A 71,498-nucleotide genomic window follows, 5' to 3' on the forward strand; every position below is an offset into this window, starting at 1 on the left:
AAAATTTACAATAACTACGAATCATTGTCGTGCGTTTGTAAGGTGTACAAATACCATCACCTTTTGTAAAATACAATTAATTATTGTTACAGTTACACCACAGGTTAACTTAAGCATAGCGATAACCAATATGTTTCTTTGTTACATTATTAGCATGTTCAACCTTGGCTCTTCCTTGACGACCAGAGCGCCTTTGCCTTTCAGTTTTAGACCCCATCAGCTCGGAGACATCCTACCACACAACGATATAGCCCAATGATGTGTTAATGAAACATATGTGGCCAAATACAATTTCGCTTTCAGTACAAAGTGTAAATAAAAAACTCACTCTAAGCACAACATTCTCAACTGGTGCTTCAAAGTCCCTAGCAATCTTGTAATGACTCTCTCCATAGGCAACATCAACCAACTGCACAAAAATCAAGTAACTCTAAGCAATACTATTAAAATTACCGTTTTCCTTGCAAATATTCAACAACCCTCAAACATGTGTAGATGAATAATACGAAGTATAGTTGTTGATTAGAAACTAACCCCTAACCTCCCATAGTCCCCATATCTTGTCTGGTCTGCCTTCGCTGCCATTGAGATTGCATTCTTGGTCCATACCTTTATCCTAGGGAACACATCCCATTGTAAAGGAGGCCTATTTAGCCTGTCGAGGTAAAAAATCTGTAATAAAAACATCGTCAATTCATAATCACAAAATCCTTCACTAATGTCAATTAACAAAAATTGATATATGTATGCATCGTACTCACAACAGCAAATATCGCACATCCTCCACATCCACCAGCATATCCAGTTTCATAGAAACGCCGAGCAAAACTGGACACACTATCCATCAATTTCTTCAACACCAAATCACTCCAATCATACTCCTTACAGTCCTTGACACAGCTAACAGCCGGTATTAAATCTGTGGCTAGCCAAGGTGATTGGGTTGGACAAAATACCATATGCAGCAAAAGGATAAGAAATAGTGTCTTGAATTCCTCTTCCTCATCTTCACCAAAGTTTCCCTCCAATCTATCCATCATTTTACTAGTTACCGGAATACCGACAGATGTATAAACACTTCCACATCCTCTACTAGATTTTGTTTTCCATGAACTCCCATATTGGAGTATCACCTTATGAACCTTCTCACGAACTTCATTGTTCATCATTTTAGAACTTGGCACGGACTTGTTACCACTGGGTGTACCTAATATCCATCTAACTTGATTCTTTGACAGCGGAAACTCATGTCCATCTGGAGCAATCAAGATCCTATTAAGTGGATCAATTCTAGTCATAATCCAATACGATAATTGTCTTGGTAGATGCATGCTTGACACAAGATGAAGAATGCCTCCAAACCCCATCTCATTCACCCATCTAGTCCTTCTTTCATTAAATTTCTTACAAATACGCCCAAATGACTGAATACGACAATTGATACTCGGTGGCTAAAAACATAAATCAAAACCCCCAACTCATCATTATGACCAACACACACAACCTAATGTTTAAGAAATTAAAACAGCAGTTTGTTCCTAAAAAGAACAAGTCAACAACTCCTTATTAAAAACTTGGGACTTGCATATAGTGTTGGACAAAGTGGATCATAATAGTTGAACAAGAAACTTGGATTTCAACTACAACTCATAGTTTTAGACATTGATGTAACTGAAATTTATGTACCATCATATACCTCAATTTAAAGTAATATCAAATGCAAATTCAATACTAGCGCACTTACTCTACAAATTGATCTGGAATGCTCCCTCAATACTTGTCCCTTTTCCTTAACGACACCTCCCTTGCTCATGCTATTGTCCTACTTAATGCATTGCATATTATAAATTAGCATTTTGAAATTGCCTATGTTAATATTATTCAATGCGGGTGAAACGAACCTTAAAGAGTGCAGGGTGTAATTCAATTGTCTTTCCACAACAACGCTCATTCCTATTCTGCACAAAAAGGCAATTCTTTGTGGATAAAATACTAAACTCTTAAAACATTTTAGGGCATATAATAGATTCAGAGTCATTATACCATACATCTTTGTTTTCCATTTCAACGACTTCCCTCAATCGCTTCCCCATAAATTCAGTCTTGGAACTGCATATAGTGCATATAGAGTTAGAGACGCCACAAGATGTTTACTTGAAGATAAGATTTGTGAAGGTTCATGTTTTAGTCAAATCAAACTACTATATGGAAATAGCTTTAATTTCACAAATTCATACAACACCATTACATTGAAACAGCTACCGATTACACTTCGACTACAAGTTTAAAGAACAAGGACAACACAAGTATAATTACACTCACACACACCCAGATAGCCCACCCTCCCCCCCACCCCCACCCCCCACCACACACACACACATGATTTAATACCAATTCATTACAACCATTGAATATGAAACACCTACACCATCCCTTTTATTTCAAACCATAATCAAAACCTTTTAATTAAAATACAACTCTAATTTTACCAAACTACACAAACCCTTGTTTTGTATAATTAAACAACACAATTTCATGTTTTTTCGGATTTGCATTTCAACACAATTGTTTTGTGTACGTAAGCAAGCTACACTCTTTAATTAATTTTCGAAATTTTGCCCATTCACTTTAAATAATTTTTTGATTTCCATTTCAACACCAACCCTAGAATTATATGTTTCGGCAACAATTTAACTAAGTCACACAAAAAGAATTAAACCCAAAAATAAGACTTACATTGGATATTGGATACGGTCTGGCCGGTGCTTCGAATTCCGGTGTCGGTCGGTGAGCTTTCTATCGGTGAAGCAGATCCAACTATATCTCCCTCGCACAAATCGCCACTCGAAGCATTTAATCTCCTTTCCTTTATGAATAGTGAGGTGTTTGACGACGTTAAGTTAACATTGGTGACTGTACGCGATGACCTGTTCATTGAATACACGTGAGCTAACACATCACTGCTTACCTGGAGTCCACGTATAATGGATATTACCTGCATACCCTTATGATGAACAAGGTTCGTTCATCATAATGATGAATATGAATTTTGCGATATTGTCTTTTAGAATATAGTTATTGATTGATTGATTATTGATGACAATTATACCCCCGACTTTGTTTCATTGTTTCAAATACCTCGGCAGCCGTCACTCACACCTCTCAGCTCTCGTGGCTAAAGAGCAGCACTCAAAAATCAAAATTGCAGCGGTCGGGTGAAATTGAGGAGAGAGAAAAAGAGAGATGGGAAATCCGAAGCAAAAGTGGACGTCCGAAGAAGAAGAGGCGCTACGAGCAGGTGTCGCTAAACACGGCCCTGGTAAATGGAAATTGATCCAGAAAGATGTCGAATTTAACAAATTTCTCCATTCTCGCTCCAATATCGATCTCAAGGTTTCTTTTTAATTTTTTTTTTCTGCAAATTGCCTTTTCTTTTTCGTTGAATCTTGTTTTTGTCATATGTTTTTTTTTTTTTTTTTTTTGGGGGGGGGGGGGAGGTTTAATTTGATTTATTATTATTATATTTTTTTAAGATTTAATTTTATTATTATTTTTTAATTTTTTTTGGCTTGAATTGATGTTTTATTGTTTTGGTGTTGATTCTCTGTTGAAGCAAGCAATTTTGGTGGAATTTCGTTTTATGATTGTCAGTGGGATTAAATTAGGTTTAAATATTTGGTTATTCATTGTTTTTACTTGTAATACCTCTCATTTAATAATTGTCCATGCATTCTTTTGATCATAATATCTTTAATTACCAATAATAAATAAAAGTTATAAGTTAATTGTAAATTGAGGCAAATCTAACTAGATTTCACGTGACTATCTATCTGTTCCTTAGAGCTGCTCTGTATTGCTCTGCCCTGCCGCGCAGTGTGTGAAAGCCTAGCCCTGCTCTGTACTACTCTGTCCTGCCCTACTCTGCCTAGAAGCTCAAAAGAACATGGCCTATATAAATCATCAAACTCGGTCAAAGTAGAGTATGTGAATAGTGTAAAAGTTAGTGAAAACAGAGAAAGACCTTGTTCACCTCACCTTAAAAAAAAATAATATTAAGGAAAAATTATTATGATTTCATATGCAATAAAGTAGATTAATTGATTTACTATAATAAACTTTGATATTGCAAAATTTATAATGGTTGAAAAAGCCGTTTTTGCATCAGGCTTGGAAATGATAAGTCTGTATTCCTCAACTATGATTCTCTAAATTTGCTGGGTGTGAATCAATGTGTTTTTGTTGAAATTCGAATGTATTTTTCATTAGTGTTATCAAACAGCTTATGCCACCATAAGCTAAAATATTGGAACTAGGGTTTGTCCCTTCAAATAATAGAAAATTTTGACAAACCTTGATGTGTCTGTTAACTTTTGATTATGCAGTAGCTTCAAATTTTCATTAGTTTAGGTGATGAAGTCGCACATCAAGATTTTTAGCGTACATTTTTATGTAACCAGCTTGACTCCTTTTAATTTTCCTATATCTTGCGTAACAACTCTTTATTAGGCATTTACTACTCTAGTTAGGCATTTACACTTTGTTTGGATTGAAGGAAATGGAGGGAAAGGAAGGGGAGGGAAATGGAGGGATGGATTATTTTTCGTTTGGATAACAAATGAGGAAGGAAGGGAGTTGGAGGGGAGGCAAATGGAGGCATTGTAAGAAATTTGGAAAGAAAACTCATCATTCTTCCCCCCCCCCCCCCCCTCCTCTCCCCACCCCTTTTTTTCCTTCCCCTTCCTTTATATAAACACACTGTTAGTCCATAATTCATTTACTTGCTGCGTCGATGTATATTCTGTGTTTGATAGAATTATTCACTAGTATCAATTAGGTTTGATAAATTAATATGTTGTATTGCTGACACAGGACAAATGGAGGAACATGAGTGCTGCAGTTCAAGGCTCTAGGGACAAACTAAGGCCTCCGAAGCCAAAGCCTGTTCAAGATGCTCCTGCTGCTCCTTCTGTCCCCATGCAGGCTCCTGCTGCTCCTTCTGTCCCTGTGCAGGCTCCTACTGTTCATGCGCCTGTCGTACATGAATCACCAGCTGATCATGTCAAGGATGATTTTGGCAAGGACTTGCCTGATGCAAAAAACGGTCCCAGGTACTAGTAAATATAAAATTTTTCAAGATTGTGGGTGTTTATCGGAATATTTTTTTTCTATTATACTTGTAACCTATGTTAACAGACTCGAAAGTTTTCTTCACATACTTATGTCGACATGACATGGCACCAAAACAGTTATGAAATCTGGGTAAGATCTGGCAGATTGCACTCTAACACTATTAATTTTGATCTGGGACTATGATAACCCTAGATCTACTTATCAACACATTCGTTCACAAGGTCAAGTTGTAAAATATTAAGGGTCTTGTTTTGAACTAGCTGTTTCCTGGTCATGATTTTTTTGCTCAGATTGATATGAATATTTTCTGCTATCTGCCTATCTCTGTCCACAATGACTATTTCAAAACTGTGTAAAAAAAAAAAAAACTTGCTGGATAAGGTTTGATCAAATTCCTTTCTGCCAGCGAATATGCCTAAATTTCTCTGTCGAGAAGTCACTACCATTGTGCCACTCCTTAATATTCATGTCTATGTATAGTTTGTATTATCTGCCATGGACAACCAAACTCAGATAACAATTGCTCTCACTTTAAACTGTGGAAGCAGGGATTGGCAGGAACTTGGGTTTCTTCTCAGCTACCCTGATCACAATCATCATATTCTATAGATGACCTCTGTTAAAAAACTCTGTGAATTGTATTACCCTTTGCTTCTGCGAGGGAAAAAAAACTCCTTAGTTAGCTTGTATTCAGCCATGTTTTCTATATCAAGCTAGATGAAAAGATATCTCATCAAGAGGCTGATTGTTATCGAAATGGGCCCCTCTTTATTTCTAGAACGAGTGGATGTTCATTTTGGAAGGAATTTGCATCCGAAAACTATGAAAGAATTTCATTCTCTGTGAAGATGGTTGATTCCAAGATGATTATGAGAGGTAGGATCTTTGGCAATTAAACTAGAGATTCGGCTTGGTACCTCTAGACACCAGCAGCTTTGAGTTTTGAATGAGCAGGAGGCTGGGTATTTATGCAGTAGGAATCATCATAAATAATAGTGTTAAGACTGTTAGTTGCTGTAGTGGCTGAGTCCAGTAAGTAAAAGACCTTTCATCTGGACAATACATTGGGCCATTGTGATTCAAATATGCAAAATGGATTGTTTTATTTGGAAGGAAACAGCTGCTAGTGAATCTATTAGGTATCTGTGATGAATTGTGTACAATCTGACTCTTTTGCTCCTGTAACAGGTATAATGAAATGATCTTTGAAGCCCTTGAAGAACAAAATGGAATGGATATTGGTTCAATTTTAGCTCATATTGAGGTGTGTTCCAGCAGATTCTTTTTTTCCTTCCTATCATTCTCTTCTCTTATTTGCAGTATTGCACATTCTATGAGGTGAACCTTGCATCATGCTTTGTTTTTTTGATGATCTAATTCTGCTGCTACTCTTCCTTCTTCGAGTCAAGAATTCATATAGCACTCGCTGTTTTGATGTATTATTCGAATTCTCTTTAGTGTAGAAAATTATGCTATTATTTTCTTTGAACATGCATTATGAATGTCAAAATCATATAGAACTTAGAGTATGGCATGGAATATTTCACTTCATAATCTTGTAGAAGATACATAATAATAATAATAAAAATAAAAATATCAAGATGACATAGGCTGACATATCATATACTACCTCCATTCTTTAATGTTTATTACGTTTTCCACATTTCTGTTCCTTTTTATTCTTTACACTTTTCTTTATACCATATATTATGAATTGTTATGCTTTCACCCTCTTATCCTACACAAGGACCAACCTCTTGCCCCTTTTTTCTTGTCCCACGCATTACCTACATTAACCCTATATACTCTTAAATAGACTTGGTTTACATTAATTTATTGTGGACCACTAATATTAGAGGCTCTTTTGTTGTTTAGTAATAAAAATATAGTTCAATATGTTAAAAAAAAGGTCACTAACACACTATGTTCAAATAAAAGTTATTGTTTTACAATAAAGGTCATGAACTCATGACTCATAAGTTAATTAACATTTTAATATTGGTTAATATAAATAATCAAGGCCACATGTATGGAGCTGTGGTCCATAATAATATTATTGTGAACCAAGTCCACATAAGAATTTTCTCTTTAACACACTTTTTTTCCCTTGTCCAATTAGTAATCGTAAGAGCACTCATATTAGTGAGCAAAAAAAAAAAAAATTGCTCATTCTCTCTCTAGCCACTTTCTCTCTCTTCCCAACCAATTTGCTCATGAGTATTTTTGGTGAGGAAATTTTATCCCATTAGTGATCAAAAAATAATTGAATTGCTCATGAGCATTTTTCATTTTCCTCATTGATGTAGTATCATTTCTACCAAATTTGCTCACCATTTTTGCTCTTGAGCAAAAAATTGCTCACTGATGTGAGTGCTCTAAAGAACATTTAGGAACAAAAGTAGTATTTATGCTTCTCATTTCCACATAATTTATAATCCTAGATAATAATTTTAAAGAAGAATCCATAGTCTAAATGGGTACAAGTCTTGTAATTTTGTGATGAATATGTAGTTTGTGGTTTGGCCGGATATCCATATTAATACAAGCTGGATAGGGAGCATTTTATAACTATTCAGAAGTTATGTGCTGTGGTGTCTTTGAAATCAAGCTCTTGTGGGTTGTGGCACTTTTTACAAGCATGTACCCTGTATTATTTATCACTTCTAAATGTTTCCATTGTATACCAAGTATTACCCTTATCAATCATTGTGGATTGGTAAAAGTTATGATCAAGATAGTGAGCACTATGTAAAGCACTTTTTTATTCACTACAAAATATAAAGCAAATTACTTTTTACATAATCTAAACTATGACAAATGAAGAAGGATGGAAGTTTTTTTTTTTTTTTTTTTTTTTTTTTTTTTTTTTTTTGGGGTCTGGTTAACATCTTCAGACATTTGATAGTATACACTTGACACAAGCTCCAACATAACCAGAAAGCATTTGCTTGTAAAATTTTGTCTGCATACTGCTGTTATACATGTCATATGCTCAAATATTATCTTCAACCCATATTATGATGCTCTAAACACTTCCCCTCTTTTTAGGGCTATATTTAATAGAAGAAAAATATGAACTTCAAAAAGATTTAATGGGATTCTGTAGCAGGATTTCACACTCTTATTCTTTATATATCAATTTATAAACCTCCGTTACTAAATGATAGTTACATTTACTAGTAACATCGAACTGAAAGAGGGTAGGAGAGGAGGGAGTGTAGGGGTGTATGTATATTTTAGTTAAAAGCAGTAGAGAGTGATGTAATTGGGGTTTGTGTAATAATAAGTTTACTTAAATACTTCCTCCGTTTCTATTTAGTTGACGCGTTTGATTTAGGCACATATATTAAGGAGAGGAGAGAGAGTGAGAGAGAATGAAAAAGCAAGTGGGGGTAGCTTGTAAATGCAAGGTAAAAAATTTACCCCAAAAGGTAACGTGTCAACTTAAAAAAAACTTCCTAAAAAGGAATACGTGTCAACTAAAAAGAAACGGAGGTAGTAGGAAATAAAGCAAAAGTGTTGCCAATAAAAAGGATTGGGCATAAGTAGAAAGCGTAACCAACAAATAAGACAAAGGTATTGTATCTTTATATAGTCTCATTATTTTCTTTCCTGTGTCTACGTGGTTGGAATGGGAGTTTAGTAGTTCACATTCATTTAAAAAAAAAAAAAAATTGGTGTGGAAAGTAGTCTTATACCTTGTTCTGTACTGTTCTTGCCTCTATGGTTTCTATCATTATTTTGGGGTAATCTTCTTCCATTTTAGGTAAAATTACAAAATAGAGATCTATGGGATAATCTGTTGGGTATATTTAGAGTCTATCTTTTTGTTGGATCCTTCCTATCACACTTTCAGAGTTCACAACGTGATTGGGAGATGTTCAGAGGTCTAAGTTTCACCCATCTCGGAAGGTTGTTAATTTTGAAGATTTTTGAAGATTTTTGTATGGAAAATGCAGATTCTGGAGTATGAGAAAAAGTTTGTTGCCTAATTCTCGTGCCATGTGTTTGTGAAAGCAAAGCTATTATTTTCACCTTGCTCGTAGTTGCGTGTCTTGTTTTTGAAGATTGTATGTTTCTTTGTTACTTAGGTCTGTTGCTGTGTTGGTGTTGTACCCTGTGTTATACCTGTGCCAGAAATGGTTTTGGTCTCTCAAAGTAAGCTGTGAAACTAAAGAAACTTCAATGCATCACATCCAAGTCCACACTTTGGCCATTTCAAATACCTTGTCTTATTGTTGTTTTCTCTCTTCATAAATTTACAAAGATACTTTCTAATAAAAAAAATTAACATAGTTGCAAATAGAGGAGGCTGATTTTCAGCATCTGCAAGTATCTTATGTGAGATTTACGAGACATGATGGGTTTGGTTTTTTATTATTAGAGAGGACTGCTTGAACCTTCAGAAATCTGGCAATCTAATTGAACTTCATTGTAGCTAAATTAGTTTGACATGTTTCTCTTTAAACCCATGTTACAATTAATTTCAATGTCCATGTGGATGTACCAAATGGTTGGCACTCTGTTTTATGTGACATTTTCCTAGCTGGATAGGACTGGGAACCTAATTAGACTTTATTGTGGATTTATGGGACAATATTTTTACGATTGATCCATGTACCTTTTGAATGAACTAACTGGATAAAGTTCTGTTTTGTGTGACATCTTGATGTTAGAGGAATTCTGGTCCTCTCCTTATCTGTAGTGTTTTGTTCCTTTATTGACCAAATTTTCTCTTACTCCCCCCCCCCCAACAAAAAAAAAGTATGTCATCGTATCTTTTTAATTGGGTGGCCAAAAAGTTTTGAAGGGATATGCTTCTTGGATCCGCCAAAAGTTTTGTACTCAGATATGACATTGTTATGACCATCTAGGTTCTCTAGAAGGGTCACACCTTTGCCTAACAACTTACATTCCTAATTCTGTTTATTACTTCTGCTGTGCTTAAAGCCTTGATAGAGTTCGTCTCCACAATTCCCACTTACTTTCCACGTCTTCTTTCATCTCATTAATTAACACAATATCATCCGCAAATATCATGCACCATGTAATCAAATCTTGAATTGAACTTTTCAAATTGTCCATGACTATGGTTAAAAGAAAAGGGATGAGTGTGGTTAGATATTGTTGTGTCTACTGGCTATAATTAGATTTCTGACTAGCCAGTCTCCATCATACTGTGGGAGAGCAATATACCGCACAACATATCCATATTATTGTGAAGCCAAAAAACTTCTTGAGGTTGTAGCTAATTAAATATTTACCATAGTAATATCTGTTGGTTGAGAAGTGGAACTCTATCAAGAACCTAAATGCATTAACTTTATGGATATAGTTTTCCTTAGGATTTCATAATCTTATGTTATTATCGAAACCTTTGACATTCACTTGTGTAAATAAACTAATTTCATTTTCCTATATATAATTTGTGCAGAAAAGGAGTGATGTTCCGGTACCGCAAAATTTTAGGAAACAGTTGGGGGCAAGGTTGAGAAGACTCTGTTCTCAGGATAAACTCGAGAAGGTAAAACTTTAACTTTTAATTAGCTAATTTCTCTTCTTTGGAAAAAGAGTCAAGGTTTTATACATAATGTCTATTTTCCAGTTATTATGCACGTGTGTCATGACATAGTAAAGTCGTATCCCCTAATCAAAAGTAATTCCTAAATCCTCTAACTAATGTAGATAGGGAAGTAGGGTCGAATCCACAGAGAAATGAGTCTTTCTATTCCTGAATAATTAAAGTAATCTAAATTATAAAGTAACCAATATGTAAATTTGGATATGAAATTAAACTACGAACATTAAGAATAAAGAGAAAACAATGAATAAAAGGATGTAGGGCATAGGTTCACCAAAAAATAATATTCCAGGGTAAAACGTAATAATCAATCATCAATGCATACATTAATCAGATCATAAAGGGCTTTCGTTACGTATTACAATCACACAATTAATTTACCGGTATTAAATCTCATCTTTCGAATCTCGACTCAACCACTTATAAATTAACTTGCCTATTGAAACTAGACCTAAACATCAATTCTCATCTGTCGAATCTCGAATCAATATTGTTAAACTCATGCATAAAAGATCTGCGCAAATCTAGTCACAGAGCATTAAATCAATCAATAGGAAATTAATCTAGCATTGACAATTAACAACAATAAATTACCCCTTCATATTATTTATGGATCCCCACAAGCCCTAGAAATAAAACTACTCACACATAATTAAAACTAAACAAATCAAAGTAATAAAACAAAACATGATCAAAGGAATAAAATAAATAACTAAGATTAAGAGAAGAGAAATCGTTACCAAAATAAATCTGGAATTAAGAATAGAATTAAGAACAAAGTATAAGAGAGAGAAACTAATCTCAAAGCTAAGTAGAGAGAGAAAATCTAAGAAAAATAATTAAGAGAGAGTAAAAGAAGGTCAAAGAAGGTCCTAAACTCGTTTTACGGAGAAGTATTTATACTCCGTAAGAATCCTAAACTAAAACAAACTTAAACGACGCTAATCGTCTCCTAACAATAACATGCGCCCGATCAGGCGCGCCTTTTTCCTTCAAGTATGAATCTCGCGCCCGGCCGGGCGCGAGTTCGGGCGCTAGCCTTTGCTTCCATCGCCCGGCCGGGCGCGCCTCAGGGCGCTAGCCTCTTTGGCCGGGCGGCACTCTTAGGCCACTGTTTGGACTACGATTGGGCTCCAATTTTTCGGGCAATCTGGGTTTTCTCTTCTGGTCTTGAATACTCGGTCCAAATGCCCCGGTATCATATATACCGAGTCCTTAATCACCGGTTTGATGGCTCTAACCGGCCCTGAGCTACAGAAACTGGTCGTGCTTCTCCAATGCTCGTAATTGCTCCATAATATCTCGGGAAAATACTCCAAAAGTGCAAATCCCTACAAAGGTCAACCAAATCTACGAAAACACTAGATAACACCAATTAGTAATAAAAGTGGCTCTAAAGAGCCAAAAACACTACTAATTATGACCAAGGGATGAGAGTAAAATATTATATAAAATAGACACATCAAACTCCCCCATGCCAAACCTTTGTTTGTTTCTAAGCAAAGATCTCATCAATGAATAAATAAATATGCTTCACCCCAAAAAGTAAAATTAAAGCACAAACAATTCAGGGTAAATCAAATAAACATGCTTCAAAATTAAGCAATCAAATCCATCAAATTACCCCTCCTTCCTAACAATTGTCAAATAGAGCAAACCACAAGAGCATATAGAATTCAAGACTAGTGCTCACACACTCAACTCTCATTTATGTGGCGAGTAAAAGATGTACTCGATCGCTCTCCAACCAACCCCTTTATGTGAACAATGCCCTCCCAACTCACACTATCGTGTGTTTAAAAAGATGTACGCTCCAACCTACTAGTCGACTCGAAATATGTCAAATCATAACTTGCATTGATAAACTACACTTTCACATTCATACAACTCTATGCACAAAGGTCGGAAGGTCTTTAAAGCTTGTAATGTAAGGCTAGGGTAAAGGGTAGGAATCATTTGGGAACAAGTAAGAGAAAAGCTATGCTTAAAGGGAGCCAAATCCTAGTAAAACCCATGATCAAAATAAATAATGATCAACATCTCCTACATAACCAACTCTAACAAAAATCAAATATACTTTTATCATAATAAACAATCCCAACTCTTACAATTTCACTCATAAGATATAATAATAAAGAACTGGAGTGAATAAACAACTTTATTTTCCAAATTTGAATTTTTCATAGAAGCTCAATTTTTCTTCCCTTTTGATCAACCTCCATCGTAGAACATTTGAACATTGAACACTTTTTCTCTTTTTGCTCTTTTCCCTATTGAAGTTCACTTATTTTTCTCATTTTTTTTTTGAACTTCTCATTTTTTTTTTTTCATAACATCATGCTTTATTTTTTCCTAGAAAATATAACTTTTAAACTCATCAAAAATAAACATGATCAAGAACAAAATAACTTCTCAAAAATCCACCCAAATTGTGCAAATAATAAGCACACTACAAACTCCCTCACCTCACTCACTAATAGCTCCCCCAAGCCAAGCTTGGGACTAGTAACCAGTGGGGCAAAATAGGCTTGTAATGTGGCTAATAAACAACAAAAAGTCAATGCAACAACATGGGTAGCAAGAAGGGAACAAATGTATCTACAATCATTTGGAGGCTACCTAAAAGAATGAACGCCTTCGTCCTCCACAATATGCATAATAATAAGTCATATAAACATTACTTATAGTTGCAAACCAATACTCAAATTCATTGACATACCGGGAACTAACACACATTCCTAACCAAATCAACTAGTCAAGCACTATATTCACAAATAGTTGGGCAAAATTGACTCATGTTAAGGTTCCAAGGCAATCAAACATCAAATCATGATTAACTAATCCACAATATTTATCATCATATACCCAAGAATTAAAACAAATTTTCTCAAGTAAGGGGCACAGGGAAGCATGATTTATAATTTATTTGAACGTATTTTTGAATTTTTTTATTTTTCATTTTTTTTGTATTTTTCATATATAAGAAAGCTAATATGAGATTTGCCAAAAGAAATAACCTAGACTACAAAAATAATCAGAAACAAAAATAAAACCGTTTCCTCGGCAACGACGCCAAATTTTGACAGGGTAAAGTCGTATCCCCTAATCAAAAGTAATTCTTTTTTTTTTTTTTCCTAAATCCTCTAACTAATGTAGATAGGGAAATAGGGTCGAATCCACAGAGAAATGAGTCTTTCTATTCCTGATTAATTAAAGTAATCTAAATTATAAAGTAACCAATATGTAAATTTGGATATTAAACTAAACTACGAACATTAAGAATAAAGAGAAAACAATGAATAAAAGGATCAAAGGCATATGTTCACCAATAAATAATATTCCAGGGCAAAACATAATAATCAATCATCAATGCATACATTAATCAGATCATAAAGGGCTTTCGCTACGTATTACGATCACACAATTAATTTACCGGTATTAAATTTCATCTTTCGAATCTCGATTCAACCATTTATAAATTAACTTGCCTATTGAAACTAGACCTAAATTTCAATTCTCATATGTCGAATCTCGAATCAATAATGTTAAACTCATGCATAAAAGATCTGCGCAAATCTAGTCACATAACATTAAATCCATCAATAGGAAATTAATCTAGCATTGACAATTAACAACAATAAATTACCCCTTCATATTATTTATGGATCCCCACAAACCCTAGAAATAAAACTACTCACACATAATTAAAACTAAACAAATCAAAGTAATAAAACAAAACATGATCAAAGGAATAAAATAAATTACTAAGATTAAGAGAAGAGAAATCGTTACCAAAATAAATCTGGAATTAAGAATAGAGTTAAGAACAAAGTATAAGAGAGAGAAACTAATCTCAAAGCTAAGTAGAGAGAGAAAATCTAAGAAAAATAATTAAGAGAGAGTAAAAGAAGGTCAAAGAAGGTCCTAAACTCGTTTTACGGAGAAGTATTTATACTCCGTAAGAATCCTAAACTAAAACAAACTTAAACGACGCTAATCGTCTCCTAACAATAACACGCGCCCGATCGGGCGAGGCACCGCCCGATCGGGCACGCCTTTTTCCTCCAAGTATGAATCTCGCGCCCGGCCGGGCGCGAGTTCGGGCGCTAGCCTTTGCTTCCCTCGCGCGGCCGGGCGCGCCTCCGGGCGCCAGCCTCTTTGGCCGGGCGGCACTCTTGGGGCACTATTTGGACTACGATTGGGCTCCAATTCTTCGGGCCAATCTGGGTTTCCTCTTCAGGTCTTAAATACTCGGTCCAAATGCCCCGGTATCATATATACCGAGCCCTTAATCACCGGTTTGATGGCTCTAACCGGCCCTAGGCTACAGAAATTGGTCGTGCTTCTCCAATGCTCGTAATTGCTCCATAATATCTCGGGAAAATACTCCAAAAGTGCAAATCCCTACAAAAGTCAACAAAATCTACGAAAACACTAGAAAACACCAATTAGTAATAAAAGTGGCTCTAAAGAGCCAAAAACACTACTAATTATGACCAAGAGAAGGGGGTAAAATATTATATAAAATAAACACATCATTTCACTGCATTTCTCATTTCTGTTTATTATGCTGCTCTTAGATAAAAATTAGAAAGTTGCAGAACTTACAATGGTACAAGGCACGTGCCTCAGTTGTATTTTTAAATTCCATTTAATCTCTCTTTATCATACTTGCAAGTTGCAACCAACCACTTTAAAGAAATTAATGAGATTTGGATTGTTATGCAAGTAGATTCGTCATTCTCTTGATAAGATAAGCAGCAAGCACTCACATTCTTAATGATATTTGTGTGTGTGTGTGTGTTTTCCCCCTTATACCCATCTGTAAAATATTCCAAGAACATAACCTTCTCTGTATTTACTAATTGTGACCTATGCTGAGAAATTTGAACAGGGGTATATCCAAGTAGTTGGGATGTAGGATGTAAATATGATGATTGTTGTCTTTTTGACTAGAGTGCCTGCATAGTGCCCTGGTTGAAATCTGTATGGTTTGGGATTGCAGGTTGATAGCCACTTCAGGCTTAAAAATAATACATTGGAGACAAATGCTAGCGGTCAGAAAGGCATCTGGGCCAGACAGCATCCACCCATTGTCTATTCTAAGGCTGGTGAGTCGGTAGAAGAAGCAGCAAAGACTGCAGCCTACAAGGTTGTTGAAGCAGAATACACTTCATCAATAGCAGCTGAAGCTGTGAAGGATTTGGAGAAATTCTTAAAGTTGGCAGAAGAAACAGATTCAGTTCTGCAGATGGCAAAAGAGATCTTTGAAAGATGTAAAGCTCCATTTTTTAAGCTCTTCATTTGTTCCCTTCTCTGCTTATGCAGTCCTTCATCTTCTATTTTTTGGTTGCAGGTACTTGTGGTGAACTCCTTGTTGCATGATATGTCAGAGTGGGATTTACATATTGAACCGATATCAACAACAGTTTCTTGAGTAAATATGCAACAATAGCATGTTCCTCAGCATAAAGTTGGAACGTAGTGCATAGTTCGCAGCTTCTTGTCTCTCCAGGAGCTGCAGTGCTGCAGCATGCTCCTTAGTTGTGTTAGAGAACAAATTGCAGTTGAAATTTTCTTAGTGAGCAGCACAGATGACTGTATCATCTAAGTGTGTAAATATAAATCGTAGTTGGAAGATCATGAAAATTGCATCTCTTAGTTTTGTCCATTTTTATGTGATTTTTTTTTTTTTTTTTTCTAAATTAGCATTGTGCTACTAATCCAGTTCAAGAGTCATTTATTGTTGATTTTGTTTTATTTTTAGTGTGCACTTTTACATAAACGCTAGAATTCTAATCAAGTGTTAGGATTTCTTAGGAAATTTTACTAAATTTGTGACTTATTTTTCTCCATTACACAAGGTGAAAGGGTCAAAATGACTTATGTTTTCGCCACGAATCGACCAGGTAATTAATACACACATCCTACAAAAGATATGTGATTGTTTTTGACTGGTGGTTTTAGAGCGTATTTGATTGTTTAATCCAGCATGGGGTTAGGGAAGGATAATACAGTCAAATCTTGAGAGTGAATTCTTGATTCAGTTTCCAATAAACAATTGAGTAAAAAACAAAGGGTATAGTTAGTATGGAATTCCAAAATATGCTATTGAAAAAAAAGAATTCCAAAATATATGTATACATTAATACGAAGAGAAATTTGCAAATTACATATGCTTGGTTTAGGACAAGGCAGATAACAGCTGAGAGAGATCAATTTAGGATTACAAGACCAAAATTGGGCAATCCTCCCTCGAATGAAAATTAATAAGAAAACCACTTCTTTAAAGATAGGGAAACATAATAAGACATTTGTGAATTGTGATGAGATATTCCCAACAAAATTACACATAAATCTTACCCTTACTTTATTTGCTCTAAAGGGGTGGAGTTACTTTCTTATTTTTAGTTGAATTGGGTTGATGAAAGAGAAAAGTGGCAGGGGGCTAGTTGTAGTGATTGTGAGAGAGAAAAGTGGCGAGGGTTAGATGTAGTGATTATGAGAGTAAAGTTGTGACCTTTACAGTAAAAAATGATATAGGACAAACTTAAAGGGAAGGATAAAAATAGAAATGGAACAACTATTTAGGGACAAAAGAAGTCTATTTAGTTCAATAAATACAAAGTCATAACGTCTATGAGATGTCTCCACTTTAGGTACATTGTATTATTGAAGTACAGCCTAACATCAAAGAATGAAAAAAAAAGTATACCTTACAAATGTTACAATCATACATAGAAAGCATTAGTGTATTTTGTGAAATAGTACTACTTTTCTATGGATGCTTGAGTAAAAAAATCTATATGGTATATATGTTACTCTGCAAATATATCACATAACAACATAATGAGCATAACAATACCAAAACAGAAAGATTATAAAGTAATCATTTGTTGATTATTCTCAAATGCTTTGTTACTTCTATGTTTACGTGTCTATGAAAAATGCTCGAGAGTGGATGTGATGGAGCTTACCATCCTTCCTAGATGTACTGATTTTGTTGTTACAAGCGATGATACAACAGTGGCACAACACGCCCAAGCATGAAAATATAAATGGAGTGAAGGTAGATTGGATTACAATCTTCAGACTGACTGATAAGTAGTATAAAAATAAGCTGTTTAATACAGTTAATCAAAGTCTGAATTAGTTTTTCCCCTTCTGAAGTTATTAGGCAATTGGCCTATATCAAGCAACCTCAGACAAGTTGTACTTCTAGATGTTCAGAACAGAATTTGAATAGCTGTGTTACAAAAAATCAGTTGATGATTAAAACAAAGTGATATAACTCTTCTGAAGTTATTAGGCAATTGGCCTATATCAAGCAACCTCAGACAAGTTGTACTTCTAGATGTTCAGAACAGAATTTGAATAGCTGTGTTACAAAAAATCAGTTGATGATTAAAACAAAGTGATATAACTCTGATGACGCGCAATCAAATTGCTATGAATTGGGGATGTAAGGCAGAGCTAGCAGCAACATTATCCCATTCCAAGTTCTCCCACCAGTCCTTGCTGCAGTACACTATCGGAAAATCTGACGAGTTATATGCTGCAGATGGTAGCTTTTTAAGCTGTGGACACTCAATCAGAGCAATTGTGTTTAGCACAGGAAAGGAAAGTGCTACTTTGGAAATACTCTTCAATTTAGGGAGTCCTCGGAAAGATATAGTCTTAAGACTAAGGAATGGTAGCTCTAATGATCCTCCTGTAACGTCGTTTTCTCCTATTATTTCTTCTATTTCTTCACAGTAGAATACATAGAGTTTCTCAAGCCTTGGGAGTTGAAGGATCCAGGAAACATTCTTCAACTTGGGGCAATACCAAATATTAATGTAGCGAAGATTTTTGTGACATTTTGGAGATGCAGAGTTCCTCCAGATGGTAGTCAAGTTGGGAAGAGCATGTAAAGTTAAAACTTCCAGGCTTGGAAGCCAATCTTTCCCAGCTTCCGAGCCCAAGTCTATTTCTTTCAAAGTGCAACAGTCATAGATGTTTAGCCGTCTTAATCTCTCTCCGCCACCATAGACAGTTGCTACCATCAGATAGATCAATCCTTCACATCCTTTAATAAAAAAGTACTGAATACAGTCTAATATATTGTAGAAACTAGAAAGCTTTGTCAAGGCAGAGAGTTCTGTCATGGTAATACCGAGAGCAGTTAGGTTCAAATGTTGCAGGTCTTCAAATTTTATCTGCCCTTCACCCTCATCGTGTGACATATCCCATTCTCCATAACTGTAATACAAATTTAGGACCCTCAGATTCTTAAGTTGTAAAATTGCCTTTCTCGGAATCTTTCTTAGTGAATCAGTTCGCTGCAAATCCAAGTGCCTCAACTTTGATAAACGGCCTATGTTTTCTGGGAGTGCAGTTATCTTAGTCCTTGACAGATCAAGATATCGTAACTCAACCAATTGACCAATACTTGCTGGAACTTCTTTGATACTAGTTACTGATAAGTCCAGCACCTTAAGGACCGGCATATAATGGAAAAATTCATTAGAGATTTTGCTTAAACTACGATTCCAATGTAGCAACAAAGATGATAAGTTAAGGCAAGCAGGCCCTGCTGATAGGATAATTATCTCATTACCCAACAACGAAATCTTCTCAGCAACTTTCCACTTGTTAACATCTGGCAATTCCGATAGTCCACTGCAACCTTGCACCACAACCTTCTCCTTGTTCTTTCCTTCATTTGATGCTATCCATACAGCAAAGCTTCGGACAATGTCATGCATTTTAACCTGGGTGTCATCTTCACCGCATTCTAGCAAACACGCAACCTTCAAAGAACCAATGACAGCATGCCCCTTGTTATGGAGACTATCTTCATTTGAGCCATCTAAATATCCTTCTCCAATCCAATAATCTATGAGTTGTTCTTTCTCAAGAGGATAGTCACCAGGAAATAAAGCACAATACAAAAAGCACATCTTCAAAGTATCATCTTGCAAATTTTCATAACTAAACTTCAGTATGGTAAAAACATCTTGCATACCTCGCAATTCTGATGGGGCATTGTCCAGTGCTTCGATTGCATACTTCCATTCCTCCTCCGTCTTCCTGTTGGCCATGGCCCTTCCTATAGTGATAAGAGCAAGTGGCAGACCCCCGCATCTCTTGACAATGGCTTCAGCATAAGGCTTTAAATCAGAGTTGTTGATTATATCTGTCTGATTCGCTTTCTCACAAAAGAGGCACCACGAATGCTCCTCGTTCAAGAAGTCAACCTTCAGCTTTGTATTTGCATCCATATCACTGCAAACATCCATAGAGCGAGTTGTGAATACCACTTTGCATCTGTTTGTCTTGTCAGGCAAAGGTATCCCTATATTTTCAAGATCAAGTCTTTGCCACAAATCATCAAGCAGGAGCAAGAACTTAATCCTCCTCATGAAGTTGTATATCCTTGAAGTTAGCTGCTCTTGACATTCTGCTGCATCAAAAGACAAGCCCAACCTTGAGATAAGAGCGCGTTGTATCCTTTCCAGGCTAAAATCCTGGGAGATTGTAACCCAAATCACCGCCTCAAATTCATCAGTCCTTGATATATACTCATTGTTGATCTCTTTCAAGAGTGTTGTCTTCCCAACTCCTCCTATTCCGTAAATTCCAATCATTCCAGCTTCATCATCTGCAATGATTTGGACTGCCATCTCCAGAGCTGAATTCAAGCCAACAGTTGGCACACACGGTACAGGGTCAATCTGCGACGAGCCTTGAACAAGGACATCCAGAGTTGTTTTTTTAGTGATCAGCTCACTAATTTCTGCTTCCTTCTGCAAGAATTTTTTGCTGAGTCTGTATCTTGATCTGCAACTTGGCTGTCTACAGCATATTAACTGCTTTATAGGTTGTGCAAGAATCAAATTTGCCTCAGCTTCCGCCTTTTCTACTCTTTCCAGCCATCCTTTGATCTGTTTAGTGCTCATCAATCCCTGGAACTCGGCTCGTTCAATCTCCCTCTTCAAGTCATCCCTTGTATCCTTCAGCTCTTCAAGTTTTTCCACCATTCCCTGGATTCTCTGATGGAAATTCTTATAATGATTTACCCTTTTAGCTATTGACATATATACACTGTCAGTAAAGCTAACCAAAGGGGTCAGGAGACTTTCCATTTCTAGACTTTATTATCAGGAATCACAAATAGAAATGAAGAGTAATTCTATCAGTCAATCTTCTATTCCTATTGAATAGTTAATCTCATGCCTACTCTACTTAGGAAAGTAATATCATGATATTTGTGAAATAGTTTCTACAATTATTGATGATATCAGTGTTCCTAACATTGACTTTGACTTGGTGTCTTGATGTTATAATGCTCTCAACCTCTACTCATTAATAGTCACTGTTAACTTACTTAGCTATCGAGCTTGGAAGGCGCTTGGAAAGCACGTAGAAGGCTCTAAGCCTCTAAGAAACATACAGTATCCAACATCGGGTCACATCTTATCTCTTAAACAGCCTATAAAAGCTGACTTTACACGACAACATGACATGAAATAAATTTATTATGTTAGAGATTACTCAACCTTATGGTGGAAGGAAATCCTTCCTCGATTTTGACTCAATCAAACAACAAATTTTCGTTAGTTTTACCAAACACGACTTTTTAACCTTCCTCAATTTTCACTAAACTAAACATCAAATTTTACCAAACGTTAATACTTGTACAAACTATTTTTGCCCAACATGCCTGTAGACATTGTCAATTTTAAAAGGCCTTACAAATGAAATGTCAAAACCACACCGATTTAAAATCGACTCGAAAAATATTCGATTCATATTTGGACTAGTGTGGACACAATAATGTAGCATGACTCATCAATACTCAAGTTTATAAATTGACCCAACTAAACTCGATCCGACCTCACCAAACCCGATCCGGACACCTGAATTGGCACCCTTTGTTTTACTATAGTAGGAGTGTAGGACTATAGAAGAGTAGAAAACGAACATGCATTAGACTGAAAATTAAGAAACTGAACAATAACCAACAATGGTGATGGATGCTACCAACTGGGACGAAGATGCTTACAGGAACACCATCCTCCATGAAAGAGAAACTCAATGTCGAACAGTTTTTCGTGCCATTTTTGCTCCTTCAAACCCTAACCCTAATCCCGACATTGTTGTTGCTGCTTCAAGTGATGGTTCAGTTGCCGCTTATTCTCTCTCCTCCATACTCTCTTCCATTGTACGCTTCATTCTCTGCTTAAATTCAATCTTTCTCTTCTATTTCATGTAATTTTGCAGTTAATTTTTGGTTTTTGTTTGCAGGAATCGCGCTATGGTGTCCCGACTCCTCAACAGTGAGTTTGATTTATTTTTGTTGATGATTTATTGAACAATTTGAGGATAGTTTTGGTTTTTGATGATTGTATTGGTGTTATATTTATGTGATTATTGATTTTATGAAATTTGGATTATAGAGTGTTTGCTGCTGAACCTTATTGCTTTCTTCAAGCGCATGAGGGTCCTGCTTATGATGTTAAGTTTTACGGTGATGATGATGATGCTTTGTTGTTGAGGTTCGTCTTCTTGAATTTATGCCTTTTTTGCTCGGGTTTTGTTGTGAATGGCAATGTTTGTTGGATTAAGGTAGTTGTCAATTACTTATAGAAAAATGTTACTTGTATTATTATTACATGTAATTGCGCTATATGTTAATTTACGATAGATCATGTTAAAAAGAACAATGTAGGTGAACCGCACAATGTAACACTCGTGTTTGTGCACAATTGTCACTTTTGAAGCATAATATGATTATGAACTTTGCTCAAGTATTTAGTTTTTGCTAATCAATCTTCTGCCAGTATCACCTAAAATGTCTGGTTCTAGTTTCAGAAAGCTGCTATGATTTCGATTATAAATCAGCATATTCATTACCGACTTCAGAGTCTTTTCTTTCAAAGGATTATGAATACGAGTAGTGAGTAACTATTGGTTCAGTAGATGAACATGACGATATGTGGCTGTATAGTCCCTTCTCTGATTTCAATAGTTTATTTGAATTTGAATTACTTATAATAGAACAGAGGATCTAATTGCTTCAAATTACCCAACTTTTTTTTTTTTGACGATTAATTACCCTACCAAATTACTAATGACACTAATTAGGGGGAGGGGGATATTAAATATCAAATATGTATTGTACCCTAGAATCCCAAAGCATATTTCTTCAATGGGGTTGGGGGGGGGGGGAGGGGTAGAATGTGTTTTCAATCATAAATATGTAATGACATATTTATATGAATAGCTTGCTTTTGTTCCCGTGTGATTTTGCATTTGCATGCATTAAACGTATACAGAATGGTGACATGAGGATATGGGTTCAGAAATTCTGAATGAATTTTGGAATTTACAATCCAGCTGTGGAGATGATGGCCGGATACGAGGTTGGAAATGGAAGGAACTTGAAGAGTCAGAGACACCTATACATAAACAAGGTATTGTATCTTGCTTCCTTAGGCTTAGATAACATGTTGGTTGTGCGAAATCTTTTTACATGAATAACTTGCTGCTTCTATTTGATAAGCAATGAAGTCTTGCAAACTCTTCTGTGTAAGGGGAAATTTAACTGTTGAACATTTGTAGTGAAAATGGTCAAAGTGTATTGTGTTTTCTATTATTTTATGGAGAAACTGATAGTTAAATAGACTTTTTTTGGCAATTGAAATTAAGAGGGATCAGTATTTACTGTCCTCCAACTTTTAGGAAGTGTTGAAAGAAGAAACTCTTCTTATACCAGGAAACCCAATATAATACCAATTCCAAAACTAGTACAATGAGACCAAAAGTAAGCAATACATAATACAACTTAGAAAAATAGTACGATACCCAACAGGACTGAACTAGAACAAAACTTAGCTTAGCATTAATAAGAAAACTAAGTGAGCATAGTGACAAAAGTAGCTGCTTTAATTAATCATTGCACCTGCAGGCATCGTTGCATCGGGCTCATTTGACAAACATGAATCACTAAACACACTGACACTTTGTTACCTCTTGAAAGCCAACAATTTTGGACAATTTCAACAAACTTCCTGATAAAATGAATCTGCTGATGCAGCTGCTCATTGTAGGTTGATTAGCTTAGTTGCCATTCCATCTGTTCACAAAAGATGAATGACAGGTTGGAGATTGATAGAAGTCTCTAACATCGTATAACACATTACTTATCTTTTTCCATCTCTCTCTCTCTCTCCCTGTGATGGTATCCTCAACTCATGGACAACTTTCTGTAGTGATTCTTTGATTTCTCTGAGTTACTTATAATAGTGGTTTTTAGGATTGAGGAAAGAGGACATGTCACTTCTGCCAGAGTTCTATGACCGATTCTGGTTGTGATGTTGGGGTGGGTATGGAAGATTTTCAGTTTTTTCTTTCCATGGGGCTTGGAGAAGTGATTTGTGAGAGTTCTTTTTTTTTTTTTTTTTTTGGGGGGGGGGGGGGGTTGAAGGGTATATCAAATTCATATGGTAAGTTCTTTTAATCAGGGAATTTGTGGAGGGGGATGGGGGTTCCGATCTACGGAGTATGTTCTAAGGAGGCATCTGACTATCCACCGGATATTAAAATTATGCTTGGAAGGATTGTGAATGTTATTTAGTGTGTGAAAAAGTGTGCCTTCTAGGCTCTAGATTTTAGAATTGTGCTTGGAAATGCGGTGAGGGAATTAGTTGAGGATGGTGTCGTATCCAGTGTATGAAAAAGCTTGCTTATGTGTTGAGACCTAGGCACTAGGCGATTGGTTATAACTCTTTTTTTTTTTTTTTTTGAAATAAAATCTAGATTAGGTACAGTCTTATGGGTGCACATCAACCATCTAAAAAAAAAATTATACACTATGCCTCATTGAACTCCACCCAAGGCGTACGTAGGCATAATAGGACCCTATCACCTTAGTATGCCTCCACCTTTGTTAAACACTGGTTGTATCATTGAATGGTATCAATGACCAATCATGATTCTGACCTTTTATAGGTGTCTGTCATGGTTTCTGAATGTTGGATCACGTTCACGAAGCATTATTGCAGTAATGTAGCTCTTTCCCATAAATATTGTGGGTTAACAATATACTGCTATCACTTCAGCAGAATAACTTTGCTTGTAATAGATGGTATTGCTACACCAAAAAAAGAAATTGTTGTTAGAAATTCAAATGGTAGCCAATAGCATAGACTACTTTACACTAGATATAGACTGAATCCTTCACTTGAGAATCTAGAATAAGTTTGACATGCTAACTGGGTGTTCAAAATAAGCACATTCAGCTTAAAATCAGACATTATTAGCTTAAACAATAATAGCAATGAGCTATGGCCTGGTAGGGGTCTTGGCTGGAATTAGTTTTGCTGAATTCCCCACTATTTTTATTTATTTTTAATGTTTTTATAGAGCTTGGTTAAATTCATGTATTCAGAGGCTTAAGAATCACTGTTTTTCTTGATGTATGTGCAGGCTCCCATGTAAAACCTTCTATAGACTTGATGAATCCACAGCACAGGTATTACTCGAAATTAAAATTTGCAAATAATATAGTTGTACTGCTTGTGTTTACTTGACATGTATGAACACATATTTATCATCATAACATTGTTTGGCTTTGTGTGTGTTTGTTTTGAGGATTCAAAATATACTCTACAATCTATCTCATGAGAGCATAGATATGGTGTGCTCTCACAGTGTGCATGCAAGAAGACTATTTGGGAGTTCAAATAGCTTTTCCTTTGTATGTTTTGATGATAACAAGAGAAATCATTTTCATTTAAACCCAAGTGTCATATACTCATATATCAATAAATAGTAAAACTATTGAATTAACCCAATAGTTCCTACTTCCTAGATAGATTTTGAATTTATGATAATATTCTTCTTCGAAACTCTTTGCAACACTTATCATTTTGATACTTGGTGCACGTTTCCATTTGATAGACTTCCCTTAGATAAAAAAATCGAACTGTACATGGTAATTCTATCTTTTCTTATGCTTGATTTCATTCTTAAATACTTTTTCCTTTATTTTGTACTAGGGGTCCGTGGTATGCTACATCTCCAATATCGGAGAACAATGCAATTGCTGTTGACCACCAGGTTTTTAAATGATTGTCTTGTTTGTTTTTCAGTTAATGTTGTTTTTTAAATTGATGGGGCTTGTGAATTATGGTTACCGTTATCTCTCTATACCAATTTTCAAGGCAGGACTGAACTACATACATTTCAATATTTCTGTTCTATGCTTGTTGCACCTTAATGGGATGCTTGTTTGAACTCAAATATGGTTGCTGGATTTGACCTCTTGGGTGTGTATTTCGAGTATGACATTTAATCAATATTGCTTGACAATGAAAATGGGGTTTCTAAGAGCATGTAGCACTAGATAGAGCGTATACAAGAAATATTTGTGGAAGAATTCTTGAATTTATTCTTGGTTCATGCAACTTTATCCTTTTGGGAACAAGGATTTGGTTTTGTTTTGTGTGTGTTTGTTCTAACTTATTAACTAAGTGGTTAAAAAAATTAAGTTGTTATGAGAAATAGGTGTGCAGACTAAATTAAATATTTTTTTGAAAAAAGAAGATAAAAAACAATAAGAAAGAGTTGTGACATATGAACCTGACCATACTATTTTTTTACTTGCTCCTCCCCTCCCCCTCCCCACATATCCACTCACAATACACCCACCTATCTTTCTCTTTTATTGTATGTTGCATTGCCCTCTCATCTGCCACCTTCTTTTCTGTTGTTAGCGGAAAAGCCAACCTTCTTCTCTCTAGCTGCCAATATGCACAGCCATTGGAAATAAAGTTAATACATGAATCACTTCTCGCTTAGGATGGAAACTCCTCAATTTTCTTTCTTCTCTGTCATCTGGTTAGTCAATTGACTTATTTTTATCTAATGTACAACTAAAATTGAAATAAATAAATAAATAAATAAATTGAGCCTGAGGTACTAGAGAAATGGATGATTAATTAGGCTGTTTTGGGATTATAGAGAGAGGAGGTAGGTCTGATTTCAGTTGATGAATGCCATGCCTATTTTCTTTTCCTCTAGTCGGGCTCGTATCTTTTGTCCATACCAAGGTAATGTCTTGTCAAGTAACTGTGGGGCCATCAGCCAACTTGGTGAGTCCAAATATCAAAGCTTGACTTCTGATGTTGTTAGGTTAATATGGGTTTTTTGAGTGGCAATCTTTAATTAAGACAATTTGTTGATTCAAACCTATGCCAAGTTGCCAACCGAGGTAAGATTGCATTTCTCAATGGTTAAGTCATTGAGCCTTAACAAGATGGCTTCTTTGTACTCTATCTATCCCACTTTGGTGTCTACTTCTATTCAGGGTTGCCCTAAAATTATGCCTTCTAATTCCCATTACATCAGCATACTACATACGAGTATTATTAGACTGTTAACTTGGATAAAGTGAAGACATTAAAGAGGGAGATTCATCAGCCATTTTGTGGATCACAATATAGGCTGTGCTGTTGTATAAACTTTTTACTTTCTTATATTATTCAAGTTTGCAACTTGATTGAATCTTCCCTTCCTGTAAATTATTTAGTGACTAATTGGCTTGCTTCTAGTCACCCTCCCTGTAATTTGATCTCTTCTTCATATTATTGACACCTCAATACATTTCACTTTTCCAATGATATTATTGTTCTCTTTTTCTTCTATATCAGAGAGGATCCATATATGCTGCTGCTGGTGATTCCTGTGCATACTGCTGGGATGTGGTAATTATCTTGTTTCTTAAATAACACATGAAACATGTATATTTGTTCTTCAATGAGTTTTCATTGAAATATAAGATGTTTTAATATTCACTTTCTCTTTTTATTTCTTAACTTGAGGTTATGTTTAAAATTCCAAGTATTGGTGCGTTGTTAGTTTCATCCTCTGCTGAGGATATCTGATGTGACAGATACTCCTTTTAGCTGTTCTGTATCTGACTAGTCCATTCTATATCTTTCTCAGGAGACAAGTAAGATTAAGACTGTGTTTAGGGGACATTTGGACTATCTGCATTCCATTATTGCTCGAACGGGCAGCAATCAGGTAGAGTATTTTATGCCAAATTTTAAATGTCTTCACTGTTTGTGAAGTCCCCTTTTGAGCTCTTTTTTTTATTTTAAAATTAAAAGAATAAAAATAAAAAGTAAACTATTATCATATTGCAGAGTTGCAAACCTGATTAGTGCCACTGATTGATATAAATTGATAGGTTATATCTTATATCTGTATGTTTGAAATCCTCATAGCATGTAGTAGGATACTGACATTTGTCTGAAAGTTTGTATCTCATTGCTCCTGTTTGGGTTTCAGATCATAACTGGATCAGAGGATGGTACAGCAAGAATTTGGGGTATGATGGCAAATTTCTAGTCATGCTGGAAGATGCGCACAATTTTTTTGCCCTTTTCTTGAGTGCTGTGTGATTTTTTTCTTGTGACTTTGTAAAAGAAGTTAATATGAACTGATTTTTAAAATCTTCTCCTAGACTGCCGAAATGGAAAGTGTGTTCAGGTGATATCTCCAAAGCGAGAGAGTCTAAAGGAAGTTTCCAGTGTTAGCTGCATTGCTCTAGATGCGAGTGAGAGTTGGCTGGTAAAGCTTCTAGTATCATGCTCTCTGGTCATGATTTCTGTTTTTGAAGTTTGCATTCAGATTTATTGCACCTTGAGATTTGCACGCGTGCTTAAAGTGAGTTTGTGATACCGTCTGCTGTAATATGTTAATGCAGTGGTTCTCTGTCGGTTCTTCTTGGCTTGTTGAAGCAATACATATCCCCCCCCCCCCCCCCAAATTCTTTTTTTTTGGCAGTAGATCAGCTAGATCAAATGAAAACAGTCTTGCCCCTGACTAATTAAGACCAGCAGATATATGAAATTATGATGTATAGATTAGATGCATCACTTTGTTCGGCAGAAAATTCCAGATTACCATTCAGTATTCTAACTAATATTTTCTAACAATATCGACTAATTGAAATATTGGGTTGATGCAATGAATCTGAATATAACTTGTGTTGGTTTGACATATAATAGTGTAGTTCTTTAGCACCTTTGCATTTCTTGGTATCTCATTGGCGGTCAATTAGCGTGCAGCATTAGTACCTCTGCTTCCATTTTAAACAGTTGTTCTTGTTCTGTCGGTTGTTTTTGCGAGTAGATTATTTTGACTTCTTATAACAAAAGATCTCTATGCTGTGTGTTAAGTGCAAGTTTGTAGCCATATAAATGGCTTTTGAAGAAAAGGATCTGCAGCCCAAGTACTTAACGTAGTATCAATTATTGTTATGATGCTCCTGTCTGCCAGGCTTCCTGCATAAAGCATAATGTAACTTTTCTCTTCTGCAGGCTTGTGGTAGCGGAAAAAGTTTATATGTTTGGAATCTTCTGGCTTCAGAACAAATTTCAAGGATCAGTACTCCTACAACTTGCCAAGATGTAGTTTTTGATGACAATCATGTAAGATCTTATTCTGGTTTGTGGCTGGGTACTTAACCTGCCATGATTAGATTTCACCATTCCAAGTTGAAAATAGCTGCCTTACCATTCTTCCATTAATATGAACACTAACTGAAATTTCAACTCTGGTTGTGCTTGCATGAATTGTAGTGGTGGTATTAGTTTAAACTGAAGCTTGTTGCTGAATTATGAATATTTTTCTTTGTTTATGTGTGTGTATCCATTTTTTACTATAATAAGAAACTCATTGAATGTTTGATGCCTTTGTTTGACTTCATGTCGCCTTGAATAGGTCTAAATTACCTTTTTATTGGTGATTGCTGTCGCTATTTTAATGACTATGTTGCTTCTGAATGTTTTCATCGTCATAGTATTCTTTAAGTAGTGGTATGGGTAGGGCTAGGTGATGGCTGACCACTTGTCACACAAGTCTTTGGGTGACGGGGAAATTTTTTTAGCATCGTAAATTTTGATCCCTAATCTTTAGGTGATCTTCAGCTTGATTTAATTATTATCAGTTCCAACTTGGCTGGCTTTAGATTCAGTAACACCTTGTTACAGCTTCTTTTATAATCTTCTATAAATTCTTGGAATTTTATTAATCTTATATTCATCCTAGATATAGGACACAGTTCATTTTGAAATTTTCTTCACTGATTGTTCATTTCCTGTTACAGCTAGTGAATTTCCTGTTCTACATTCATATAATTACCTGAACTGCATAAACTAGATCCTGGTTTGCATTTTTTAGGCTGCTTCCATCAAGGACTTGTAAGTTGACAAGAAATTTGCCTTTTCACTTTATGCATTAGCTACTGGTGCAGACGGTCATTTAACAGCCATTTGCTTCACTGTAGCTATTTGACAGATGTGTGGTGTTGTGTTTTGCTTTGCTTTATATTTATATATCTACTATGATATGATCTATCAGATATTAACAGTTGGAGCTTCATCAATGCTTAGTCGAATGGACATGAATGGCAAGATCCTATCTCAAATAAGATGTGCTCCTGAGTCAGCATTTTCTGTCTCCTTGCATCAGTCGGGTGTATGTTCTGTTAACCTTCTAGTTTTTGTCATTTATAAAACCCTTGCAGCAATTTCTATAATACGCAAGGCTTATCATCACCTATTTATTTATTTATTTATTTTTTTGAAAGCATCATCACCTAATATTTTCTGATTGTTTAAGCATTTTTGGAAAACTTGATGCGAGTTGGAACATTCAGCTTCTTCATCCCTTATGGAGATGTCATTTTTTCAAATGTATTACCCACATGCTCTTTAAAGAGTGTCCGTATATGCTTCTAATGCAAATATTGTTTTCTTTTACAACAAAGCCTTTGTCCCAAAATGAATTTTAAATAATCATATTGTCCTTCACTATTTCTGCCCTGGCAATGTTGCATTCCCAGCAAATTGAAGGGAAAGGGCCAAATTTACCAATGCATCCATATTAAATAATTCCCAGCTCAGTGATGAATGGATCATTTTCAAGCTTTATAGAATTTTCGTTGCATAAAAAGTCTAACTAGTTTCTATGTTATATTTATATGCATGGGAGTTCATGTGTCACCTACTGGAATGATGAGAATTCATGAGATAGACAAGGGAAACCATCTCGAATTATGATGTCTAGGGGCTACCTAGTATATTTCCCTTCATACATTTGTGATGTTTCTATGAAAACAAGAATCTAATTTGGCCATCATGATTAGTAATGTTGTGAAGTGTTCATAGCCTTGGTGATATATCCATCACTTTAAAGTTAACTGGAATCTAGGCGAGGGAGCTTATTAATGGTTCTCTTTCATTAATTGTGCTGTTGGTTTTCATACTATTAGTCGTCAATGTTTGTTTTCCAGGTGATAGCAGTTGCTGGGTATACAGGGCTGGTTGATGTGGTATCGCAGTTTGGAAGTCACTCGTGCACATTCCGATGCACATCCGTATGATCTCCCACTTTATATAGTTATGCTTCTATACGAAGTATGTTTCTTAGACTTTTTGGTAGATAGATTTCCATTTTTGTGAAGGTTCAAGTATTTTTTTTTTTTTTTTGAAGAAAAGGTTCAAGTACTTGAGCTATGTATCATTATACGAAAAAAATAAGTTGAAGATATGATTATTAGTGTATATCTGATTTCCTGATTACCTTTCAACCTCCTTTTGGAAATATTTAATTTTTATAGTATTGCTCCATACTATAGTCCTCTACATATAGACAATCTTGTAGTTGTATTTGTAATTTTCAGGTGACAACTTTTACAGCTAAAAAAAAAGGTTTTGCAGAAAGATATTTAGAACAAGCGAAACTATCATATGAGTGTTCAACTTCGGTTTGGTTCATTAATGTTAAAAAAAAAAACTTCAATTCTGGTATCCCGGTAGGAATTGATTTGGGTAAGTTTCAGCTTTCAAGCCGCGTCGTTATCAAATACTACCGCTGTTTCTTTTTAGTTGACACGTATTCCTTTTTAGTAAGTTTTTTTTTAGTTGACACGTTTCCTTTTGGGTTAAGTTTTTTATTCCGTACCTTGTATTTACAAGCCACCCTACTTGCTTTTTTATTCTCTCTCACTCTCTCTCACTCTCTCTCACTCTCTCTCCTCTCCTTAATATATGTGTCTAAATCAATTGCGTCAACTAAATAGAAACGGAGGAAGTATGCCAAATTTGATCGGATTTTCTCAGGTTTTGGTTCAATTCTATTGTCAATTTTTGCTAAAAAAATTGGGTGCTAGAATGTGGATATGTGGTCAGTTCTACGGTAAATCTAAAGCTAATAAAGCTATGACACGCTAATTGTAGCATATCAAGGTCTTATTACTCTAAAAAAAAATAGGATCTGAGATCTTATCTTTAAATTCCCTTGATTTCCAAAATGTGCTAATGATAAGGATAACTACTACAAACTTTCAAGTGAATCTTAGCGTATGAATGGTTTAAATATCTTGGAAAAATGAATTTTCAACCTTTGATTGGTTTCATAATCTGTCCTTGTACAATTACTTGAATAAAATAATATATTAAGAAACCAGTAGATGAAGCAAAGAATATACTCCAATTTTTTATAGGTGGGTCCAGTGATGATTAATATTTGAACTTAGTACACTAATCAATCGAAGATAAGCTCATATTACTCATTCTAGGTTGACCAAGATATTTTAATTAACTTAATACTCATTATAATAAGATGGTGGAAATGCACCAATGACCAAAAATTATTATACATGACGTCCAAATCACCTAACCACAATACGAGTATGATATAATGTGACGAAATCACTAGAAGTTTGATTTTGGTTTTGGTTTTGGTTTTGGTTTGTAGGCGTTTGAAACTTGGGTCAATGAAGGAAACAAGTGGTAGTTATGTTGACGTTTCAAGTACCCCGCCGAGATTGCGTTGGTATTTTCTTCAAAGTAGGATTTTTGAATAATCTATTCTAGATTTCTAGATGTTTAATCCCCTAACTACTTTGTAGAATTGTAGGTTGTAGGTTGTTTAATTTATACATAGTACTAAATTACGGAGTATAATCGTGATAATATACGAAATATATTATTTGTGAATTGAAAGAATACCATATCGAGATAATTAATGAACGAAGGATGCATTTTGTAATTTTTGCTCGATGTTGGAATATTGGTTAAATTGTTAAAACAAGTCTAAAGAAAGATCGTTTGATCAAATCAACGTTTTTGTCACTCTTTTTATGTTTTGTTGACATTTTCAAAATGTTTTTTGACACTTTTTTTTTAACAATTTCTAGAGTAAATTAATCTCTATAAGTACTCCATATAATAGGTTTGAAAAGACTTGTCATTAAGAGCTTATTTGGTTCACCTTATTTTTGTTTATTTGAACTTATCTGGTCTGATCTGATCGTCTAATCTGACCAAACTTTGACCTTAGAAATACGATAATCTGTAAGGAGGGACTTGTTATATTCGTAATAATGTGTATTTTATTAATATGTAATTTTCATAATTTTTTCATACAAAATTAAAGATATTTAGCGATAAAAAATTGCACATAAAACGATGATTTAGGGCTTGTTTTGATTGATTGAACTGAGTTGAACTGAACTACTGAACTTATTAGAGCTTAGCTGAACTGAATATTTTATAAGAGAAGGAAATTAGGAGCTGAGGTTAACTGAACTGAACTTATTAGAGCTAAATAGAATTGAACTGAACTGAAAATAATTGTATCAGAACATGCCCTGATATGAACTTATTTTTTCTGATCTGATCTGGTCTGAACTTATTTTTTCTGATCTGATCTGATTAGAACTTATTTTTTCTAAAATAAATAAAAATAAGGTGAACTAAACAAGGCCTAACTCACTATACCTTTTTTTTCCACATCTATCATTTTTTTTCTTGAACTTATCTGAATTTATTACATCTAAAATAAATGAAAAACTTATTACACCTGAAACAAGTGAAAATAAGGTGAATAGAACATACCTTTAGTACCTACACAATTATAATTTGTAGGCCATTGAATATTGGCATATAAAAAGTCACAAAGAATAAATAATGTGTAGAAGGAATTCAATACATTCTTTGTCTTTTAAAATTAAGGGCAAATACATGTTAAACTGCCATAAACGATTTTTTGTTAATCTGGTGGGAAATCTATAAATATATTGAAAAAGCGTGGTTATTTATTCATTACTTTTGGTAAGTTTTTCAATTACTGTTTATAACTTACATTTTGAAATTTACACATGTACTCCTCAACTGGTATATAAAAAGACGCATGTACCCTCTACTGGTACTTAAAAAAATAGTTATACCCCAAATTTTTGTTTATCTGGAGAATTAACTTGGCACAGCTCTAAAATTAATATTTATTACTTTGGAAAATTTGTAATTATTAATCCCAACTTTCGCCCATTTCCTTTCATTAATCTCAACTTTCGATTATTATTGAATAATCCCAACTTTGGGGGGCATTTTCTTTTATCAGGTCAAATGACCGGTGACCTATTTAAAAGGTAATTTTTTTTTCTTACATGCCACATGTCGCAATTTCATTAGTTAATTTTTTTAAAAAAAAAAATTAAAAACCAAACCCACCAGCACCATAGCCCCACCACCTTCTTCCTTAACACCACCGGAAACCACCATCTCCTTTCCCAACCCCACTGAAAACCACCGCAACCTCACCCCCCGTTGCCGACAACAACCCCCAAGCCACCATTTTCACCCCTCGTCGCCGAAAACAACCCCCAAGCACCGCAACTCCTTCTAGACGCATATCCACCCTTCACCCCGATCTCCCTCATCCGCTCACGAAAACCACCAATCTCCCTCCCCCACTCACGAAAACCCTAACAACATGGTGGGGAAGGGGAATTTGGTGGTTTTCGTGAGTGAGGAAGGGAATTCGCGCGGCTGGTTTCAAGGGGACGGTGGTTTCAAGGGCCGCGGTTGCGCGACTGGTGATGTTGGGGGTCAGGATTCGGGCGGTTGTTGGTTTTTGGGGGTCGAGTTTTGCGCTGCTGGTGGTAAAGGGGTCGAGATTCGTGCTGCTGGTGGTAATGGGGTCGGGATTCGCATTCCCGGTGGTAATGGGGGCCGAGGTTCGCGTGAACCAGCTGTTTTAGGGGTTGTGGTGGTGCGGCTGGTGGTTTTGGTGGTCGGGGTTCGCCGATCGGTTGGTTTTGGTGGCCCAAAGGCAGTGGCCGACGAGTTTAGGGGTGGGGGTTATGTTTCATGGTGGTAAAAGGGTGGCTGGGATGTTAGGGTAGGGGTTAGGGTGTGGTGGTCCGGTGAACGGAAGAGAGAGGTTTGGGGTTTTTTTTTTCAATTTTTGTAATTTTTAATTTTTTTTTACCAATCAGGGCTTGACACGTGTCAAGTTACTTGTTATAATAGGTCATTGACTTTTATTGACCAGTCATGACCTGATAAAAGAAAATGCCCCCCAAAGTTGGGATTATTCAATAATAATCAAAAGTTGGGATTAATGAAAGGAAATGGGCGAAAGTTGGGATTAATAATTATAAATTTTCCTATTACTTTTTGTTTATCTCTTTGACATTGTTATTCACTTCTTTGGTCTGAAATTAATCAAATCCTTTAAACCATTACAAGATTTAAAGCAAAATAAGTGACTTCTTTATTTTATGGTACGTTAAGTAAGCAGATTGTTTTCATTATTGTAAGTGGAAAGACAAACATTGATTTTTCAAGGGGTGTGAATAAATTTTAAATATTCTTGATTGTTTTTTCTATAATTATTTACAAAAAAAGTATAACTAAAGTAATTTAAAAAATTTATACACTCGATGTATATAGAGGTAGGTGCACTCAAGAAATTCCTTTTGCTCATTTTGTATTTGTTATTTCGCTTATATTAAATAAACAAAAATATATTAATTGAAAACAAAATGCATGGGATACACCTAGCACCTGAGTGTATAAAAAAAAATTCAAATTCCAAAGTGAGAGAAACAATTTTTAAAAATATAGATTCCTTCCTTTTATGATTTAGTTGCACCTAATTTGGTACCACTTTAAAGTGATGCAACTAATATAGAAGGATTTCATATGGTACAATTAATCCTAGAGGTGTCAATTCGAATAAGCGGATGGAGTTTTAATCGGGTCTATTCGAGTCGGGTCTGTTCGGGTCAAAATTATTCTTTTATTTTAGATTGGGTCGGGTCGGGTCAAATTTGGGTCGGATCAAATTTGGGTCATGGTCTATCGAGTCCGGGTCTGATATGGGTCGGGTCAACTCCAGATCAATTCATGTTCGATTCGGATAAATTTGGATCGAGTTTAACGGGGTTAATTTCGGGCCGGATGAATTTGGGTCAAGTTGATTTCGGTTTGATTAAGATCAGGTTGATCTGTTGATTTTAATTGGTCAATTTCAATTCAATTCCTTTCTGTGTTTGGCTGGATTTTAATCGAGTTGACCCAATTCATCTCTAAATAAGGTTATATTTAAACTAGAGTTATTATTGAGTTTTTACCTTATTATTGGGTCAATATCAAGTCATTCATGTATCATACTCCCTCTGTCCCCTTTTGATAGTCCCTTATGGACAAATTTTAGTCCCAAAAATGTTCACTTCATTTGCTTTTTCCAACAACCATTAATATTAAATTTTTACCAAAATTTCCTCCGATTTGCAACAATATTTGTGCAAATTTAATTTTTCCATGTAAATTTTGTTTTCTCATGTACTTTTATTACTTTCTCCCTCTACTTTTTTGCATGCCCAAGGTCAATTTACTTTTTCAATGTACTTTAACTATTCTTATTTGTGTTTATTAATTCTTGTGAAAAATGCCCATAAGGGACTATCAAAAGGGGGCGGAGGGAGTATTTTTTATCGAGTTGAAAGAAGAGGTTTTAATGTTCAAGTATTACAAATTATTTGTAATAATTTAGATGAGACAAATATAAAGCTTAGAAAGTTGTTGTTTGATATGTTATATCATTGTTATTGCTTGATCACGCCCTCTCTTGCAGGTTTAAAATGAATTTGTACTTCAAATTACGCTTAATAAGATAATTAATAAATTTGATTTTTAGCTAATAATTTTATATAATTGGTATACACATGAAGTAAACTTTTTATTCCGGATTATTTCTTTGTAGTAAAAAACGTTAACTTATTAATAATTAGTAAATATATATAGTACTCGTAGTATAATAACTTGAATAAAAGGTCAATATTAATTATGGTCGAGTTAAATTCGGATCGGGTAAAAATCAAATCGAGTTGAAATCGGGTCAGGTTAATATTAGTTCGGGTCAAAACAGATCAGATTAGATCGGTTATTTGCCGAGTCAATTTTGGATCGGGTTGAGCTCGGGTCGAATCAAATTGGTTCAATTTGAGTTCAGGTCGGGTCAAATCGGATTCTGGTTGAGTTCAGGTCGGATCAAATCGATGCTAGGTTAAGTTCAGGTCGGGTCAAGTTCAAATTCGAGTTGAGTTCGGTTCGGTTAGAGATCGGGTTTGAGTCTTCAATTTTCCGGATCAATCGGATCGGTTACAATTCGAAACGTATAGTTATTTTCGAGTCAGTTTGATTTTGACACCAATTAAAGGAGTAACCTAGGCACTTAGCATTTTGGCATATGTCGACGAACAAAAGCATATGGATCAATCTAAAATATACTCACATACAAAAAACTTTAATCCTTAGGAGTATAAATTTCAACATTATAAAAAAAAAATCACTAAACTAAACTACTCTCTTCGTATTTTTATAAGCATTACTCTTTGACTGTTATAATTTTAATCATTTATTCAAATAAATTGAATAAATAAAATTAGAGTTTAATGAAGTAGTTAGAATATTAAAAATTTGTTACAAAAATTTAACGGGGTTAACAGTTTTGTAGGAAACTACTCCTAATGAATATGAGAGAAGATAAATCATAAATTAATACTAAAAAATAGTTGTGTGTTTAGATGGGATTATAATATGGAGATAGTGAAAGAGTAAAATATTGTAAAAGCAAAAATAGTTGAGAGAACTAGAGCCTGTTCATATTTACATAATTTAGTTCAGTTTAGTTCAGCTCCAATAAGTTAGGTTCAGTTCAGTTCACTTCAGCTCCTAATTTCCCTTTCTCATAAAATATTCAGTTCAGTAAATGTGAACATCCTTAAAGGAGATAGAATATAAAATTAATGAATATATGATTTATATTTGGTCTATTGTTTGAGAGAAAAAAATTAAATATTGGAAAAATAATTCAATTAAGAAAAGGAAAAATTGATGAGAATAATCCCACCTTTGGTGCGTTGAATTTTAATAATCCCACCTTTGGGTTTTTTTTTTTAATAATCCGACCTTTACCCCCCGTTCTTTTTTAACACTCCCATTTTACTTGAAACCGGCTTGCAAGGTAAACTATTTTGACGTGGACTTGGGTACTCTAATTCCCTCTAATTTCCCTCCATCAAAGATTACAGGTCATCCCTATTTCCCTCCCAACTACCCTCTTTAATGTTTGAAAGTGAAAGAACTCCTCCTCCATTACTAACTTCAACAGAGCTCTGTCGTCATCCATTATTGCCTTCAACCACTTGCGTACGGTGCATTGAAGGCTAAAGCTTCCATTTTTGGGCGAAATTTGGACTGCGCAGAACTCCATTTTAGGTAAGTTTTCGAACACTTAAAATTCGTGTAAAATTTTGTGAATTTAGTTGGGTAATGTCGATCCATACACAATTATACTCGAAATTGTTGTTTTTGCGTGCTGGATTTGAATTTGGATCTTATTTTTTAGTTAGAATTTTAGGTTGTTTGTTTTATTTTGTCAAAATTGATGTTGATTATCTGTCAATTTAGTTCGAACCCTAAATGCTAGGTTTTTGTTCTGTTGTTTTTGTTATTGATTGTTGACTGTGTTGTAGTTCCTTTTAAATTAGGTATGGGTAAAATAAGCTTGAAAATGTGGCATGGAGGGGTGTTTAGGACTCTTGAAAATGGTACCTTGTGTTATATGAATGGAGTAGGGAGAACTTTTAATGTGGATCCTGATGAATTGTGCTCATTTTATCTTATGGAGTTGGTTATGAAGTGTGCTAGATATGAAAACAGAATTAAGGGATTTTTATACTTAGTTCCAGGATTGAGTATGGTGGATGGTTTGAGGAGGGTGACAGATGATGATAGTATGAGGGAAATGATAAAGGTGGCAGAGAAGTACAGGGGAGTGGAGGTTTATGCTTTATGACAGGGTAAAGTCGTATCCCCTAATCAAAAGTAAATACCTAAGTCCTCTAACTAAAGTAGATAGGGAAGTAGGGTCGAACTCCACAGGGAAACAGATCTTTTCACTCCTAATTAATTATTATCGTCTAAATTATCTAAGTAACCAATATTTTTGGGAATAAATTCTATACTACGAAGAATAAGTTTAGGGAGGAAAGAAACAATAATAAGGAAGCCTAGGGTCACAGGTTCACCAACAATTAATATTCCGGGATAGAACGAAGTAATTAATAATTAATAATGCACAAATAACATGATTAACAGGATCTCGCAATTTACTAATCAACATAGATCCAACAGGCTCTCGCAATTTACTAAATCTAAGTTCCTATTGAAAATAGCCTTTAATATTAAATTAACATCTGCTCGATTCATCAATTCAATATTGCTAAACATTCACAATCAAATTACATCTACTCGATTCATAATCTAATTGCAAAGAATTAAAACAATTCAATAAGAAATTATCATGCAATATCAATAATCAATAATAACAAACTATCCCTTCATATTAATTATGGATCCCCATAAACCCTAGAATGAAATTACTCACGCATCATCATAACTAAACTAATCAAATAAAGGCATAATCAAAGAAGCAAGTAAAATAGCTGAAATTAAAAGAGAAGAAATTGTTACCAAAAAGAAATCTGGAATTAATGGAATAATTAAGAACAAAAGTTGAGAGAGAATTTAAGAGAGAGAAAAATACTAAGTAGAGAGAGAAAGTCTAAGAAAGAAGGTAATCTAAAAATTCCGTACAAAATCGTATTTAAACGTTTTCTAAAAACAAGAATTAAAACTAAACTTAATCAGGTCTTCTAAAAACGCGCGCCCGATCTTCGCATTCTTCCCAAGCAGCATCGCCCGATCGTGCTAGAGGCTCGCACGATCGGGCGCGCCTTAGCATGCACAACACTATGGTTTGCCGCGCCCGATCGGGCTAGAGGTTTCCCGATCGGGTCTTTGCTCCCCTTTGAGGCTTGGACTTCGATTGGGCTAGATTTCTCGGCCCAGTCCGGATTTCCTCTCGGGTCTTGAATACTTGGTCCAAATCCCTCGGGATCCCAATTACCGAGCCCTTAATCACCGGCTCTCACCGATCCTGGGCTCCAAAAGTGGTCGTGTCCTTCTAGCTTCCGTAGTTGATCCATAAAGCCCGGGAAAATGCTCCAAGAGTGCAATTTCCTGTAAAATACAACTAAAACTACGAAAACACTAGAACACACAAATTAGTAATAATAGTGGCCCGAAAGAGCCAAAAACACTACTAATAACGACCAAGGGACGGGGGTAAAACACTATATAAAATGGACACATAACTTTGCATGATGAGAATGACCCACTGCCCTTCCCCTCAGAGTTACAGGCTTCATCAAAACAAAACCAACCCAAAACTGTGAGGTCCAAAACTGTGACACCCAAAAAAATTGAAGTGAGGAGGGGACCACCAGTGAGATCTAGTCCAAGAAAGCAAATTCAGCCATTGACTATTGTTGAACCTTCCCAAAAAGCCCCTGACAGCTCACCCAAGCCAAAAAAAGATGCTCCCACAGAATTTATTCCAAATCCACCATCCATTTCCTTATCTAACCAAAGTACATTTAAAGTAAAATATGTTATAAACCCTAGTAGCATATCTGAAATAGGGCAGCCCCCTAATGTTTCTAAAATTATAGCAGCCTCCAAAAACACAAACACAGACCCTATTGACAACTATGAGTGGGAAGATTCAAGGCCTGACAGACCTATCCCCATTAATGACTTGATACCAGATTACTTTAGTGAGAGTGACAAAGATGACCCTAGTTACAACCCAGTAGTTGATAAGGGCAAAGGGGTGGTGAGTCAGCCTTTCTTTGGAGATGTTTACACAGATGAGGAGGGGAGTGGTGAGGATTTAGATGCTGAGGAAAAAGGAGCTGAGGGTTTAGATGCTGAGGTTTATAGTTTAGAGGAGATAGAGGAAGAGTTTGAGAAGGAGACAGAAGAGATCTTGGATGAGGAGCTTCAATATCAGTCTGATAGTGGGGATGAAGAGTATAACATAGCTAGGCAAAGGGTAAGGGATACCACTGCTCAGCTTGTTGAGGTAGCAAGGAAAATTCAACTTGAAGCAGCTAAGGGTTTGAACATACACCAGGAAGTGGAAGGGAACAGGACAGAGTTAAAGAACAAGACAGAGGCTGAGCTAAGTGCAACTGCTGATGCTTCTGGGCCCCATAGTGATTATGAAGAGAGTGATGAGGAAATACACACACCTCCTGAAAGTGGTGAGGAAGATTTGATTGCTGGAAGGAGACAAAGATTGGGTCTGTTGGTGTCCAAGCATACAGATTTTGCAACTTTTGAGTTGAAAGTTGGGCAAAAATTTGCAAACAGAGAGGAATTCAAGAATGTTGTAGCTAAATATGGAGTGTTGCAGGGAAGAAATGTGAGCATTGTTGTGAGTGATAAAAAGAGATCTCAAAGGTTGGGTGTGAAATGCATAGAAAGCTGTCCATTCTATGTATATGCTTCATGGGATACTAGGAGAGCTACAATAGTGGTTAAGACAATGAAAGGTTCTCACACTTGTCAGAGAAATATGAAAAGGAACAGGCAACTGAAATCAAATTGGGTTGCACAACAATTTCTTGATGTGTTTAAGACAAGGCCACATTGGCCAGCAAAGGAAATTGTTGAGTGTGTAAGGAAGGCATACAGGATGCTTGTAACAAGAGACTTTGCTTACAGAGTTAAATATAATGCCCATAAAATGTTACATGGGTCAATGCATGATCACTACAACAAGCTGGGTGGGTATTTGAAGGCAATAGAAGAATGCAGTCCTGGAACAGAGTTGGAGCTTGTTACTGACACTGAAAAGCAAGTTTTCCCACCAATTTTCCAGAGGCTATTTGTATGTATTGAAGGTCTCAAAACTGGGTGGTTGCAAGGTTGTAGGAAGGTCTTGGCAGTTGATGCATGTTTTCTAAAGACCTTTTTGGGGGGTCAACTGTTGGCTGCTGTTGGTAGGGACAGTAATGATCAAATGTTCCCTGTGTGTTGGGCTGTAGTTGAGGGTGAGAACAACTCCAGCTGGGAGTGGTTGTTATGTTAGTGTTTTGTGTTCAATCTGCTGATGTTTTGTTGTTTCTGATGCTTGGCTATGATGACAGAGTATAGTGCACAATGTCTCAACTGTTTTGCCTAAGGTAGAGCACAAACACTGCGCTAGACACATATTTGCTCATTGGCACAAGAAGTACAGAGGGGATGATATGAAGCTTCTCTTTTGGAGGAGTGCTAAATCATACAATATGGCTGACTATAATGAGGGACTGAAGAAGCTTGGAGAGTTGAATATAGAAGCTGCAAATGATTTCAAACTGCATAGGCCTGAATTGTTCTGCAGAGCCTTTTTGAGTCCTGGAGTGAAGACTGATGCTATTACTTCAAATATAGCTGAGACATTCAATGGCTTCATCATCCAGGCAAGGACTAAACACTTGCCTTTCATGCTAGAAGACATCAGAACAGCACTGATGCAGAGACTGGTGGTCAAAAGACAAGACATGATGAAGGGCGCATCAATGCTATGTCCAAGAATCCAAGCCAAGTTGGAGGTGGAGAAGGCAAAGGCTGCAGACTGTGAAGTATCTATATCATCTGAAACTCTGTTCAATGTCAATTACTACTTAGATCAAGAGGTGGTGAACTTGGAGACAAGATCATGTACATGTAGGAAATGGGATATGCTAGGCATCCCATGCTGCCATGCAGTGGCATCCATCTACTTTGTGGGCAAGGAACCAAAGCTGTTTGTGGACAAATGCTACTACAGGGAGACTTATTTGTCAGTGTATGCAGGTAATAGGATGCTACTTTGTGACTTTTTTCTCCAATTCATTGTTGTATGTATTGAATTTGTGAGTAATCCAAATTTGTTGTGGCTTTTGTTAGGTTCCATTCCACCAATTCAAGGTCAAAGATACTGGCCTGAAGTGTCTATGCCTATTGACCCTCCGCCAATTAAATTGGTCTAGGGAGGCCAAGGAAAAATCGAATCAAAGATCCCTTTAAGAACCCCAAAAAGTCAGGTTCTTTGACAAGGACAGGGATTGAAATGACTTGTTCCTTGTGCAATACCAAAGGGCACAACAAAAGGAAGTGTCCAAACAAGGACTCTGTACAGCCATCTGAACCAGCTCCAAAAAGGGCAAAAGGGAGGCCAAGGAAGGATGCTGACCATGCTGCAAGTACTCCAAATCCAACTGCATCTGCAGCTCAAACTACAACATCATCAGTCCAAGCTTCTCAAGCTACAGCACACCACTCCATGACTGCACAACCTACCATACTTGGTAGAGGAGGAAGAACAGTGTTCATGGGGAGGGGTTCAAGGGGTGGCAGGGGTGCTGGAGTTGCTGCAGCCAATGCAGGAAGGGGAAGAGGTTCTGATGCTGTAGGAAGGGGGAGGGGTTCAGAAGCTGTAGGAAGGGGAAGGGGAATAAGTTCTGATGCTGCTGCAGGAAGGGGAAGGGGTGCAGATGCTAGTGGAAGGGGGAGGGGTAGGACAAGGGGTAGGGGCAGAGGAAGGCACCAGGTTCCAAAAGGTGTTGGTGTTTACATTGCACAAGATGGATCTGCACTGACTAGTGTAAGTGAAATTAGGGTGGAATTCAGTGTTTATGTAGCTTTTGCTTGCAACTGATGTCATTTTTAAAAAAAAAAGAAAAACAGAACCAAGGTAACCACAGAAGAGGAAGGTCAGCAATGGATTGGTTCTAGTGCAGTCAAGGAAGTCAAGGCTCCACCTTACATCAACCAACTCAGTAGTTAACTATGAAATGCCATGATTGTACCTAACTTTTGGTGTAACAAGATATTTTAGTGTTTAGGCAATAGTTTGTTAAAGTCAGCTTTTGGAAACAGTCTTTTAGGCATGTTGGCTTTAAGTAAATTTGCCTATTACAATGTCATGGCATGAACCATTGCAGGGTTCTTTTTGTGTCTTTTGGACAAAACAATTTCAACTTATTATGTTCAATATAACAACTATCCTTAATGTGTTCATTTGTTCTGAATTTGTAACCAAATGCTAGTCAAAGTACCTACTTTTTATTCATTAAATCATTGATACATATCTTGCATTAGCATCATGTTCTTTCACCATACAAGTCAACCTAAACTAATACACTCTAACAACCTAAACTAATACACTCTAACAACATCACTGTCATGGCTTCAAATACACCAAAAGAAAAGCAAAGAAAATCCAAGACACAAACAAAGCAATGGAGAAATTTTTTTCATTCCTTGAAGCCTTCATCAGTTCAATTCTAGTGTGGCAAAGCTCCATTTTTGTATCATTCAACTCATCCTCCTTAATTCCCAAATTCTTCTCCAATTTCCTCAGTTGCTCCTTCATGAAGTCTATTTCAATCTCCTTTTCAGCAACTTGGGTATCTCTCTCAAAAACCTGGAATCGTAGATCTTCTAGGTCCTTAGGGTTAACATTAACCCACTGAAAGAATCCACAATCACCCTCCTGAAATAGAATCAATTAAACCCCTAAATTAATTGCCTTTCAAACCCTAATTTGATTTAGCCAATTCAATTTTGTTACAACAAATTAGAAAGTTTAATCACAAAATTGAATGTTAAAATAACACTTACAGGCCATTTGAGCATCCATAGAACTTCATACCCGCGTTATCACCATTCCTCACAGTTCGAATTATAGCTTCCACCCCGCATCTGCACTTAATTTTTGGGTAAGCAGAACCAAACGACCTTGACGAATTTGAAGCAGAACCAATTTCACGCCTATTATTCATTGTCTTTATTTCCAGAGAGAAGAGAGGGATTTGAAATTGGAAGCTGAGAGCAACAATGGAGTTCAATTTTTTTTAACAGACACAGAAAGAAGAAGAACAAGATCGAGCATTTAAAGGACGTGGCATTTAAAAAAGAATAAAACAAAAAATTAAAAATAATATAACCGTTGGAAGCCACGTAGGACTAAAACCGACAACAGTAAGTGAAGTAACCTCTAAGGAGTGTTAAAAAAGAACGGGGGGTAAAGGTCGGATTATTAAAAAAAAAAACCCAAAGGTGGGATTATTAAAATTCAATGCACCAAAGGTGGGATTAATCCCATCAATTTTTCCTTAAGAAAATGAAATAAGTATTTAAAACAGCCGAAAATTCGAAAATGGATAGACAAAATCCCCATTCTCCGGCACTAGAGAACAACGGGAAAAAATATGCAAAGCCTTATATGTCCACGGTGCACCGACCCATACGTGGGAAGAGCTTATGTTATTTAAATAATTAAATTCATTTAATTTTGCAATTTCTGTCAGACTCAAACCCGTGTTTCAATTTCAAGACCCCTCCTCTGATTACACCATTTTTCATTTTCTCTCTCCTACCATTTGCAAACAAAATAACAAGTATCCAAAGACGATCAATATTCTAAAGTGCCCAATCTAGAACAATCTAGATTCAATTTCTACTGCAAATTACACTTTAATTACAATCATTATTAACGAATTTTCATACTATAATTCATCACAACTATTTTAACCAAAATTTTCCTTATTTATCTCTTCAATTTCGTCTTTTTTTTAGTTTTTCTTCAACAATTTGATTCTATTTTTGCATGATAAATATTCGAATAACTTTCTAGAAATCGAGTTTTTCTGTCATGGCGATCTCAGAATCGCCGGAAATTATCGGTGCGACGGCGATGACGACTGCGATGGCGGCGGACTATGGCGATTCTGTTCGTCGGCGAGCTAGTGCAGCTGGTGGTGCGACTGTTAGAGCTTCTACTTCTTCTTCAATGGCGGAAGAATCGGAGGATTTGAAGAAGGTCTCTAATGGCGAAGCTGGTGACAGAATTGTTGATGGCGCTGATAATAATGATAGTGAACGGAATAATTCTGATAATGTTAATGGTGAAGGTGAAGCTAAGGTTGTTAATGGCGGTGGAGCTCAGGATTTTGAAACCGCGATTCGGTACTCGTATCGTCCGTCTTCTCCTGCTCATCGGAAGATTAAGGAGAGTCCTCTTAGCTCCGACGCCATTTTCAGACAGGTTTGCTTTTTTTTTTTTTGGTTTGTAATTCATAAATGTTGCTATATTTGTTTTAATTTTATTTGTTGATATAGCTTATAACGAAGTACATTTTTTGCATACATTTATTGTGAAATTAGTGTTTACAATTTTATGTTGTGAAATGTTTGTGAACAAATATAGTTGAGTTGGATTGCAAATTGCCATTATTGTGAAATGAATGTAAATATCTTCGATGTTTATGTTAGACGTTTTGAAGTTTTAATTATGGACCTTGACTTGAGTTGTAATGTTATATTCACAGTTTGGTTAATTTAATGTTAAATTCGCGGTGAGGAGGTACTTAAGCATACATTTTGATTTCTGCTGATTGCTTTCGGTAATGGTTGGTGCCAATGTCATCTACTTAGTTGACAAAGCTTAAAGTTTCAGATAACTAATTATTTGAGAAGGCTGGCTGTTGTTGAAGAGTTTAGTGAACCTGGTGTAAAGTGTAAATGTACTTTGTACCTTGTTTAAGAAGCTAACCAGTTTGAATCAGCAATATTAAATGCTGGATTAGAATTGTGAAAGGGAAAGAATAGTAGTTGGAAAAAGGTATTGGGGGGAGATTGTGACGGGACGACTAAGCTGTGAAGGATAAAGGAATTTCCTTGTGAACATGTTGATGGGTTTTAAAATCGTTTTAAACTAATTTAGAGTGTGTTTTTTGCGTATACGAAAAATTAGTCTTTCATATTTGGTTCCTAATGTAAGAAAATAGAAACTTAGTTGTTAAGGTTGCACCCAAAAAAAAAAAAAAAAAAAAACAAAAACTTAGGTGTTAAGGTTGTGTAGTTTGACTGATTTCTAGGTGTTATACACGAGATAATGAGATGATTAACTATCAGATTTTTGTAAAGATCGTTCAATGGATATTATCCTCTATTAACTTTGATGTTGACCCGCATGAGAGGTGTTATGATGTATTCAATTTGTATGAGGAAGGCTTGCCTTTTCCCCGGGTTGATAGCACAAAGATAATTTCATAATTTGTTGAGAAGATATGCATGACAAAGAGGCCACTGTAGCTTGCTCTTTAAATTACACCTCTTTTTATATTGTAGTGCTGGAAAGAAAACCATGGTTAGACCCCTACTCCCCTAGCATAGGTCTATTGTTACTCATATTTATGATAATAGAATGTAACTTCAGACAAATAGAATAAAATTATATGAGAAAAGAAGGGTGATTGTATTCATGATTGTCCATAAAGTCAGCTGCCCATTATCTTTTGCCTGCCGTGAGAAACAGAGGAAACCATTGAAGGTCCATTCTATAATCATCCATGACTTTCTAATTTTCTAGACATGCCAATTTCGAAAGATATGTATAATCACCTGACATACAAATTATCTCCCTCAATTAATTTTTTTTTTTTTGAAAATTGGCTGCGTTGTAACTTCCCCATGACTACTAGCGTCTCCTTAATGTAATATTATCTGATGATATTCAGCTTGCACACTTGTAAGAGTAAGCTGAGCCCCCTTAATTTTGGAAATTTTATCTGGCAGTTTTGGAGGTAGATACTATTCACTGGGACTGCAGTCTGTCTGATTATGTTCCTCAATTATTTAAGAAATACGGCAGTTGGATCACTATATACTTTATTTCCCCTGTAATGAACCTCAACTTTTTATATTTTTTCTTTGATGATGTACACATCTTCTAGATCAAGTCAATGATATCATTCATTTACTCTTCTGAAGAAAAAAGAAGACCTATGACCTTGACAGTGAAATATAGGCATACATGAAGATTGAGGTTTCATTAATACTGTTCAGTACAGAACACAGTCCAACAAATTTGGTGGCCAATATTTTCAGCATAATGATTCAGAAAGGAAATAATTGATTGTGAAGTATGTGATCTTAGTATACATGACCTCTTTCTTTCCTGATTTATTAACAGATCAAGGTTTTGCTTGCCCAATGTTTTTCTTTCTTTTTATTGGACCAAGATTCCTTTTGTGACCAATGGTATCTTTAGAGAGATTGGTCCAGAAACTCCAGTTTTGGTGAATAGATGGTGTATAAGATTGTCTATTCCAGAAATCTGTGTTTGTATTAGGTTACCTTTTCCTGAAAGCATACATCTGTTCTGCATCTGCAGCTTCCCTAATATACCAAGAAACTATGCATATGGTAGGTCATAGGCAGGTTCATATCATTTTGTGCAAATGCAATTTAGAGGTTGTTTTTTTTACAAACCTTCCCAGTAGGCATTTCCAATTTTAATGTAGTAACATTTGATGTTGAAATTGGACCAAATGGAATCATCTGGTTCATGGATATGGTAGAGGGAAAGAAGATCAATGTAGTCTAAAACCACCTGTAATTGCCAGTCAATTGGTTTTCCCTTTGGTTACCCGATACTAACCATCATCAGTATGTATAAAATATGGATACTACTCTGTCAATAATAGAAGCACATGTTATTTGGAAATGGACAATGTGCTGGATATTGAGTCAACCTGCTCATTTTAATGCATGTGCAAAGAACTCTATTTGATTTGTTTGTTTTGATCTGAAAGATGATCCATGAAATTAAGGAAAAGAAAAGGGGCCCTTTTTAGTCTTTCCCTCCAATTTGGATTGCGTGGTTGATCTAAACCAAGTGTTCTGCTCATTTATCCTTCTTGCTTACGGTCTTCTGTAGTCTTGCCTTAATCTACAATCTTGGCCCAGTTATATTTAACATTAGTATGGCTTGGAAAATTTTATGCACTTGAAGAGAGTGTTAAATATTATTAGATAAAGTTCCTTGCTCAGTTGTTGAGAATTATTTGGTTTATCAAGTTGTATTGGGCTAAAGGATATACAATTTTCGTCAATCTTAGACTAAGACTAAAATAGTGTAAGGTTGCACTCTTCTATCCTCCCTACACCATATCCTGACCCAAAACCTCAACAAATTACTGGTTTAGTAACGGCCTGACTGATATTGGTTTTTCTTAGTTGACAAGATTGCTTTCATATCAAGAGCCGCAATTTTTCCGTGTTGCATGGCTGTCTATAACTGAGTTTGTTGCCCGAAGTAAAATATAGGCGTTAGATTTTGATAAAGTTTTCAATTTGCTCATGGACAACTATCGCTGGATTGATTAAATTATTAAATGTTAGAGATTGAGGGCCCTTGGGTTAGGTTATATTGGGCAACATTTTCTTGCAACTATCTATGCTAAGCAACGTCTTCTTGGTATCGTCCTTTTTTGTTGTGTTATCTTTATTATTAATCAAATTATCTGCTGCAGAGTCACGCTGGTCTCTTCAATCTTTGTGTAGTAGTACTTGTTGCTGTGAACAGCCGTCTTATAATAGAAAACCTCATGAAGGTTAGTACCATCTAATTTCATTTGTTTTTGTTTATCATTTTTGTTGAATAGCCAGGCTTAATTTCAGCTCTGCGGGTTAAATTGATGTTTTGCTAACATGAAAATGTTTGCAGTATGGATTGCTGATACGAGCTGGTTTCTGGTTCAGCTCAAAGTCCTTTAGGGATTGGCCTATATTTATGTGCTGGTAATTATCGTTTAGTATGAATACCTTTTACTGACAAGTCATCTGTTGTATGCATGGATGATCCTGAATTTTCTTATGCACTTTTGCGTATTTTTATTTTGCAGTCTTTCACTCCCAATTTTTCCATTCACTGCTTTCTTGGTAGAGAAGTTGTCACAAAGAAGGCGTATTTCTGATCCGGTAAGCTATCTTAATGCAATAAAACGTTATCCAGTTGCTGATTTGTGATTTGGGCCTCCTTTTGAAGTATTCCTCCATATTTCTTACCTTGTTCCTGGAAGCTGCTCTATGGATTTCGTCATTTTATTTTGCTAATATATTTGTAGTTATTTCTACTAGATGATATGAATGCTCTTGTGTTCTACCTTTCTATTAGCTGATCTCGTCTCAAACTTTGTAAAATATTTATGTATTAATAATCTGATTGATTGGTGTAGGTTGTTGTCCTGCTTCATATACTGATTTCCACAATTACCATCTTATATCCAGTTTTTGTAATACTCAGGTTGGTTCCCTGACACCTTTATGTATCATCCACTCTGTCCCAATGAACGTGTTCACTTATCATGTTACATAGACTCAGGGAAAAAGTTGGGGGCTTGGTATTAAATATTATTGTAATAAAAAGTATATTTGATGTGATATAGTGGGGTATTTAATTTCTTGAATGAAGGAGAGGGTGAGACCCCCTAGTTTTAAGTAGTAATAATTGATAAGAGAGAGCCTAAAGCACCATTTCCAAATATAGGAAAGTGAGCAAACTAAGTTCAGATGGATAGAGTATATACATGTTTCGCATCATATCAATCTTGTCAGACTTTTTTTGTTTTTTTTTTTAAAAAAAAAAAAAAAGAACTCGCTATAACATATGCTCACTGGAGTCACTGGCAAAGCGCAAAACGATGAATATATATATTTCCTATCTTTGTAGTCAGTTATGATAATTATGAGTGGCATGCAGGTTACATGCAATGCTGTTCTCAACTATCATTTTACCTGTTGTTTCGTGTGTGGCTCATCTACTAGTCCACTATATCTATTGCTTGCTCTATGCATTCCTCAGATCCATTCCACAAAATGGTTCAAATTAACTTATCAATGATCATAACACCTATTATCTTTGCAGATGTGATTCTGCTGTTCTTTCTGGTGTCATTTTGATGCTTTTTGCTTGCACCATGTGGTTAAAGTTGGTATCATATGCACATACAAACTATGATATGAGAGCGATTGCCAAAGCATCTATTAAGGTAATTGAAATGGTTTCATATTTTATCATCTTTTATTGCTCAATTTTCTCTTCCTTATGGTGTAACTCTGAAGTAACATTCTGCAACAGCTTTACTTCTACCATTGCTGCTTTACAACCTTATAAAAGAGTTCCTAGCTCAACTTCTAGCATAGATTCATAGCTTACTTTGTAATTTAAATAAATGATTATATATCCTTTGTATCTTAAGCTGTTGGGGGACTTACAATTCCCATAGATAGCTTATTTAATTCCTGCTTTTCAAGACGATTTATCTTCTAAAATAATTTTATCTTGTTGTGATTTACTCTAGTATTTATGCTTTCCCTTATTGATTTTTAGTTTGGTTTCAGGAGGATGAACTACTAATGGAACTCCCATATGATGTAAGCATCGAAAGTCTGGTGTACTTCATGGTCGCTCCAACACTATGTTACCAGGTACTTAGAAATTTAGCCCACTTTGATATTAGATCATGCTAGTGGTTTCTAATGCTTTCCTCTTTCCACCTCTGCTGGAATTTTTGTACATCTATATATGGAAGATTTCATCCATCTTTTGCTTCTTAACCTTTCCATGGTCATCACTTTGAGTGCTTTTGTAACTTCTCTGTGTAGTGAAGCATTATTTAAGTGAAGTGGTAATTGTGAGCAGGAAGGCAGTTGACTATGGACTGTCATTTTGAAGTGAATAAGTGTGACTTGCTTATACTTTCCTATTAAAGTTGTCATATGCGATTTTCTTCAAATCAGTTGTTCAATGAGAAAATGCTTTTTTCCACCTTCATTCTCTATGTGCATTATCAATGAAGTAAATTATTGGTCTTTGACTTTTAAATTAGTGGATAATTAAAAAGTCTTGCTGAATTTTGGGCTGCTTCTAAACAATGAAGCAGCAGATTATGGGTGTTGCACTGATGACTATGGTCATTCGGAAACAGCTCCTCTGTTTTTGCAGGGGTTATGTATACATGTTACCTCCATTTCCCCTCTTGAGGTGGGATCAATTTTGAAAGCACTGGGGAGTTTTGTTGCTGACGTTAAATTTTGGGGAATCAATTTTCCATCTCTATAAAGTTCGGCTGGGAAAGCTGATAATGCTTATCGAGCCATATTTCGGATAGGTGATTTTTACGGGAGATACAATTGATACATACTTTATCGCAATTTTGATGTTCCAAGTTCGATCAGTTATCAGATTTCTTCACATGAAAAGTTATCCAAGTATTACTATGAAAGTATGAATAATTATGGTATTCTGTGAACTATGAGTCCATGCTTTTGAAACTGTCTTTAATTGTAGATAGTAGATTGCGTGTGATGATATTTCATCAGTCTGTAAAAGTGCAACTTGACTGCTTATTAATGCCTAAAGTTTGTATGTTGTGCATATTCTATGCTGTTAACCTATTCCAATATTGCCCACTTCCATTCATTAGTTTTTAGTTGCTTTTAAATTGTTTTCATGAATTAAGGGTACCAATGGGAGCTCGCATATCACACATATAAATTTTTTTCAGTGTGTATATGGAGTGTGTTCACTTAACCATCAAAAAATTTGCTTGATGTGTTATGGACTCTGTTCTATTTTGCAGACAAGCTATCCTAGGACCGCATGCATTCGCAAAGGATGGGTGGCTCGACAAGTATTAAAATTGGTGATATTTACTGGAGTAATGGGGTTCATCGTTGAACAAGTCTGTTCCTTTTATCTATTAATTTCATCTTTTTCCCCTGCTTTCCTATCTCAAACGTTATCTTGACAATTTTTTTTCTTTTTCTTGTTGCTTTTTTTTTTTTGTAGTATATCAATCCAATTGTACAAAATTCACAGCATCCTCTGAAAGCAAACCTATTGTATGCAATTGAAAGGATTTTGAAGCTGTCAGTGCCAAATTTATACGTGTGGCTGTGCATGTTCTATTGCTTTTTCCACCTCTGGTGAGTTGATTGCTACATCTCAATCTGTTTACATGTTCTCCAAGTTATTTTCTATTTATCTGCTGGAATTCTCCTCTCCCCCCCCCCTCCCAAATGCTCTCTCTCTCTCTCTCTCTCTCTGGAATTGACTTGATTACCATACATTAGAATGTCAATTATGAATAAAACCTGTTCCCTCTTTGATGATATAGTCAGCCATTTTTCTCAAAAGAAACCTTGTTTGATCAAATTTCTTGTAGCTGAACTCGTACAAATATCTTGACATCATGTACTATTGGATTGGGCTTCTGTTGCAAAGTATGTTGTAATATTTGAGGCTCTTGTCACCGTCACCGAGTCACAGAAAAGGTTGTGCTACTTTGTTGTGTGGTGTTGTGTCAAGGGTTGTAATTAAAACAGCATGAGTTTTATATCACCAGTATAAGTCACATCATCTTTTACTTCCCCGTGTTGCTCTTTTATCAGCCTTATAATTTCTGCATCAGTTTGGTTGATTAGAAAACAGGAACTTAGGGCTTGTTCGTGTTTTTTTTAAACAAAAACTAAAAACAGGAAACTAGAAAAAGTCTTCTACTTTTCTGTTGTCAATTTTCAAAATTGTTATGATTTTGATAAGTTCTACCAATTTTTTTTATTCATTATATGATATATGTCATATAAAACTTAAAAAAAAAAAAAAAAGGAAACTACAGCGATAACGAACGGATCCTTAGTATCTGATACTGTAAATCATGTTTCAATAGCTATTCGTCTGCCTGTTCATTTTCACTCATTGGTGTGAATTAAGTCGTTTGGTAGATACATCAAGCATTTATGTGAAGTTAGCTTCTCTGTATAGGTTTATTCTGCGCTCCTTGGGTGTGTGAAGTTTGAACTCCATGATATCTTTGTAATTTTCTCTTTATTGTTCTTTCCAGATCTGATGAAATGAGATGTATTAAGACGGAATTTTGTAAATGCTTTGAACTTAATTATGAATATTTTAACCATTTCTTAATATTTTGATCGCCTGGAAGGGGCAAAAGAAAAATATTGTTATTTCAACAATCTCTGAAGCAATAGATGGTGCTGCCATGAAATGATTAATATAGACTACTTTGGAATGGCCTATACGTCCCATGTCCTGTATCAACTAAACACTGAGTTTCCAGCAAGTCACTATTTATTATGATCTTATAAAGGATGGCTAGTCCAATTTGCAATTGGAAAAATTAAGAATATTTTTTGTGGCTGATCAGTGCTTTTTCCTTGATGATAACCATTTACTATTTCTTGAAGCTCGATCTCTCCGCCAGATGAACCATATTACCAAGAGAACCCATGAACCAGAATAGAAGAGCTTGCCCCACCCATGAGTCATTTGAACTTGTTGATAATGGATTTGACTATGTATAACTGCTTTCCAATGGAATGAAATAGGACATTGTGTGCTAGAGCTGCTTTCTTTAAGAAAAAGAAGATCTATGTTAATTAGATCCTTCATTTCACCTCAGTTGCCAATTAATTACATGAAACACCAAATTCTGCCACTTGGACACATAGTATAAATTATTTATTGTATACCTTGGCCACAATTAAAATTATCTAGATACTTGCCATTTTACCATATTACTATATGTTTTTTAATACATGGATGCCTTTCATTTTCAGGTTAAACATATTGGCTGAGCTTCTTAAATTTGGTGACCGTGAGTTTTACAAGGATTGGTGGAATGCAAGAACATTCGAAGAGGTAGACTTCATTTTTATGAGATAAAACTTTGAGCTCTTACATGTCAATAGTGTATACATTGTTGCTGATGATTTTGTCCCCCTTGTTTCTGCTCTATTTGCTCGTGAAATGGATGACTTCCATCAGTATTGGAGGATGTGGAATATGGTATGTTTCCTGTAAACTCATGCCTGTTTTATTCTCAGTTATAGGCATTAGTGGCTAAGTCATTTTCCTTGATGTGTATAAAATTCAATGTAGCTAGGTTATGATCATATATTTGGTTGTCTAGGAAGAGTCAATTTGGGAAGATTGAGTTCAGTATTGTAGATTGTAGAAGAAACAACGTAACGATAAATGTAGAGGAAAATGATTATAACTTCTGATAAAAGAAGTAATCTTTATTCATTGACATTATCTCACCACCCGTAGTATTTGGGTTTCAATATTTTCTACACCTAACTACCTCTTCTAATTTTTTTATTTTTTTTTATTTTTTTTTGGGAAAAATTGATGTTAAGGGGAGATTGATTTGGATTTTGCATAATCTTATGACTTGATTTTGGCTAATACTTAATTTCAAGGAAGAGTGATCCTCACCTGGCAACGAGCAAAAGCAATCCAAATATATACTTTATACTTGTATATTTTAGTTGCCATGTTTATATTTTTCTTCCTTTCTTTTGACACGTGTCTTTTATTACATTTTCCGATACACAAATTCAACCATTATATTTTTAATTATCATTTAAAGTTGATGATTTGAAAATACACATTAAGACAAATCTATCAAAATCCCTTATGGCTATGATTTTTCTTATCCATCGATCACAAAAGTTAGTCAAAGTAGAATTTGTGAATAGTGTCTAAACTTTTTTTTTAATGTGAGTTAGAGAATTAGATGGTAGTGCTTAAATGGGAGTAACTATAAGGTTTTGGTTGAGAAAGTGGTTAAAGTAGTTGATTTGCCTTAGAGTAAGCTTAGACCCTAACTTTAATTGGTTTTGGTTTAACTAAATGAAAAGAAGAGAAAGGAAGGAAAGGGAAAAGGAAAAAAAGGGAAAAGAAAGGAAAAGGAAGGTGTTATTTTTTTCCAATTTTTGGTTAGTAAAAGGAAATGAAGGGGAAAGAGTTAAAATTTATAGTTTGTAACTTTATTTTTTCACTTTCGAATTCCTCCAAATTTGGGAGGAAAGGAAAGCTAAAAATTTGTAAAGGAACTTTCCTCCTACTTCCCTTTATTCTACGAAATATGGGAACATGATTAGAATCCTTTTCTTTCTTTTCATTTCCATCCAAATCCCTTCATCCAAAAAAGGTCTAAAGGATGAAAACTCCTAAGCACAAGGACACTACATGATGTGGATGTGATATCTGCAATTAAGAAAAAAGTTATTCTACTTGGCTTAGCAAAATTTAAAGATGAAAAACCACCCTTGGCGTGCCGCATGTCGTGCTTGGCCGTGCCATGTGTCGTGCTGGCGGGCCAAAGTACCGTGCCGCCCTCAGCCGTGCCCGTGCCGAATTTTCGAAATTGCGTTCGCATTACGGCCCACTTCTCGGTCATCGTGCCGTGCAGGCCGACCCCGCCCATGCCCATCTCTAGTTAGAACTCAATGCCTATTCAATTAATTCTTAGACTTATTTCGCGAATCGGACCAAATTAGGCTATGAAGATTTTTTCGTCATCGGGCTTTGGTCGGGGAGACATTTTTAAGTGTCTACACTTACCTTAGTGACTAAGTGGTCATTTATTATGCATTTCTATATGAATAAATGGCCATTTCCTGTTCCGGTTGTACACTTTGGTGACCCAACCCGTGACCCTAACATGACCCATAAAGGACCCAAAACCCGAAATTTACTCGACCCGAAAGTGTAGCTGACCCGATACCCTAAATGACCCAACTCGAAGTTTACCTGATATGATTTTAACTCGAATTGCTTGACTCGAACGGTCCTGATACTTGAAATGTCCCACTAATATTATCTTATACTCCCTCCGTTTTTAAATACTTGCTTCACTTTTCTTTTTCGTCCGTTTTTAAATACTTGCTCCATTTCCTTATTTGGAAAGTTTTTACAATATTTAACTAATTTCTCTCACCTAGTGGACCCATCACATATTTTCTCTTCTCCAATCCTCTCCACTACTTTTGCTTTTTATAATTTTTTATTCTTCCACTTATCCCACTACCTCTATTTATTATTATTTTCTCCAATTTCTCCTAAAACTCCGCGCATGGAGAAATGGAGCAAGTATTTAAAAACGGAGGGTGTACCTAACTAAAAATGCCTAGTGCAAAACATGACTCAAATTGTTTCATCCCCAACCGTAATTGAACTCACAAACTGAATTGACAATGCTTATTAAGTTATTATAAAAATAACAAAATAAAAAATTTATCGATTCCAGCTTGATCCATAATATGGACACAAAATAGAACAACCCGAACATGACTCGAAACCTGTATTGACCCGACCTGAACCAATTTGAATGTTAGCTGATTTGAACATGACCCGACTCAAAATTGACCCGACATATACCCGACCTAAATGACCCTTTTGCCAAGTCTACTACTGACTAGGGAATCTTTTTTTGTGGACCTTGTGGGAATTTTTAAGATCCTTTATAATTCAGTATAACAGATATTAAGTTAATATAAAAGGGAAGTTTGACTACTGTGACAAACTGTCAATCATATACTACTTATTGGTGTTGTTATCATTTGCAGTTCTCAAAATCTTTAAATCAATGAGTTTGGACTTTGTAGTACTCTAAAGTCTATAATAACTAAGATCCAACCATGGAAGTAGTGTTAAATGTACTTTGTAACTGCAATGTTTGTTTTTGTATGTATTAACTGATTTTTTATATATTTTTTTTTCTTCTCTCTTCTCACTAAATTATATCTTCCCTCCGCAGCCTGTACATAAATGGATGGTTCGCCATGTTTATTTTCCCTGCTTGCGCAATGGAATACCCAAGGTATTGCCACTTATCTTTATAAATAAATAAATATTTTTCTGGTTAGTGTTCGGCCTAATGTTGCCCCTTTACTATATTTGGCATACTGCTGAAACTTGATATATTCAGGGGCGGAGCCAGGGGGGGCTGGCGGGGGCCTTGGCCTCCCCCTTGGCTCAAAATATTAATTAAATTTGCTCTTCATTGTCATTAATTTTGGTGTAGAGGAGTTGGTTTTTTCCATGTGATAGTATGCAAGTTGTCAAGGGATCAAATCTTGTAGTTAACAAAATTTGTGTTTTTTTTTTAAGTAAATGTAATACGTATAATCTTGGCCCCCCCCACTTAGAAATTCTAGCTTCGCCACTGGATATATTGCAAGTCTTTTTACTATACACCAGGATGGCTTTGAGATGGCCTCCTTGTGTCCCTTTATTCTGTCATCCACAGTTAATTGATTGGTAGACAATGAGTCTTCTCTGAAAGATAACTTGTTGGAAGGCAAAATAAAATGTCTTGCATATACAATCTCAGTAGAGATTCTTAGGATTGCAATTAAAAATCTTCAACACACCTTGTAATTTATCATTACAAGCGTACTTAGTTAATTTTTATGAATGACAAATATTGTCAATCAAGTGGCAAAATTGTAAATAAGTGCAGTTTTTTACTGTGCATGGGCATAACCGCTACTTTATCGGTTAAGCCCTAAAACCGCTACAGTAGCGGCTTTGCCCATGAACAGTTAAAAAGTGCTTTTTTATACAATATTGCCACTAGATTGACAAATTTTGTCAATCATTAAGATTAACTTGTAATTTCTCTTTATCATTATGCTGATTTTAACAATTAATCTTTTCGTTCAGGGTGTTGCAGTATTGATTGCCTTCCTTATATCTGCCATATTTCATGAGGTATCTCAGAAAATCTCTCTTTAGAGCTCTCTTGCACTAATAATTTAAATTTTTTTTTTAATACTATTGTCTAAAACCCTTATGATTTATTTTTTTTTCATTATTGGCATGCTCTTTTTGCAATAACAACTTTGCTTATTAGTTTCTTCTAGATCTTCATCTTCAGAAAATAATAGGCTGATTCCTGTATAAAGAAAACATTATTTGATATTTTGATTGATCAAAACTCAAAAGAGGTATCTACCTTTGTAACATCTAGGTGGACCTGAGCTTTCAGTCTGTCCAGGAAGTTGTATCCCTGTTGAAGTTATCCAATCTTAGATATAGCTACAAAACTTGTATTTGATGAAGTTTCTGGTTGTAATTCTGCTTATTGTGATTGCAAAGCAAGAATTGACTCTGAGCAAAATGTTGAAAGGTCAGGGTCAGTCGGAAAAGTTTCCATACGAATATCAGCTTTATATGGCCTGCAAGTCTGTCAGATCTACTGAATTTAATTTTTTTTTTTTCCTAGTGCTGGAATCTGATTAAATGATAGGCAATCATATTAAATATCAGTATATGATTTGTGCTCATTATCTAGTAGGATAAGATAGGATACGATATGTCATTGGCTTTCTGCATATTGAGGTGGTTTTCTGTATGTGTATAATTAGATCGGTATTTGGAAATGTCATGATGGGCATTTGTTGAAACATTGAGTTGCAACAAACTAGTCATCCAATGTCAGATTCTATAAATTTGGGTTGTCCTGCCAAATCTTTTGCCTTCTTTGATGCAATTGAATAGACATATACCTGGTATTTAGGGTGCTAGCCTACTGGATTATATTTTATGTGAAATTTGAACTTTGAAAATTTTTGTTCATGATATTACGAAGTAATATTTTGTTTTTCTGTGTGATTTCTGAGCTGCTGTTATTTCAGTTTAACTGATTGGCTGTTTAATGGATGTGTTTATATATTGGTGATTTATGTTGACCTTATTTGGGGTGTGCTTAAATCTATTTTGTTTCACAGCTATGCATTGCCGTTCCTTGCCAAATGTTCAAACTTTGGGCTTTTCTTGGTATTATGTTTCAGGTAAATTGGGCTGCCAAAGCCGTATTGCACTGTCCTCTCTGACATTCCTTTTCTTTGGAGGACTATTTTTTAGCTCCTTGCCTCGTATACTTAGTGAAAATATATGTATTTTGTTTGCTGATAGTGCTCATGTTGTTTTCTAAATCAGGTTCCCTTGGTTTTACTTACAAATTTTCTGCAGAGGAAATTCCAGAGTTCAATGGTATGTATCACTTCTCTAGTTTTTTTCTGGGAGTTAAAACTTTGGAAACGCTTTTAATCCAAATCACAAATAAAAAGATTGTCTTAAAAGAAACGAAAGAATAGATAAGATGAGTTCTCTTTTTTTTTTTTTGCTTTACCCCTGGAGGGAGGAGGGGGGGTGGGGGTTGGGTGAGGGAGGGGGAGGGGGTTTAACGTTTTATGAGTGATCTATGTAGTGTTTTTTATTTTTAGTCCCCATTTGGTTTGATGTAAAATATTTTCAATGGAAAATTAGTTTTCAAGGAAAAGCACAATTGGAAAATAGAAATTAGTTTATTTTGTTTGGTTGCATACAAGAAAAGTTCAAGAAGAAAAAAAATTAAGAGTGGGAATGTGAGGATGGATGAGAAAGAAGTAAAAAGGAGGTAAGGAGGAGGGAGGAAAATGTGGCTTCCCTTGTTTTGTAGAGGAAAATGTTTTCCATCATCAAGGATGCAATTTTCCACCACTTCACAAACCAAAGGAAAAGGGGAAAAAAATGGGAAAATCATTTTCCATGAAAATATTTTTCGTGGAACCAAACGGGTCCTTAGTGAACCTCTTATAGCTGGTAGCTGCACTTGCCTATATCATTTTCATATTCGTTACCCCACTTTCTCAATTAAGTTTGCTATTCAAATTGACATTTTTTTCATCATATGTACAGGATAATTTCTTCAGTGTGTACTATTGTATATTAATTCTACCTTAATTTATGTCTATATCAGGTTGGAAACATGATCTTCTGGTTCATCTTCAGCATATTTGGCCAACCTATGTGCGTTCTCCTTTATTACCATGATCTAATGAATCGCATTGGCAAATCATCATGAAAAACTTGAGAAAAGGCAAATTAACTGCATAAAAGCGATAGAGTTTATGCTACAATGAAGAGATCAGCTGTCGTTCCATTTCAAGATGCCATGTAAATGTTGGCCGTTGCTATTTCCTCATGCCAAGTGAGTCATTACATGACTTCATTATGTGTGAGCAATTTTGACTTGGAAATTACATGCACACCTTTCTAATACGGTAGTGTAGATGAATTATTGAATTAGGAGCAGAAACTTTCTGGAAAAAGCTGTACATGTGTGTTTTTGTTTCTGTATCCTTTTGAGTTTTTGAGCAACATGTTGCTCAAATCTAAAATCTCATCTGAAGATATCATGTAAGATTCTGGGTAGCTTCCAGTTATCTTGGGTGCTCACAAGAAATAAAGTTAAAATATATTCAAGCAAAATTATTTTGTCTGTAATGATTGTGGTCTCCTATGTGGTGTAGTCGAAGCTAGGAGCCGAGGTATGTGTTTGCTTCTCTACTTATCGTTAAGTTGATAAAGAAATTTCAGTAATAATTGTTCCCCGCCTGAGCAATCTTGGTTTTAGTATATTTTATCTAAGTCTCTGCCTTCAGATTTGGAACGGTTTCATCTTGTTTAGTAGATGAGTTGTTGCTTTATTCCGAAGGTAAAGTTAGTTTAGTTTGATGGTTGATAAGTAAGTTTTCTGTTTTCTAGTAGAACCTGAAGCAAAGTATCAAACACGAGTAAGTTGCAAATCTAGATGTCAAGTTAATTTTGGAGGTAACTAGCTTTGATATTGGCAGTTTTCCCTTCTTCCATTATGTTGAGGTCCCTTCATATTTGGAAGTTGATTGAAGTACCGACATCGGTACATCAAATCTACTACGAAGTGCTATTCTATAGTAGTTATGTGGTTCTCCTTGCATTGCATGTGGCTTTCAATTTCTGTAAAAACCGTAAGAGTACAATGAAGTTGAAAAGTTTTTGTCTAGATTGTCAGTCTTGTGGATGGTACTGGAGTGAGTGTGGGATTGACAGTGACAGAGATATGAAGTATGAACATCATATGCTAAGATTCTTAGAGGTGCAAGATCATGCACACACATAAAAAGAAATTTAGTAATTAGCAAAAAATTGTACTGTATTATCCTTGAGTTATGTTGGGATTTCTTAGCTTGAAAATACTCCTAATTACTACCCGTTTTCTCTTAAGTGCCTATAACAATAATTTCGACTAAACATTTGTGCTTGTCTGGTTTCAAGTATAATATAGGGAAGAGCAAGACTTGAATAGTCGAATACGTGTTATGTTTGGTTGGCATGAAATTGATAAAATTGAGGGAAGAGCAAATAGCTTTTAGTTTATTATCCAAGTGGACTACTCCTTAAAAGTGTCTTTTGATTTTAAGATGAAACCTTACTTTGAATTATGGTAGTAGCCCTAGTAGGCATTTGGCTTCTCTCCATTGTTTACCCCATCAGTTATGAGGTTGCCCTAGTTAAAACTAAGTAGTAGTTTTGAGCAAAATTGGTTTAAGGCAAAATCGCAGTTTTGCCTATTTTCACCGCAAAAATTTTACTTTTGTCTCTGTGATAAACAAAACTTTGTTTAAAACAGAGATAAACTTGTATGTTCTCCATTAGTTGTAATACTTTTTTTTTTTTTTTCATTTTAAGCATCGTTGCTTCTCTTGTATCCTCTTATCATCACCACCCAAGCACTGCACCATTCACCACATGTCTATCACTCTTAACTCTCTTTCATTATATCAGCTTTAATTTCCTATTACCACTCTAATTTGCAACTTATAATGCTCTACTTTTCTGCCACTTTTCTCCATCTAAATGCAATCAATTTCACCCAAATGCCCCAAAAAAGGAGAAGAGAAAGAACCTTTATCACAGCATTGCATTAGCAACTTTATAGCAAAACTTTGCATTTCCCACAAATAATACTACCTCTGTTAACTTTTAGTTGCAACTTGCAATTTTGGGGTATTATTTCTGAGATATACAATATTCCAAAGTTACAACTAGTAAAAGTTAACGGAAGTAGTAACATCTAAAGAGATTGTACCCAAAGTCCCAAAAAATTTAGGAAAAATTCACATGATTGATCCCAACTATTAGTGATCCTTCAGCTTATTTTCAGTGGAGTTCAATTCAATTCCTAATTTCTTTCCCTCTTAAAATATTCCGTTTAATTTAATTTAGTAAATCAAAACAGACCCATAAGCCCAAGTACGGGTTATTCTAGAAGAAAGATATTATTAATTCCAAAATTGGTGATTATTGTATGGTCAATCTCTTTTCTTATTTTATTTATTTATTTATTTTTATTTTTATTTTTGAGGGTTTTTAATTAAAAGATAAAAAGTGCCAAATTGAGCTTTGACTTTCAAATAAAACGAAAGACTATTATCTTAACATGGCTGCCCTAGCCAAACTCATATCCACCGTTAGATTAGCCGTCGACCCCATCTCCTCCCCTTCTCCATTCATCTCTGCACCCCATTATTGAACAAATTAATTCACCTTTTCCCACTCTTTTCTTTATTTAATTAAATTATTCTAAACCCCCAAAATTTAATTCACACTACAAACTCCAATGCTCCGAAACCCCGCAACAAATTGCTGAAACACAGAGAAAAGTAGAAAATAATTAAAAACTCCCCCCTAAATTAAAGTTATCAAAATCCAAATAAAAACACACTTTTTCATTAGATTTTCCAAGAAGAATCCAAGGTACAAATACATCAAAACCCTCAAATTTCTTCCATTTTTTTTCCCTTTTCTTTCTTCCCAATTCCAACAAATCTCAAAAAAAAAGTGGGAAAATTTCCAGAAACTTTGGACAAAAAAAGATGGGTGAATATTATAGATCCAAGTCATATGCAGATGGAAGAATGGAAATAGAGGTATATTATGGTGAAAATAATGAAAAACCCACAAACAATACATCAACAATTTCATCAAATAATAATGGTGATAATACTTATAATAATGGTGGATTACATGAAATGAGGTGTTACAGTGCATCTTATGTAACAACATCACAGCAACAGCAGCAGCAGATTCCAAAGGAGTTGAAGAAGGGTAAAAGTGTAAATGCATCATCAAAAGCTGGTTGGTGTTTTAGTGACCCAGAAATGGCAAGGAAGAAAAGGGTTGCTAGTTATAAAGCTTATAGTGTTGAAGGTAAAATTAAGAAGTCTTTTTCTAAGAGTTTTAGATGGATTAAAGATAGGTACTCTAATATGCTTCAGGGTTGGTAATTTCTACCCCTTTTTTTATGATTAATTACTATTTTTAGTATTTTTATTATTTATTCTCTGAAAAAAGAGTTGGAAAAAATATTAAATTGTGTAATTTTGTTTAGTGTTGAGCTTGTTTGTATCTTTTGGAAGTGATGTAGATTACAGTATTTGCTAATTTATGAGATGATCATCTTTAAGATTTAAGGCTTTAAGCTCTAAATGATCATTTCTTTAATCCTTTCTTGTTTTATATATATATATGAAGTACATTTTAATTTATTGATATGGGTTTTGTTTTTTGTGGAGAAATAGGAGTAAGATCTGGTTATTGTGGTGGATCTTTGTTTTGTCTGCTGCTGAATGAGATTCAGGAGTTGTTTTTTTTTCCTTTTGTTTTGCTTGTTTTTGGCTTCAATTGCCAAATTAAGTGAATGAAATTCATTTTGTTTATGTTTATGTAATATGAATCTTTAAGTAATATCAAATTTATGTGTGCCTACTTTCCATTGATCTTGGTATGGTTTCTTTCTTAAAAAAAAAGGAAACTATGATTTGAGGATATTTGGCAGTAATTGTTCATTTGTTTTATTGTACAATGTTCCTAGTTTAGTTCAAGTACCCGTGTCTAGCACTCGACACTAGTATGACATGTTAAGACGTTAATTCACTTAAATTTAGGACAAAAACATCGACATCTTTGTCAATTTAGCAGAGTTCTAAACTCAGTCAATGACAGTGTTGTTGAATGCAGCCATGGTATGCAACCAAGTATAGACATTTTCATGGTGAATAAAGAGTAGATTACATTTGACTTTATCCTCCTATATTAGAAATTGTTTGTGATTTTGTTTGAAAGAGAAAGCACAATGTTGGCATAACTTAAACTCTTTATTCTTTACAATGTGTCCAATTTTTCTTGTGGATGCTATTCTTAGGAACAAATGAACAATGAATCCGATACTCAAAGTAATACCTTTTTGGTTCAATTTCGATGCTCTAGAAACCTAGAAACGATAAATCTTCTCTATTATGATGCTGTCTTGTGATTGAAGAACTTTTTTCGAGTTTACATATTGGGAAAGTGTCGCGTTCATGTTTGGTTTCATGTCGATTTTGGGCAATTCCCCGTTTCCTTGTTAATGTAGTTAAACCAATCTGTGAGTCGGATTGTGTTATTTGTGGTTGAGTTAGAGATAGCCAAAATCTAATTTGATTCGTTATTAATGACTTTCTAGTTCTACTGCCTTGAATGGTCTTACAAATGGTGCAAAGTTTAATTTCTCTACTTAAAAATATCATATTTTCATTAACAAAAGTCCGTTAATTAAAAAGATTAATGTGTTAGTCACATGTACCAAAGAATCATATGCTTTGTTATGCTTGCAAATTGCAAGGGGGTTATATGCTAATAAAACATCTAGTGGATTGCTATAATGGTGGTGTTGACAAATTGTTTGATTATTAGAGCACCCGTTTTGTTTAATACTTAATGTATACAAAGTATGTTTTATTTGTGTAGAGAGAGTCGCAAAAGAAAAATAATGTATGAGCCTTTATTCATAATCCTGAGCACCATTTTTAAAAGTTCTCCATAATCAAAACTAAAATTATATATTTTCCACCAAAACAGGTTCTATACTTAATTAAACATAATCTAAAAGGAAAGTTATATAGACCAACTTGACAATTTGTGATAGATTAGCTATATGATTACTTTTTTGAGAAATTTACGGTATGATCTAGGAATAATTTAACTAACTTTCAGTGGGAAAGCTTGATTAAAATATAGGAAAAATTGCCAGGAATAATCCGACCTTTGCCTCATCCGCCCAAAATAATCCCACCTTTCGATTATTTTTTAATAATCCGACTTTTATACTCAATATGCTCCTAATGGTCCCAAATGACTTGAAACCGGCTAAAGAGGTTACAATTTGTAACTTTGGATTGTTTGCACAGTGTCACCATGTGATTGGACCAAAGAGAAATAAAAAATTAATTAAAAAATATTGAAAAGTTAAACAAAAAAAAAACAACGGCCACCACCCCTCTGCGGCAGACCCCAACGAAACCACCTCCCCTACACAGCCCGACCACCGGAATCTCCTCCTCTACACAGCCCAACCACCGAAATCTCCTCTTCTACACAGCCTAAGCACCGAAATCTCCTCCTCTACCCATCCCAACCACCGAAACTGTCCCTGTTTGCGATTTGGGTGATGCGGTGTGTTTGCAATTTTGGGTGGTGCGTTTGGTGTTTGCGATTTTGGGGCTGATTGGGTGTTTGCGATTAAGGGGCTGATTTTGGGTGGTTCGTTTGGTGTTATCGATTTTGGGACTGATTGGGTGGTGCGTTTGCGAAGGAGTAACAGCAGGAGTATCGTTGCTGTTTTGGTGGTGTTGCAGGCTAGTGTTGGGATTGGTGTCGGCCGGAAACTGGGAGGGGAAGGAGAGGGGATTTGGTGGCCGGAAACAGGGAGGGGAAGGGATATGGTGGTCGGAATGGGTAGAGGGCGGTGGCTGAACTGCCAGAGGGTTTGTGGGTTTTTAATATTTTTTTTCTATTTTTTAAAGTTTTTTTTTAAAAAATTTTTAGACCAATTATAGGCCGACACGTGTCTAGCAACTTGTAATAACAGGTTGGATGACCGGTAGGGACCATTTAAAGCGGAAGAGGTATAAAGGTCGGATTATTAAAAAATAATCGAAAGGTGAGATTATTTTTGGCGGATGAGCTAAAGGTCGGATTATTCCGAGCAATTTTTCCTAAAATATATGCACAATGAAAAAGACTAGACAATCATAATTCAAAGCCACGACTTCAATGCTTTTATCTCGTTGATCTCATCTTTAAACACCACGATGACTATGGGTCAAACTACACCAACCAAACATCTTACAAGTACTAATTTTCTATTTTTTTAAAAACTTTTTTTGACTTTTTAATCTCATTTATCCATCTACACCAACACTTTTTATTATGATCGCCTTTTGCAATATTTCCTTGTATTACTATGACTTTTTTTATTATTATTTATTTTTATTATGGCAAAAGCTAATGAACGTCCCCGGGGCGTTATATAAGAGAATTAAAGTGAAAATATTAGAGTAAAATTAACATTAATTACAACGAATGACGCGTGATTTTGTCATGCATTCCTAACTTAATACCATTTCAACCAATATAATTACTCCTTATCTAACGCCCCGTGGCGCTCGTTAGCAAAATCATTTTATTATTAGTATTACTACCTCCGGTCCAAATTACTCGCAACTTTGAAATATTTTATATCTCACAAATAATACTCCAAAATTACGAGTAATTTGGATCAGATGTAGTATTTTTATCCTCCATAAATTATAGTAAAAAATTCTTTAAATCTCTCTTCTCGTCACATAAACTCTTAAAATATTATGCATCTTCTAGTAGTTGCACACTACTGACACTAGTACTCTGTATGAAGAGGCATATATCACAAAAGCAATAAGGTGGTACAATCTGGTGACAACAAGATTATGGGAGTGAGTTGTAAGTTTGTAGTAACATACTTCGTATATTATTTGCAGAGTGCTAAAAAATCTTCCGACATGGATGTCCCTTCTACAGAGAAAAATTACAAATAGAGATAAACAAATAATGTACTCCAGCATTGCATTATACAAAGTATTATTATTTGTAATGTCTACCTTTTATTCTATTATGTTTATAAGAGTAATACATATACATCTAAAGGATTGATAATTCTCAAAAAAAAAAAAAAAATGTGTAGTCGGTGATAATATGTTAAATAGTACTGTCAAAACGGTTTGATAGTTCGGGTTAAGTTTGGTTTGAAATCGGTTCAATATTAAATCGGGTCGGTTTGAAATTGGTTTAAGTGTCTCGCGGGTCGGTTTGAGTTCGGTTTAAATAGTTATCGGTTCGATTCGATTTTGGTTTATTCTTGAGTGGTTTTAATTCGGTTCGAATTGTAAACAATCCGGGTAATAAACGGTTCGATGCAGATGGGTTGCGGTTTGTTAATGGTTCGATGTAAACGATCTTTATCCCGGTTCAAACAGTTTCGAGTTGGAAACGGTTTCGGGTTAGAAACAGTTCGGCTTTTTTTCGTTTCAGTTTATAACTAGTTTGCTTTTTTTTTTTTTTTTTTTTTTTTTCCGGTTCAGTTCATAACTGGTTCGGTTCTTTTTCGGTTCAGTTTATAACTGGTCCGGTTCTTCTACGGTTTAACATTATTTGGATCGGTTCCATTTCGAGTTTACTAAATTACGGTTTGGGTCGAAAGATATTTTATACTATGATAATAATTTGGTAGGAAGATATTTTATACTATGATGAATTTTCAATTAATATTAATTTGACAAGAAGAATTTTTGTACTATGATAAATTTTCAAATTCTTAATGATTCTTTGTATTATCAATAGTAAGATTATTTTGCTTAACCTATATAATTACATTTAAAAAAAAAAAAGTTGGGAAAAATAATAATGCTCGATTGATAGTAAACATGTGTGCATAATTAAATTTCATTTAAAACACCTTTATTTAAATTTGATTTTAATATTCTCTTTATAGTAAGCCGATTCGTTTATAAGCGGTCCAGTTCATAAATGATTCGGTTTGCAAGCGGATCGGTTAATAAATGGTTCAGTTTATATATATACAGTTCAGTGCAAAGGGGTCACGGGTTGTTAACAATTCGGTGTAAACGGTTTTTATCCCGGTTCAAACGGTTTCGGGTTAGAAACATTTCAGTTCAATTTTATTTTAGTTCGGTTTAAAACTGGTTTGGTTCATTAACGGGTTCGGTTCTTATACGGTGTAACGTTATTCGAATCGGTTCGATTTTGGGTTCATTCATTCACATACAGTTCGGGTCGATTTTCGGTTTAAAAGAAAAACGGTTTTTAATCGGCTCGGTTCTTATTTGGATCGGTTTGTTTCAGGCATTTAAACGGTTTCGGTTTGAAATTTGACAGCAATAGTTAAGTATCTCAATAGTTCAATACTACGTTGGTGAACGATGGTGATTAGTTTCACTATCTAAAGATCCTCGATCCAATGCAAATGTAACACACTTAAGCTACATATGATTCTTCCGCTTTTTGACTTGTACAATATTGATATACTTCGTATTAACTATGATTGTAATTTTTTAGCTGATACTATCTCCCTTTTTTTTAATTGCAATTTTATATTTGGGATGATTTTGTTTCTATTAAATATTCTAATCTTATCAACAATTAATATTCTATTGGCCTCTAGCGAAGAATATGGAGAACTCGAGAGAGCGAGCGAAACTAGGGTTGTCTAGCGAATAAAATGATCTTTTACAAAGATCAAATAAAAAATTCAAGAAGGCTGGTGAGGAATCGAATTCCTCCCCTGTATTTCGAAATGAAATGGAGGTTTCTTCGGGATCGGAGCTTGCAGATGGAGAATCCAAACAAGAAGAATTCTTTTTCATCGGTGACTAAGGGATTAGATGGCTCTCTAAACTCGTTTTTTGATGGCAACGCTTCTGATGATGATAATTTGATTGAAGGTGAGGAGGAAGATAGCTCCTGCCCGATAATTAGGCTAACCAAGGAAGAAAAGAAAAGGCTGCGTAAACCTTGGAAAGATGCTCTGATTATCAAGTTGTTTGATATGCGTTTAAGCTATGATGTTCTGATTATACGCTTAAGAGTAAAATGGTGCTTGAAAGGGGACATCTCTCTAACAGATATTGGATGCGCATACTATATTGTGCGATTTAACAACCTGGAAGACTATGAATTTGTGCTTGCTCAAGGACCTTGGGTGATAGGTGATAGTTACCTTACTATCCGAAACTCACTGCGTGGGTTCGGATCCCAAATTTGTCAGTTGAATATTTTTACATAAAATAGGGTCAAAGATTGGGAAGGTGATTAGGATTGATAAGCACACTGAGTCTCAAAGCAGAGGTCAGTTTGTTAGATTTAGCATTGAGGTGGATCTAACCAAACCTCTTTTATCCAAGTTTCGAATGAATGGTAGGATATGGAAAATTCAGTACGAAGGTCTTCGAATGATTTGCTTTAAATGCGGCAAGCTTGGACATAAGGAGGAACAATGTGATATTCTTCATAAGGATGAAAACAGTAGCAATGCTCATGACAATGTGCTGCACAACAATGATATTTCAAGAGCCAAGGCTTCTAAACCTGAAGTTCATGACCAATTTGGTGCATGGATGATTGTCCAAAGGGGTAGCAAGAAACCTATCTACAAAGGAAGGCCTGAGCAGTCAGTTAAGGGTGCCCAAGTCCAAGGTAAAAGTGAGCCAGCAAAGCAGAACCTAAAATTGGGACATGTGCAGGCTAAACAGAAATCTCCTAATGTGGAAAAAGAATTGAGAAAACAAATGCCTAAACCTACGGGGTCCCGATTTGATATCCTTCAAAATGAGGCTGCAAGTATGGAAGGCACTTCTGTACTCCCTGAGAATCAACCTAAAGACATGAGTGAGAATGGGAAATCTGATAGGAAAAACTCTGGCAAGAGCAATGTTGCTCTAGGAAACGCAGTTAATTTAGGAGATGATATCATGATTGAAGATGTGGGAGTTCCACAAGGAAATATTTCCGATTTGGGAGGTACTGGGATTGATTTAGGAGAACCTATTGTTAGGCTAGGGAATTTTCAAGCTAAGGAGAAAGGAGTAAATTTTGGAAACAAATTTTTTGATCGAAATTTGGGTAAGGAATATCTTATTCCTAAAGATTCTGTTTTAATTCCGAAAGGAAAAGATTGTGATAAATCTTTATCAAGTAAGGAGATTTCGGTTGAAAAAAGATTACCTTTGGTAACAAAAAATAAAATAACAGAGAATTAAGGAAACAGAATAATAAAATAAATTCGTTTCCTTATTCCAAATCAAAGACCTCGTCTGGTAAAGAGAATTGGGTGAACTTAGCTTGGAAGTGAACTCGTATCTACCGCCAGCACACAATCCCCCGGACTTGTTAGCATCGTTTCAGATTCCGATAGAAGTGAACGGGCCAATGAGAGCCTTGAGGGAAGCTTATATTTCTCTCATGTCTAATGTTCCTCTGAGCACTTATGATAGATTTCCAAATTTCCCAAGTTTTAATATGTCAATAAAAATTTTAATTTGGAACGTTCAAGGTGTTGGTAATAAATTAACTCTGATTAGAGAGTTAGTAAGAATTAATAATCCTACTGTGTTAGTTGTTAAAACTCACATGAGTGGTGTTCAAGCTCAAAATATTTGTAACAAAATCCGATTCTCTGGTCAGACCCGTGTAGATGCGCAAGGGTTTGTTGGAGCGAGGTATATGGGTGTTTTGGAAATCTGAGGAAGTGACAGAATATGATAATCATTCCCAGCATGTGACAATTAAAATTCAACATCTTGATGAAGTCCCGTGGCTTTTCTCCGCTGTGTATGCAAGTCCTGATAGTACTCTTCGTAAGGAACTATGGGAGGAACTTGAAAAAATTAAAGGGAATTACTCGGGTCCTTGGCTTGTAGCAGGAGATTTCAACGAAACTACAAGTTTGAGGGAAAGGAATGGAGTTGGAGGTCCGGACATGTTGTGCAGGTGTAGGAATTTCTCCAATTGGATCGAAAACAACAGTCTCATTGATCTTGGATGCTCTGGTCCGGAACATACTTGGTTTAGAGGTAACTCTACCGAGACCTTTAAATCGGCTAGACTAGATAGGGTTTTGGTAAATGAAGAATGGCGTGCCTTATTCCTAGAAGGTGCGGTTAAAAAT

The 71,498-nt window shown here is 35.4% G+C and overlaps 6 protein-coding genes across 6 annotated transcripts; 5 read left to right on the plus strand and 1 right to left on the minus strand.

Annotated features, from left to right (window-relative positions):
- Nucleotides 1–3,155: 3,155 nt before the first annotated feature.
- Nucleotides 3,156–16,545, plus strand: LOC110712943 (telomere repeat-binding factor 4-like). The gene is made up of 6 exons (XM_021891408.1): nt 3,156–3,393; nt 4,870–5,108; nt 6,319–6,394; nt 10,565–10,654; nt 15,717–15,987; nt 16,068–16,545. The coding sequence occupies exons 1-6, from the start codon at nt 3,244–3,246 to the stop codon at nt 16,094–16,096; spliced, it is 855 nt and encodes a 284-aa protein (XP_021747100.1). The 5' UTR covers nt 3,156–3,243; the 3' UTR covers nt 16,097–16,545.
- Nucleotides 16,546–17,819: 1,274 nt separating this feature from the next.
- On the minus strand, nt 17,820–21,012 carry LOC110712942 (disease resistance protein RPS2-like). Its single transcript, XM_021891407.1, has 2 exons — nt 18,082–21,012; nt 17,820–17,949 (listed from the first exon to the last, which is right to left on the minus strand). The coding sequence occupies exon 1, from the start codon at nt 20,836–20,838 to the stop codon at nt 18,151–18,153; it is 2,688 nt and encodes an 895-aa protein (XP_021747099.1). The 5' UTR covers nt 20,839–21,012; the 3' UTR covers nt 17,820–17,949; nt 18,082–18,150.
- A 333-nt stretch (nt 21,013–21,345) lies between these two features.
- Nucleotides 21,346–31,497, plus strand: LOC110712930 (THO complex subunit 6-like). Its single transcript, XM_021891396.1, has 13 exons — nt 21,346–21,917; nt 22,001–22,032; nt 22,153–22,251; nt 23,093–23,169; nt 25,184–25,229; nt 25,756–25,816; nt 27,409–27,462; nt 27,704–27,784; nt 28,052–28,091; nt 28,227–28,333; nt 29,086–29,196; nt 30,128–30,244; nt 31,062–31,497. Exons 1-13 carry the CDS (start codon nt 21,720–21,722, stop codon nt 31,149–31,151), a joined length of 1,113 nt encoding a protein of 370 aa, XP_021747088.1. The 5' UTR covers nt 21,346–21,719; the 3' UTR covers nt 31,152–31,497.
- Nucleotides 31,498–44,821: 13,324 nt separating this feature from the next.
- Nucleotides 44,822–61,030, plus strand: LOC110712895 (diacylglycerol O-acyltransferase 1A-like). The gene is made up of 16 exons (XM_021891357.1): nt 44,822–46,045; nt 49,317–49,397; nt 49,511–49,584; nt 49,689–49,764; nt 50,022–50,089; nt 50,711–50,834; nt 51,187–51,273; nt 52,428–52,529; nt 52,637–52,773; nt 54,424–54,505; nt 54,632–54,652; nt 57,411–57,473; nt 58,319–58,366; nt 59,386–59,448; nt 59,597–59,650; nt 60,399–61,030. Exons 1-16 carry the CDS (start codon nt 45,653–45,655, stop codon nt 60,501–60,503), a joined length of 1,578 nt encoding a protein of 525 aa, XP_021747049.1. The 5' UTR covers nt 44,822–45,652; the 3' UTR covers nt 60,504–61,030.
- Nucleotides 61,031–62,940: 1,910 nt separating this feature from the next.
- Nucleotides 62,941–63,941, plus strand: LOC110712944. The gene has a single exon (XM_021891409.1). The coding sequence runs from the start codon at nt 63,337–63,339 to the stop codon at nt 63,745–63,747; it is 411 nt and encodes a 136-aa protein (XP_021747101.1). The 5' UTR covers nt 62,941–63,336; the 3' UTR covers nt 63,748–63,941.
- Nucleotides 63,942–69,128: 5,187 nt separating this feature from the next.
- Nucleotides 69,129–70,590, plus strand: LOC110712972. Its single transcript, XM_021891431.1, has 2 exons — nt 69,129–69,540; nt 69,623–70,590. Exons 1-2 carry the CDS (start codon nt 69,129–69,131, stop codon nt 70,588–70,590), a joined length of 1,380 nt encoding a protein of 459 aa, XP_021747123.1.
- Nucleotides 70,591–71,498: the final 908 nt, after the last annotated feature.

The sequence above is a fragment of the Chenopodium quinoa genome, unplaced genomic scaffold (assembly GCF_001683475.1).
Source record: "Chenopodium quinoa cultivar QQ74 unplaced genomic scaffold, ASM168347v1, whole genome shotgun sequence".
Taxonomy (NCBI): domain Eukaryota; kingdom Viridiplantae; phylum Streptophyta; class Magnoliopsida; order Caryophyllales; family Amaranthaceae; genus Chenopodium; species Chenopodium quinoa.

What these genes read in the sequence shown, in the direction of transcription:
- LOC110712942 (XM_021891407.1), bottom strand. Translation starts at nt 20,838, where the DNA reads ATGGAAAGTCTCCTGACCCCTTTGGTTAGCTTTACTGACAGTGTATAT.
- LOC110712930 (XM_021891396.1), top strand. Translation starts at nt 21,720, where the DNA reads ATGGTGATGGATGCTACCAACTGGGACGAAGATGCTTACAGGAACACC. An exon ending in TTGATGAATCCACAGCACAG is followed by an intron (nt 25,230 to 25,755) that starts GTATTACTCGAA and finishes ATTTTGTACTAG; the next exon opens with GGGTCCGTGGTATGCTACAT. An exon ending in TCTCCTTGCATCAGTCGGGT is followed by an intron (nt 30,245 to 31,061) that starts GTATGTTCTGTT and finishes TTTGTTTTCCAG; the next exon opens with GTGATAGCAGTTGCTGGGTA.
- LOC110712943 (XM_021891408.1), top strand. Translation starts at nt 3,244, where the DNA reads ATGGGAAATCCGAAGCAAAAGTGGACGTCCGAAGAAGAAGAGGCGCTA. An exon ending in CAATTTTAGCTCATATTGAG is followed by an intron (nt 6,395 to 10,564) that starts GTGTGTTCCAGC and finishes TAATTTGTGCAG; the next exon opens with AAAAGGAGTGATGTTCCGGT. An exon ending in CTCAGGATAAACTCGAGAAG is followed by an intron (nt 10,655 to 15,716) that starts GTAAAACTTTAA and finishes TTGGGATTGCAG; the next exon opens with GTTGATAGCCACTTCAGGCT.
- LOC110712944 (XM_021891409.1), top strand. Translation starts at nt 63,337, where the DNA reads ATGGGTGAATATTATAGATCCAAGTCATATGCAGATGGAAGAATGGAA.
- LOC110712895 (XM_021891357.1), top strand. Translation starts at nt 45,653, where the DNA reads ATGGCGATCTCAGAATCGCCGGAAATTATCGGTGCGACGGCGATGACG. An exon ending in ATGCAAGAACATTCGAAGAG is followed by an intron (nt 54,506 to 54,631) that starts GTAGACTTCATT and finishes GACTTCCATCAG; the next exon opens with TATTGGAGGATGTGGAATAT. An exon ending in GGAAATTCCAGAGTTCAATG is followed by an intron (nt 59,651 to 60,398) that starts GTATGTATCACT and finishes TGTCTATATCAG; the next exon opens with GTTGGAAACATGATCTTCTG.
- LOC110712972 (XM_021891431.1), top strand. Translation starts at nt 69,129, where the DNA reads ATGAAATGGAGGTTTCTTCGGGATCGGAGCTTGCAGATGGAGAATCCA. An exon ending in TCAAGGACCTTGGGTGATAG is followed by an intron (nt 69,541 to 69,622) that starts GTGATAGTTACC and finishes TACATAAAATAG; the next exon opens with GGTCAAAGATTGGGAAGGTG.